Source organism: Dinoponera quadriceps, unplaced genomic scaffold, assembly GCF_001313825.1.
Source record: "Dinoponera quadriceps isolate SergipeBrazil2010 unplaced genomic scaffold, ASM131382v1 scaffold2420, whole genome shotgun sequence".
In the NCBI taxonomy this organism is placed as follows: Eukaryota; Metazoa; Arthropoda; class Insecta; order Hymenoptera; family Formicidae; genus Dinoponera; species Dinoponera quadriceps.
The window spans coordinates 710,881-782,969 of record NW_014556754.1 but is presented as its reverse complement, the minus strand read 5'-3'; the positions used below and the strand labels follow the sequence as shown (position 1 = coordinate 782,969).

Genomic DNA, 72,089 nt, shown 5'->3' with positions numbered 1-72,089 from the left:
ACGTCGTGGAATTAATTCCCGTGCAGAATTAATTCCCGTGTAAGAGCCCGTATGATAACGCGATTTCGCGAAATTACTATAATATCCTCGAAATAACCGCACTTCGCTTGCACTTTTACAGAGAGAAAGAGAGAGCGTATACTCTTTTCCTTTTTATCCCCGTGGAGCGCGTAATTTAACGAAATTAATATACGGCTGAGTAATTACAGACGCATGCAAGGCCACTATAAACCGGCATACACGCCGAATACGATTACGAAGTACGCCATAAATAATATCTCCGACGAGGCCCATGGCATCATAGCGTAACGGAAGATTTCCCGACGGAATTGAGTCTAGTTCTCGCGAAAGACGGAATCAACCGCGAGCATTCGCTTTATCGCGTGGGTCCACTCAGCGTACTCCTTCTGTAAACTGATTAAGCCATCGCCGCGAGTTAATCTCTTCTAAACAGCAATTTTCCCAAGCCATCGCTCCCCGGCCGCAATACCGCGCTGCAATTTGCCCGATCGTCTTCGCCAACTTGTTAGCGTTCCCGTTCGAATCGAGCAACGTACGACGCGAAAGTGACGGGTGCGATTTTGCGGATCGACAGTCTCTCTCTCTGAGACGGTTGAGGCGCGCGTTATACCGGAAAAACATTTTTCAATCTCCGTGACAAGCTGTCACGCGTTCCGCTTCGCGAAATTTTCACGCACCTCGACGGAATTCAACAAATTTGTCGGCATGACACCGGTGATTTTTTGCCCCACGCGAGAGATAGAAACTGTTATCTCGCACTTTCACAGTCGACGTATCCCAGATTTGCCCGCGTGAACTTGACAAACGGAGCTTTTTTCACGGCGTTTTTACTCCGGTGAGCCCCTTCTCGTCAGTGCGTCCATAAGTAAGACATATCGGCCGGTCGGAGTGCGGGTCTCCCGCTATTAGAGAAACTTGTTACTGATAGCGAATGATATTGTCATACGCGAGATATCGATCTGTCCTCGGGTAACGTTCCGTGTGTCGGTTCTATTTATTAGCATACATTGCGAAATTTCCCCTTTACTCTGTTTCGAACGTGCAATTTCGTGAAAGTACGTTGACACGCTCGTTTGACTTGTCGGGTTTTATGAAATGGGTCACTGGATGGCTCAGAGTGTCCACTCCTGGAAGCGGTATCGCGATATCGCGCGCCTCTAACGACCGCCTCTCTTCGTCGTCGCCGCCGTCGTCGTCGTCGGCGCGGATGTCGTCGTCGCCGTATGCGCGCACGATTTGCCGGGTCGTCATGACGACGTAAACTCAAAAATATACGCCTAGTGGAATAGATTATTGCACGTTACGTAGTCGTAGGTAAAGTCGTAGCTAAAGGCATGTGGACAACGTGTCACCGATAGAACGATGCCGGTCCTTTTTCCCGGCGCGTTTAACGCAAACGGTCCGTCGAGTCTTGACCTAACCCTGTTAAAAAATGAGACGGGACGCTAATTCGACGAAAAATCTCCTGTCATTTACGGCTTACTCAAAATAATTAATGCGCCGATATAATTAAGATATAATTAAGATATCACAATCCTCGCTAAACGTGCGGTCAGAATATGATTCACCGTCACGGAGTCCACGTCCAAATTTCGCCCGTTTATTTCAGACACATCCTATATACAGCGACAAAGTTCCAATATAATTTTGTAGCACCGATTTCTCCCTTAAATTCAATTCCACTTTTCGTTGCCTCTGCGAACGTCAAAGAGAATTCGACGTATCGTCGCAATACGCAACCAAGAGAAGCTACGGCACAGCCACCATTGTGCGAAACTCGGGCGAAAAAGGACTCAGCGAACCGAGATCGCGAAAACTTTCGACAGTTCGCGCGGAGATTTACGAATCGCCCGGCGAAAAATTCGAAGAAAAATGAAAAAGCGACGGTCGTTTCTCTCAGGTAGACCGGGAAAGTCCGCCTTCTTGGGCGAGGCGTGAATTAAGTTATTAAAAGACGCTCAGATACCTCGGGGAACGCATTTCCCGTCAACTGCAGGTGCCTCGAGAAATATAAAGTTAACTTTGCTTCAGGAAGAGTTTAAAGTTCAATAAATAATATAACTTACATTAATCATTGAATAGCCTGACTCGTCCCGACTATTTTGTACTTTGATTGCTTGAGAAATTGTATGACTAATTTTTGTTTACACAGAAGTATAACATGTAAAGTATAACATCTAAAAAGCGATTTTCGATATAAATACACTTCGACATAAATACGTAATACACTGTTAATCACATATCGCCAAAATTAGAGGTATACGTTGAAAAATCCTACGTAATTACGAGGAACATTTCGAGGTATGTATCTCGAATTTGGAGATACCATCGCGAAGTAATGTCCCTCGTAATTACGTAGGGTTTTTACTTCATCGTATACCTCCAATTTTGGCGACACGTAGTTAACAGTGTATATAGCTTCGGGTTTGCTTCCTTCGTATTGTATTTTTATACTTATTCACATACACACAATCACATCTTCGTAGACAATCACATCTTCGTAGACATCTGGGCAGGAAAATTTCAATTTGTTGTACGATGTTATCGCTAAATACAGCCCCATTTCCGGTGTTAAGCCTTCGACGGACATCGGTTTTCTTTTGACACGCGGCAAATTAATACCGGTATGAGCTTAAGTCGGTCTTTCTCGGGAGGTGTCGGTAAGTCACGCATCTATATCGGCAATTTGCGATGCTATCGGGCTACATTTCATAAGGCTGAATCACACCACGCGTGTTTACTAGCAACTAGCACGCTAGTCCGTTGGTAAAAAGCGTCATGTAATTTAGATGGCTGGCGAATTAACTCGCTTTCCGACCACAATATAATACGGAATGCAGCAGAACTATCATCACTGTTTCCATCTAAAAGGTTTTTTATCAGTTTCACGCGGAGTCTCCATTAACCAACATTTAATCGTATATTATTGTCTTAATAACTCGTTAATGTTCGCATTCAGAGCGATATCACGAGCTAGATGTTCGATGTTGAAAATCAAGTTGATTTTAGCAAAGTTTCCATCACGAAAGTCAAAGCTAATGGGAAGAGAAAATCTAAGAATCTAATAATGAGAGAAAGTAGGATTCCTTATCCAAGGATTCAAAGACCTAATTAAGCAGAAATATTCAGGAAGATGCTCGTAAACTCAAAGACCTTGCATAATAAGGAAATTAACGTTCCTCTCGGAGATATCTTCAAAAGGATTCGTTTCTCGAAATAGAAATTCAACGAAATTACTTGTCACTTTTTTATCCAGATTTCAATATCAAATATCCTCACGACTGAGACTATCGGCAGATCGATAGCTATACCAGAAGTTATTCCTAGTTGAAGATTGCATATATATGTATGTAAAATTGTCCGTATAAATTGGCCTGAATGTAAAAGGGGAACGTATTTTTCGACATCTGATAACTCTTTCTTCTGCCGAATGAAATTACCGGCTCCCGTTTCCTGCGCTAGGTCACACACTGCGCTCTAAGTAACAAAGCATCATATAAACCAGGCTGTAGGCAGCGGAGGTGGGTCACTGCCCTGTTCGTGATCTCGAGATACGAGCGCGGATAGGACACACGCGAGGCACTAAGGGCGAATTTACTCCGGGCACGCCGCAATCCGGTGCATGCATTCCGAACTGCATATATGCATTCGCGTGACTCTGCAGTCCGCAATAAGTGAATTCGCGTTCTATTCGTTCGTTCCGAAAGCCGCCGCTCGGGCCGGCGAACTCACCCTGTCCGGAATGCGTTCGAGCACATCGATATATATGGTCTCGCCGTAAGTTATGCCTTTGAACGCAAATGATACACGTGAACTTTGCATTTGCAGATACAAGACTCGAGCAAAACGGTTGCGGCCGAACCCGAGTCGAAATGTTTGTTTTACATCAAGTCCTGCAAATTTCATCGACCGGATGAAAAATCTCGAGATAGCCCAAGTCTAAATTTTCGTTCCATCTCAATTTTATTTCTGTCTTACTAATATCGTCGATATTTGAAGGATCGTGTACAAACTTTTGTCCTAATATGATGCTACAAGTGGTTACATATAGCCGTTTTCTCTACGTTGAAACGTGGAAAAGTTTATTCAAAAATTACTTAATATTTGATTATTCGGAAATCTTTTAAGGGTAATGTATAACTTTTTTCGTTACAAATCGATATTGATCTTTTAAGAATTTTCAGGGAGTTTTTTTTACATAAAACCAACATTTTCACTTGAGAAGGAGCATTATTCAGGACGCATAAATCAGTTCTTGCGAGATTTTATGATGCTATAATTATTTGTCAACTGATGACAGATTATGAATATCAGCCTAAATTTCGGCTGAAGCATCTCCTTATTCTCGGCAAGTTCGTTAAGCATCCATTAAGCTCGTAAATCTCCTCTATAATAAATAATTTTACACACCTGGAAATACACGATATATCACTGTTAGCGCCCTGGCATCCACCTCTTGGTAACCTCGTCGTGGCACTTCGGATATTCCCTCATGGCACTGACATTCGCGCAGATACAAATTAATCTATGAAACTCGTGTTAATAAACGCGTTGCCGTCGACAGCTCGGCTAGATATTTTAAGACGATAACTAACACACCGATACACGTATACCGCGTCGCGCTCGTCGAAAGCAACAACTCGGGATCTCGAAAAAATATCAGACTCTCAAGGGTATCAAAATAATAAGTAAGAGCTTAGTCATTTAGCGTCGGTTGTCAACCAATGTTTTCCCATCATTATTGAACGGCCGAGTGAAAAAAATAATCACACTCCCAAAACATTGGAGTCCTTCAAGGAGATCGAAATTAATGCGTCGCGGACTTTTCCGAGTGTTTTCATTGTTTCGAATCGGCGAGCGACATACATACATACATATCGTGATGTGCTTGTATTGGTACGTTGATTAGCATTTCCGTCAGGTTATTAGAATGTGTTCCGTCTACTCTTGATATAATTAATCGGATTCTCGCCGGTATCGCGTTAATTAACACGCGTTTCCTTCGATCGAATCGTATTTACGTGAGTGTTAACTTCGCAAGTGAATATCTAGGACAACGAAGCAGCCAGAGACCAGATACTGGATTTGGAAGCCAGGACGGAAGAAGCAGGATGTCGGGACGTGGGCAACGATACATTGTACATTGCCAGGTGTGTAAATTCATTTATTATACAGGAGGTTTCTGCTTTTAATTGACATCTGACGAAATTACCGAGAATACAGAGATAATCGAATCGAAATTTTGGTCTGCTTTCATAGTTTGCTATCGTTTGATTAGTGATGAATCGACAGTTACGGTTTCATGAATATCCGGTTATTTGTCGGCCTGTATTTGTATTTATTTCATATAACAAGAAATATTGATCCTAACGGTCGAATTATAATCCGTAAATACGGAACTAATTATGCTCCTAATCAAAGATCATAAATAATTCATAACTACGAATACTGACTTTAGACACTAATATAAATTTTTTGCAAATGTTCTTCAAGCGTTTAATAACGCTTCTAGTACCACAAATTCCATCTTAATTGCCAACTTTTATTTTTGCCAACGTCTATTTTCATTTTTGTTTAACGTTGTTTTTATACCGAGACAAATTTAAGTCTCTCTCGGAAATTAACTGAAATTCTCTGGATTAACTGTAGAATATATGGAATATGTTGGAAGAAAGAGCTCACGAGAAAAGACACATTAATGTTAATTCGTTAAGTTAATTGCTAAGCTTTCTTTCGACCGTGAAGATTTTTTCTTTGATAAAAAGAATTATTTTTGTAGCCGTTATTCTTTTTCTTCGATTTTTTTGTTAACTATTGCGGACTATTCTTGCTAAATAATCCGCGAAATGGTGCGTCTAGGGAGGTTTTAGAAAGAATTTCTTATCTTCTTAGTGGATTACGCCGGGTTACATTTATGAATAGCATATGAAGCTTTGTCCTTGTAGAACGAAAACAACTTCCCTGCTCATGTAGTAGCGTTTTTTCCGTTAAAAATTCGTAAGCTCGTTTTTTCATCTTAACTAATGCGGCGATAACCGTATGTTTTCATGTGCACGCCACCCCATTGTTATGCAAATAACGAATACACGTGGTTGATGATAAATGAGCTGATGCCACGTGTATTCTGTCATAACTGCAATTTGTCAGGTATCCTTGTCCATTTAAATTCCTGAGGACTACTAATAGATATAGAATTTCACTGCCAGTCTTTATGGCAAAAATATGTAGTAAGAGTCTATTAAATATCCAAAAACATTCGTGTAATATTTTTGGGCTTTGAAGACAATAGTTCTTCGGTTTTTCAATGAAATTGTTTCCGTCACACTGAAATGGTTTAGGACTCGATTCTTTTCGTAAACGAGGAAGAAACGCATTCGATAAGTCGAACTTTTTCCCGGGAACTCGTCGTATCGGATCTAAGAATATATGGCGACTGGGAATACCTGGTCTCTTTTACATTTGATATATAAATTGCCGGCAGTGAAACATTCGGAAAATAAAACTATCTTGGTAGAATTTATTTATTTTCTTTACATTTTTGAAAGCCTTCATATTTACGGCCCACCCTATGTATTTCAAAATGCTAATTTATTATTCATTATCAGTGTTTTAAGCGATAATTTATGCACGTGTCTTAAAATCCCAATAAATTTAATTTAATTTAATGCTGGTTTGTAATTACTTACTGTATAGTATGTCTTCATTACCCTATTATTATAATTCATATTGCACACAATACTTTACGTTGATTGTTGAAATCCGATAGTTTAATTAATTATATTTTCCGCGTGATAATTTTAATTGCATTAATTATCATGAGATGTAGACATGATATTGATCCAATCATTTTGAATAAAATTTGAGATAAATACGTAAAAAAGAAATAATTAAACTCAAGATACGATTAAATTACAATAAAATTGTCCACGATCTATCTTTAACACTTTGCTTACACGTCTTCCGCATAAGAGCCTTCAATCTAATTTGCGATCATGCGTATCTTTTCTCAATCTGATAAAATATGTAACATCCAACTGCACGGAATGTTATTACAAAAACTTGTTAGTTTATAAAAACGCGATTGCGTGAGATATTTTAATCCCATACGAACATAAGAAGAGAAGCTAAATGTACACAATCAAGATAAGAAAAAAAACATGTTTTTAGGTTTTTAATCAATTAGCACACGTGAAAGGATTACTCTATTGATCATTCTACAGATCAATATATAACACACTGTTGCACGTGACACGTTAACAATTCTTCGTGAAATCGTGTTTGGGGTCGATTGTTTGAGCAATAACTTCTCAAAAAGAAACACCGAGACTCCATTTTTCATATAACTTGCATAACTTTTTCCAACGGCAAATCTGTGACTATATTTTTTTGTAAACTTGACTGAAATTTATTTATCGTCGCTAACATCGAAATGACATTCACTGTATCGTCATATTGCGGTTAATCTATCGTTATCGATCGGCCACCCATTAATTAGTAACGAGACATGCGAAGGCGTAATACGCTACGTTTTGCCCCGCAACGCAAATGTATTTTATTGCTCATAGCCCCGCGCACGTTAAGTACGTTATTTGTATTATTTATATCGAAAGCAATACGATGCACAGGTCGTCATGAAGTACTAATTAATTCATGGAAGGTTTATCTCGCTATCCAATATCGCGGTCAATTGTGACTGGAAATCGCCAATTTGATGGCGTTACGCGTGGTAATCACGACATTAACGTCCGTGACTATTTATATTGCGATCAAAGAATTGCGTCTAATTCACTCTCTAAAACGTAAAATCAAATATTACTGTCGTACACCAAAAGACTTATTTCTCGGCTATTGTTAAGAAATTAAGTTAAAAATAAATAATTAAATTAAAAATTTACATAAATAATAATTGAAAATTTTCGGTAAACGCGATGTACATCATAGAATTGGTTAAATGTGAGAGTATATTTCAAGTATTAAATTCAATCAGCACTAAAATTGATTCATTACACATAATGAGCGTAGAATGTCGAATAACAATTGCGCGCAATTAATATTACTTCCCATCGTTTTAGTCTTTATAAAATATATATAATATCCAACAAACATATATAATATCCAACATACATAGACATCAAGATTCAATAAAACATTTTAACTAGACCAAAGCTCAAAAGCTTTCTAACTGCTCGATATAATAACATATGATATAATACTTTAATCTGTCAAAATGATAGATTAGCCAAATTACTGAATAAAGCAAAGTTAAATATAATTAAATAAAATATTTTCCGCTTCGTCCCTTTCCAACGTCATTTAACTGACACATATTTTAAAGCAATAGAGGATGTCCGAAAATGGATGATTTTGTTGATTCAAAACCGCCGAGTTTCTATCGCGATGTAATTCGACAGCACGCGATAGGCAGTGTCAGGTTATCGGTAAGAACAGAGATTATTTCGATAATTAAATTTGTACATCTTCCATCGATAAATAAGTCCTGATTTTCGGTGGCGAAAGCACCGAATTAATTCACACGCTTAATATATAATACTCGATTGCGATTGACATATATTTATCATTATTGACACATCACTACGTTTTTCTGTCTGCCATGGGCCTACTGACTACGATTTTCAATCGCAATTACACGTACGCGCGCAGCCACAATTAACCTCAATAATAGAAATGTCCAAACCATATATCATATCGGATGTATGTACGATCGATCGTTGTCGCGAAACATCGTCAAATCATTGTGAAACAAGCAACGAACGATCAATCTACTCTCACGCGAATATAACAAATGAGTCTTCTTACCGGGCAATGCATCTCCGATGCACATCGATGCGTTCTCTCGGGTTCCGTCGTCGTTCCGAATGCACGTTTCCATAGTTACGAGTGAATTGGGAAATCAGTGGATAATCACGATCCGCATTGATGAATGAGATATAATGTCCATTCGTCGTCCAATACAGCAGCTCCCGCTTACTTATTGCACACGTGATTGCACACTTTGGCTACGAGCACATGAAGCATCGCATGACGATTAACCGCCATTTGCTAAGCCTCTTAACTTACGTTAGCTCGCACGATGCCCCACGGTATTCGATATCCCAACCACGCGACGGCAACTTCACACTGGTAAACATAACGCGAACCGCCGCCACGCCGCATCGCCTCGCGGCACGAGATAGAGCGACCGCAAACCCAAGCCATATCTTCGGGGTTAATTACTGATCGCGTAGCTTAATTAATTTGAAAGTCCGCTCAACGCTCTCGATGCCCGGATCATAGTGAATAATGAAGTATGATGAATATCTAGATGAAATAGATCTTAGTGAGCAAGCCAAATTAGCGAATTAATAATGATTCCTTGGGACATTTATGATCGATATACTTATGAGAATATATATGAAGAAAATATCATACACTCACATACGCGTGCTTACACGTCCCTAAAACGACGCGAGGATGTATAAGAATGTGTCTCACGAAATGAAATGCGATTTGAAAATCTCCGAAATCGATATTCAGGCGAATCGCAATTCGTTTGGCCATGATGTAACCTATTGAAACGGTAAGTGTCGGAAAATGCTATCTCATGAAGAGGTTTGCATGTGAATTGCACACTGAGTACACTGGCGAGTGCAATTGATGTATAAAACATCGAAATCGACATTAAAGCGCACGAGTTACATATGTAGAATCTTAAGATGCTGCACGGACCGTTTCATTGGCTACGGACGATCTGAAAGTAAACTGCGAATTTCGCGAAACTTTTGCCGACTTGAAAAATATCAAAAGCGACATTAAAGTGCACGAGTTACGATTGTAGAATCCTGAAATACTGTGCGGGCCGTATCACTGGCTACGAAACATCTGAAAGATGAACTTAAGATGATTATAAATATTAAGATCGATTTGTGAATATCCCGGCTTAAAGTGGCGCGGCGGTCGCGTTTACCGTTAAGAAGTTGGCATCGCGCGATATCGAATGACGCGCGCGCTTAAGAAAAGTTAAGAAACTGAGGCAAATGGCGGTTGATCGTCGCGCGATGTTTTACGTGCTAGCAGCCAGTGTATAATTACGCGTGTAATAAGTAAGCAGGAGTGTTGTATAGAACGACAAATGGACGTTGTATCGCGTTAATCAATCGGGTAACGAGTGAAAGATGGACAATGCCGAAATGACGAGTGTAACGTTCAACTGCGAAACACTGTTCGACGGGCGAGTCATCCTCGCCGGAGCGTTGGCCGGATTTTTGCATCAATTCAGGCATGTGATCAATAATTTCTTGCTCTTCGGCTTTCTTTTCACGCGGCACGATTATGCCATTAGTATTTTATCATTACGCGTTCGTCTTCGGACAATAACGTAAAACTATCAGCATACTTAAATTCAGATATTCTGTACACGATGTAGCTTATAAATGATCGAGAATGTATCATAGATTGTTCCTTCGTTTCGACCTTCGTAACAATATTGGTCGAGAAACGAGACGATGAAAGAAGAATCGGCGCGAATGAAAACGTTACGTTGCTCGTGTAAGCGCGTTTTAACCGAACCGACCACGCTCGAATCTCCTAATGCGGCGTCGAAAGAGCATCATATGTGTGTTCGGGAGGTCGTGCCGAAGAGATGGCTGTTTGTTTCATGTCGCTACGTCGATTCATTAGAGAGTTATAACCGCTTAAAGCCGCGACGAGTCGACAAATGAATGCTGGGCACTCGCTTGCTCGCGTCGCTTCTTTCGTCCTACACTTGTCTCCCTCTGACGGAGGTGAATGACCGACGGTGGTGGGCCGCTTAGCCGGTAAGACCGTGCTGAGCTGTGTCGCAGAGGGTGGGGGAAGGCCGCGCTTACTGCACGCTGTCACGTAGGGCGTATGGTATGCCTTCGTGGAAAAGCGTCTGCGGAACGTGGCCATTGTTTCACCCTCGCGTCGCACGTCCTTGCGCGCGTGACCTACCTCACGGCGATAACGCCGGGCCGATCAAGAGCGCGGATCGTTGATATTTCCACTTCTAGACGTCGTAGCGGCTTGAAACGACAACTGCTGCAAAGCGGAAATCACCGCCCTTTCGATGGAGGTGAGATCATTCCTTCGGTAAATAAGGATCAATTGGCATAATAATTGGCATAATAAATAAGAAAGATATTGAATGTTGAGTTCGCGTTTAACCTTCTGTTAGTCGCAATGTTTCTCACCTATGAATATTCGTAATGTATCCTCCACAGATACACTGATTTTCTCATTACTTTTCCTCTGCTTCCTGAAACATTCTTTCTTTCATCAGCACTTAGCTAATAAACTAGATATTAAAGTACATAAAGAACAGTGGAAAACAAAGAGAACGAAGAAAAAAAAACATTGACGAAGATGAGTTCGATATTAAGGTCGTATAGCAACGGCGATACGGTCTGAACGTATATTTATTGGATATTGCCATTAATGGAGAATTGAGTCGGAATTAATCTATGTTAGGAACCAATAGGAAACGTTAGCTTAGATTTGTAAAGCGAAGTGTCAATTTTCTTTTAAAGAATATAAAATGTAGCTTGAAAGAGAAGGATAATTATAATAATGAGAATTTTATTCTGATTTGTTTCAGAATTAATCTGCTGACAGATTTTGATGCTTGATTTATTTCATAAAATTATATAGCGAAATCGTATATAAAAATGCAGATATATGTATACAGAGTATTTGAATTTAAATATGATACCCGCAATGTAGAGATAGAACATATCCCTATATACTATACATATATGCTATATAATCTAAGCAAGATTATAAAAAAATTAATATTAAAGATTTAATATCAAATCAATCATTATTTTTATCAGGAACAGAGTAACAAAGAGAACAGTTATATGTGTCTAAAAATATATGTGACTAACTTATATTTTAGCTATCGGTTAGAAAAGCAAATAAATTAATAACAAAGGAACAGACACATATTTGTCAAATCATGTATTCATGTTAGAATTAAGCACCTAGGAGTCGTTTAACAAAGTATCCGGGAAAAGCATATATCCCGCACGCTACTAGCATTACAAGTAAGACGCATAGGCAGCAGCATACTATTCTCCATTTATAATAGCGACAAACAACGAAGCAGAATGCTCTCCACGGGTTGTGAAACCAAGAAAAGGAAGTATCAGGTCGCCTGTAAACATATGCATAATAATAATTAATAATTGGGAGTACACACCGTTATATAAAGAGCAACATTTGCTTGATATTTAAATAATTATCGCGTTCTTTCATGTGCGATGAAGCAATGACTGCTGAGTTAGTTTGATTAAAAAACCGAGTACTTATAAAAACAACAACAATTGCGTCTAACTGAAAGTAATGATCTTTTATTTCATTGCGAATCACGATATAGAAATAAGCTAGCGAAGAAAAAAATTCTAGAAATAAGTAAAGGATATATATTATTAAGTTATATCATCAAGTTTGTGGTTTTATGGTTAAATTAAGAAATTAGAAAATAGATGACCTTGGAGGTGGAAGACTTTGAGGTGGATCTCTTCCCATGCCTGCCGGTTGGTCATCTGCATCTTCTGCTTGTAAAATAGATATTTCCAGCTCGATTTTACCCTGCAATAAGCAAACAAATTATTAAACAAATCGACATTTTTATTTGCGAATCTTCGAATATTTTTCCAGTTTTATTTATGCTTCCTTCCTTTTGAAGCATAATTTATCACTAAAATTTGGTTCGGTTACGGATATTACAAGTTGATATGCATATAGATTATTGTAATGTCTCAGAAATGTTTTTTCGAATAGTTTACCGTTTGAATATATCTTCCAGCATTCACACTGTGCTTGAAGGGCCACCAAGCTCTAGTCCGTGTAACTTTGAACAGATTCACTGTGGGTAATTGCGGTTCGAGTAATTTCAGTGTACATTTTTTAGGAACCGAACTTCCCCGCGGCATTCTTGACAAATTCAGTGTCAATTCTCCTGCAATACGTTGATTACTATTTAAAAGAATGTATAGCAAACACATGCGAATCTCGTGTTAATTGGTTATAAACTTGGTAATATACATTTCAGAAGTTAGGTTTATTTCCAGAATTTGCAATTTCTTGCTTGCAGCCGGAATTTGCACGTGTCTTCAAGTTATATTAAGAAATGTAAACATTAATCTTGAAAATTTAAATACTTTAGGCAATGTTTCTTAATGATCGGTATCTCTTTGAAGTGTTTTCTTAGTGATACAGACCGATAGCATATTTTGATTACCTAGAAAATCGTCCGAGGAAAAGTGATCGCTATCCCAGACTTGTAGATAAAGTTTGCAAGGTAGCTTCTCCTCCGTCTCATTTTTGGCAAACACCGACATTTTTCTGCGGACTATCATGACGTTCTCGCCCTTCGAGTACGTGACGCGAAACACGAATCTCCAATTGAAGTTACCCTCGCCGTTCAGCGAGTTATAGTGGATGTCGGTCTTCTGATAGTCCTCATATAGGATCCACCTGCGCAATTATTTGGAACGAATCGCAAACCGCTTTTCTAATCCGATTGTGGATATTTGATTATCGGGAGAATCAATCGACCGATTCTTCGATGAAATCCGGTAGTTTATTGTACCGGAATTAAGAACGGTTATTCCGAAAAACTTATTGATACTCAATTTAATTTCGGAACATTTTGGGGTTAGATGATTTAAATAACCAATCTCTCAATATCGGATTGCAATGCCAAGAGGGAGAAATAAACGAATCTGTCCGTCAATCATACGGAAAGAATTAATGTTGATACAACTTGTTGTGGCGTTTCAGCCGTTCATCCGTACAAATATGTTTCACCACGAGATGCTCTCGAGTTGCCGTATAATTGCGTAAAAAAACTCGCTTATCGTTCTTCCATATTCACGATGACGTACCCTTTGACGTAAATGTCGGAACACTTTTCACCAGTAAGAAATTGACTCTCGACCAACGGCACGTCCTCGGTGTTCCAGATAATCACGCGAATCTCATATTCCTCCGGTGCCTGAAGAGCGATATCGACTGCCGGTTTCGGCGGCAATTGTCCGATACGGAACATGTCGATCCACATCTCCAGCTTGCCCTGCGATGTCATTTGTACGTTGGCTACGTTAATGCCGTTACCGTGCGGTCGCGCTCGCACGAGGAATTTCGTGATACGTAATTTAACGGTTCTTTCCACAAAGTGAAACGAATCACTCCGGTGTGCCGTATAAACGAGTAAACGAGAAAACGTAAACGAAGGAAAATTTTTTTTGATTACGGAGTAATTGAGCGTAAACACACTGACACGGTATAACGCTAAATCTAACGTTAATCAAGATTCAGAGGTATTTAGAGCAACGATATCGTTGAAGGGACGTTTCTGTTTTATTATCGTTAGTAGGATATTTGATAACGCGAACGTCTCGGATGAGGAAATATTTAAGAGCACGAGTGCGTAGGTTCCAGCCTTCTGATTTATTCAAGTCCAGAATCGGGGAAGCATGGGTTGTTTCGTGAAGTAATGTAATTAGGATGTATGGCTTTCCTTCCGCGGAAAAAAACAACGTTCGTATGACGATCACGTTTCCCGAGGAGCGGAGTTACTTTTCATAGCATAAGGTCGCGCATGTTGTGTTACCTGCTCGAGGCCAGGCCTCTTAGCGTTGAAAAGCGGTCGCCTCTCAACGTGCTCCGGCACCAGAGCGCATCCACAGATGGGGAAATCTTGCCAGCGATGAAGCACGTTCAGAGCCATGTATTCTTTTCTGTCTGTCGGCGCGCATCGATCATTCGGAATAAATACGTTTACGTGTTACTTCACCGTGTACGTGATATAGAGCCACGAAAAGTTCATTTATCGCCGGTAACGGCGCTCAAATGAAGGGCTTTTCGTTTCGAATGCGTTTCTCTATACGCGGAAAATCGGTTTACTTTAAATTCTTTAAACTATTCTCGCGAAGACTTTTAAGATAGCGGGGTAAGAAACACTATCGGCATTTGAAAGTATAAAAATTTCGTGACTTTTCGGACAAATTCATCATACCGACGTCTTTTTCGCGTTCGATCACGGCCTGGAAGGGGAAAGTTTGTTTGCCAATCTTAACTTCATGTTCGTAGTATTCCGGCAACGGCAGATTGTTTGTTCTACAGAGGAACTCCAGGATCTGTGTCGGTCTTTCGCGATCTCGCCAGGAGTTATAACCCGTGGTGCTGTAAACGTTCGCGATTCCACAGTGCGCTCGGTGTCGACTGTAAAATCGATTCTCGATGTCAATTCGCGTCTCGCCCACCAAATCGTCGGCCGTTGTCGCGTCGTAGTCCCACACTTGAATCAGCAACATGTAATCTCGCGGGAAACTCGCCTCGATCTCGAACATACTACCAGACAGTAGAGAGATTGTTTGGGGATACTCACGATTGTTTATCTTCTCTTCAGTTACAACATTTTTGTGATCCTTAACTCGATAGTTTTGAAGGGAAAATTTACTTTGAATTAGTCTCATGAAACTTATAGTTTCAAACATATCGGACAATCTTAGAATAATTTTCCATATTTGATTATTTTCGATTATACTTGAATATTAAACCTATAGCATTCATTATTGGAGTTAAGGGATCATCTATTATTCTTTGTATCTTTTGAAGAAGGAAAATAACTTATTTAATAAAGTAATATTCTTTTCGATAAAACAATACTTTTATGTTTATCGTTGTTATCGTCTGTAGACTAGCTAAAAAGTTCGATCGTGTAGCTTTGAAAGCTGCAAAAAGTCGATACGCATGGATGCACAGATTGATATCGATAAAACATATTTTCCGATAACGTCCAGAGGGCGAGGCTACGCTTCGAGGCGCCTTGGAAAAGAGCGGTGGCAGCTTTTTGTAGACCTTACCGGCCGAACGTGGGGTTCAATTGATTGGCTATATAATTCTTCCTGTCGCTTATAGAATTTTTTCCCAACTTCACGAAGAGGTACGGGTCAGATTTACCGGTGAAGGGATCCTTAGGTTGTAAGTTGATGCCTGTGCGGGAAGCAAATTTACTGTCGGCCTCAATATCGAAGACGTGCTCTGTTTATCGAGATGTGCAGGATATAGAGTAAAAGTGAATAAAATAGACGTGAACGATATATTCATTGCTTAGAAATGCGAAATAATCAGTATTTCATAAAAAAGATGACATAGTGCTTTATAAGAATCATATGCTCGGCTTCGTCAACAATTTCAATATTCGATAAATTCGAGATTCGTTTTTAGCCAGTAAAATCATTTTTGAGTTGTTTTTTATACCGCGCCTTTGTAGTTTTTAGTCTTTTTTTTTTTAGTTTTTAGAGCCTCTATTCTTCTCTAAAGCAATAAAATTGTTAACAAAGTGCAAGTCACAAAGGATATTTTCAAAGGATATTTTCGAGAGTTAATTTTGAGAGCAAATTTATTCCTTTAACACATGATCCTCGAACTTTTTTGCATATGACTAACCCTTTACAACGTAGAGTCTAACGAGAAGCTTAACGGACTCTTGAGGTGGATAATCGTTGCACAGGCCATTAGCCGCGTCTCTCCCGCTTCTCGTTTTGCATGGGAGGTTGTCAGGGTGCGGCCATCGGTATACAGAAATGTGCCCCTGCAGATAATCAAAATATTGATGTAAACTACGAATCATGTACCGTTTTTGTTTAATCGAGACTTCTAGTAAATTTACATAATTTTACGCTCTATATTCGTGATTGCATTCGAAACATTTAACTGATTTATATTAAGAAAATATAGATAAAATATTTTTGAAGTTAAAACAATGTTTCCATATAATGAAATGAAAATAACTAAAAAACATGAGTTTGTTTTGAAAATATAATTTTCTTATGTTAATTAACCTTAAATTTGCCAGCGTAATTATCTTCGGCTTGATCGGGATTTTCATACTTCCTTCCCCGCCATAGTTCGAAAGTGTTGAGACGATCTTGAAATCCTTCGAATTGCGGCTGCATCTCTAGTTCCGTGGAATAGATCTGATTTCAATGTCTAAACTCTCAAGTTCGTCCAAGTGCATTAAAGTGTACCTTGAACGTCGCTACGGGTTTATGACGAAACGTTATCGTGATTCCCAACTCTCTATTTCTCTCTTCCTACGGATCGAACACGCACTAATTTGCATATATCGGGTGTTTCCACTGATTGACTTTAACCGAAATTCTTGTTCTACGTGGATATCATCAGAATCGGTTCATTTAACAGCAGCGTGACTCAAGTCATTATTGGAAAATAAAGCTGATTCGAGTAAAATTCTAAAGAAATTGAATATTCGCATGTTTAAAGACGATTGAAAATTCAAATTAAACAATAAAAAAGAAAATTTAGAGCAGCTGTTTACTTGATCCGATTCTATGATTGCGTTCTTTGTACCTGAAGGGAAGCAAAATATTTATTCCACCAATCGAGAGTCTCGTCGTCATCATCCTCCTGTATTTCCACTTTTTTTTTCTTGGTAAGAAAATCGAACCTTAATATCCGCTTTATAATTACACGTAGTCTCTTCAGCTTGGAATAAATGTCAGTTCCAGCCATTCTTTTATATGCAATTAGACCTTTTCTCTCCTCTTTCGAAGGGCTATAATCTACCGGTAAAGGCACTGCTGACGAAGATAAAACAGAAGTGATATAATGCGATAAAATAGAACTCATCTTCTTCGGTGGTTCAATTTTAAATTGAGAATTTCTAGACATCGTTTAAACGGTGGTATAAAATGCGCTTACACATTGTCGTCGCCTGTCGCTTCGCCGGCTGAAATTTCGGTAGAAATTTCGACTCGTATATCTGCTCGTTATACTCCGCCTCTGTTATTAATTGCTGCAGGAACACGCGAATACTGGGGATAGTGCAGATCCCTGCATACTTGAAGCAGCCGAATCCGCGGGATTCGTAAGCCTTTATGGTGATGCTCGGATAGTAAATGTCGAGCTCGGGCATTTCCTTGGTGAATAATGCGTTCTAAAGTACTTCTGTTTTCTCGCCATTAGCGGTATCGCGCGCGGGTTTCTTTCTTACGGAACGTTAATTTCTAGTCTACGATCGCCGGCTAAAATTACCAGCTCAATCATAATGTATGGCTCTTGAAAGTTGCTGAATTTCGCGGCGTCTTCAATTACTGTCGACTTGATGTGCACTCCGGCACACTCCACTATAATTCTCGGCCTCAGTACCGGCGTATAGTTTATCTTCCTCATGTCGCGTACACCCCAAAAGACCACCTCCAGCCTGTGGTTCGCCATTTTCGGCCTGATGTCCGGCGGGATGCTGTAAATCTTATCCACCGTTGACATGTTCATCGGAATATCCGCATTCTCTTCGCTTTCCGTCTGCATATATTTTATCGGACATTGTGAATTGAGTTATGATGGAATCCTTTTTTCTTCTTTAAATCAGAAGGAAGATTTAATCCGGTGTGTTGCTTATACGAAGAAGTTAGAGGTGATGATGTCGAGGTAATACACATAATGTATATAGTGTACGTATTATTTATGAGAAAAGAATAAAGCTTACATTTTTCTCGATATATTGCTTGTGAGAGAAAAGATGGATAACTCACTTCTATCAGCTCGAAAGCGGCGAGTACGGAACCGGTGCAATATCTTTGCGACTGAAATTTGTACCATTGCAATTTCGGTGGGAAATCAGGCGGCGAGTAAGTTTCCGTTGCGAGCTTCACTAATGGCATCGCGATGCACCTGCCGCAAAATTCTTTCACGCCCTGTATTATTTTTCTCGGATGAAACATATATAAAACACAATTCTCTCTGGTTCAGTAATAGCAAAATATAGTTAGAATTATCGTTAATATTATTTTCTTTCTATTTATTTTAGTAACGAGAATTACTTTGCTTATTACTACTTCTTACTTATTACTTCTCAAAATACTCATTTTATATTTTTACTGTGTACACATTTATTCTTGATATTGCTGAAAAATTTGCTATGTTCATTGTTTTGCTTACCCATAAATCCTGATCGTAAACCTTTAAGACAACTTTGGGTGGTAGTGATTTAATGTACTCCTTAGTGCCGTGTATGGTAACCGGAGGAAAAATCAAGGTCTGGTCCCAAAATGGATGGAGACTTTGTTTTATTATCTGTGCGCAAACAATTATACGCTCAATATTTATTTTGAGATAATGTTTTAGTAGCAATACATATCTCTCCTACAAATACTTTATTTTTTGTAGAATTTATGATTCCAATTTGTTAATTGAATCTACCAAACATACTTTTATATTTTAAATTTTATATAAATACTGTCTCTCTGTAATCAATAAAATTATTGATATGATACAAATAAATATTACACATGAGAGAGATTGAAATCATTTTAAAATATTTTACTGTTATAAAATTTTTCAATTTGTTAATTTATTTTCACTATTGTGATAAGGTAAAATAAATATACTTTTTCGGACTGCCATGAAAGCGAATGCTTTCATTTAAACGCAATGTTTGACGCGTAACATTAATCATACTCGCGTTGCATCAGCAGCGGTATCTTTGTGCGAATTCGTGGAAGTAAAATGTCATAGAGAAGCATACGCCGTGGAAATTTTACGGTCGTGATAACCGTTATTATCGCGTGCATACACATAGCATGACCAACACGCGAAAAAGGATTATCGCAATAACATCTGCGAGATGGCAGACAAGTTATATTCCACTTGAAATTTTGTAATCTAAGTATTCAGGAACGAGGAGAGAGTAAACTTCGCACGTCACGCGCAATCATGTTCCATTAAAATCTCACATAACTCACTTGTGTGGTAGCTGTGTATCCACGAAATACAACGCGAATAAACGAATTCAGCAGGCCGAAAGTGTCCGCTTCGGGGTTGAAGCGGCCTTGGAATATGTGCGCTCGCAATTGGAATATCTAGAATAATCACCGTATCGCATTATCACGATTTCATTTTCACGCACGATATCGAACTTCTAATTTCGCACTCTTATCTACATCGAGCTATTATTTTTCTTTCTTTTTTTCTCTCTTTCTCTCCCTCTCTCTCTTCCTTTTTCATTCCTCCTTTCCTTTTACGTTTTACCAAGTCATGTTTTGCTCGTGACGCCGTAATGCTTTCTCGAAGATCGTTTTCTCACCGAGGACTGATTGTACTCGAGGTACTTCGGGAAGGTATCGACATTTGCGCCGTGATCGACCTCGTATCCCGGTGGAATCGCGCTCCAGCAGGCGGTGACGTATTTCGCGTTGCCGAGCCAGAGGAAGGTTTCGATTTTGCAGGCGCTATATTCGATAGCTTCGGTTTCGTCGTCTGGATTCCTGGGGAAGAGGTTGATTAGCCGGCCACGCTTATCGTCCATCTCGACGGTTTCTTCGGAGTAGATGATCCGCTGCACGGGTAATCGCGAGTAAGCGACTCGCTTCGAGCCAGCGATCATCCAGACGAAGACGTCTGGGAGACTGTGCTGAGGCTAATTGAACGCGAAGACGGGATTAAGTGGGTTATCACTTAGAATCAGTAGATTCGCGGCAAATTCGAGGAAACGTTTAACCATTCGTCATCTATTCCGATATTCGGCATTCGCTTCGCGTTATATCAAAATGCATCTCTTAATCTTCGTTTCTCTCGGATTGTCGGCTCACCTCTTCACACAGGTCCATCACTTTCCTTAAATATTGATACGCATGGACCATTGCGATTCTCATGTAATTGTTATTAGGGAGTTCACCGTTGATCTTGATCCTCTTGAGGATGTCCTCGATGTTTCTGCGACAGAGATTCGATCGATGTCGATCAAGTTTAGTGGTTGTACGTTCTTCGTACTTGTCGCTATTAAGTATTTGCAAGTAGCGCACGCAGTGAGCTTTCAGCGCGTGAATCGTTTCGTTGTAGATCGCGAAGGCTTCAAGATCCCCTGCGGCTATAAGAGCTTCTAGTTTTTCCAGTCTCGTCTCCTACGATCGAATAAGAACAGTTTTTGCGATAAAATTCGTAGAATTTCTCGATATTTTTATATTTTTATCGCAGCAAGTTTGACTTAAAATCAAGCCAGGTTTATTGTCTTATATTAATCAACTTTCCATTTTCCATGTTTATTGCCTTATATTAATCAACTTTCCATTTTCTCGAATGTCCAATGAGATAATATATTATATCTTTACCAATCTAATCTTTTTCAAAACAAAGCCCATTCGTCACTAATAACAAAATAATAAATTAACATATCTTTTATAACTGTTAAATCATAAACGATAATTGTGACCAACCAGAAAATCGACGATAAGCTGAAGATTATTACTGTTGTACATTCGATATTCCAAATTTGGCCACCATGATTTCACGTACAAACAAGGCTTCCTGGACCCTAATGGCAGGTAATTATATTCGCCGTCCAGAGTGCCTGTAGCTCGCGGAATTGATTGATTTACGAAGTTCGGCCGCTTTTTCCACAATTCGTTTTCTGTCGAAAACGAAAATAGAGAAAAACGGATATTAGAGAATTTTTGCGATATTGTCTTTCAGATACAGTAAACACTAAAGTGCGTTCCGATATTTACTGTCAGTACTGCGAATCTATATGTTTATGTTACATATTTATATTTGAAATACCAACAGTGAATACCGGGAAGGCATTTTAGCGTTCACCGTACCTGAAAAATTTCATTGCAAAAACTCTCTATTGTCATCGCGCATTTAATACTAAATACGGTCTCCGTCTCGTATTGATGACTCGAAAGCATATTTTTCACACCAACCAAATACAGAATAGCTGTTAACAACAGTGACAAATTTTCAGAGATGTTAGACGCAGAGAATATTGCCGTCGTCTCTGATATCACGAAGTGTCTGTTTTGTCGAAAAGAAGCGTTGCGGGACATGAATTTCCTCTTTCATAATACTCGTTCCTTCACCACATCTGGGAATTTGTCTTGTTATTGAGAACCATTCCACAGAGATTACAATTGATAAGATCAATAACGTTACGAGTTTCCAGAATTAAAGTAACAAAAGAAGATAAAAGAAAGAGGGATATTTGGAACGGAGTGTTTGAGAACTTTCTTGCTTCCTTTTCCATCTATTCACATAGTGACCACATTTAGCATTAAAATAGCTTTTATACAGAAGCGACGATATAACCGACACAAATAAAAGTTCATGGGGTACCTGATTGGTCGTCGTTATTGTTCTCGGCGCACTGACTACGCGGGAATTGCCGATTGCCCGCGTTTCCCAAGCTCAATTCGAAGCTGATCGATTTTGACCCGAATCGGGAACGGTCGATCAAACATACGTCATACAAAACGCCGACCAAGAAATATTCCTCGGTTGACCAGAAATTTTTCTAGATTCCACCATTTTTCATAATGAGTCAAGTTTATCGCGGACTTGCAATATCGTTAGGTTTTATTACTGAATATTTGTTTTACTTAAGATATTACGAAATAATCACGGCAACGAAATTTATTTCATTCTAGCGGAAGTCGAGATTTTTTATATATGAATGAGATAGTAATCGCGAAAATGGTGCATCTTAAGAAATCGAATCACTTCGATAATGGGAAATGCTAGGACTGTCTCGACTCCGATTCCAGGGGATGCGTTCGGGTCATCCATTTCAGTTTTCAGCGACACAAGCACCCTTCCACGATACAAAGGCAAAGCCGTCAAGCATTTGCCAGAGCAGCCGTTCTTTTCCACCGACCCGGATCCGTAAAAGTGGATGAAAGACGGCCCGTAAGTTGGGAGAAATCCTGTTGAAAGGCTAAATGTTTCCTGCTACCTTTTTCAATTTCCCACGTCGCGTCGCGCTCTCACGTTATTACTTGAACTTCAATATAGACATTCAAATTTAACCTAAGTTAAACTCAGAAAGCTTACTCTAAACTCTCTTATGCGAATTTATATATTTTTATATAAAAGTTTGTCGAGATAAAATAAAGCCGACCTAAATTTATCGTACAAAGAATGATCCAAAATCTCATATTAAGATCGCAATGAGAAATTAAAAATCGGTGTAAAATATTTACCGTTATTTCTGATGTTTATTTGATCTATAGAAGCAGTTTTGTATTTGGTGAAAAATAAAGTCACCCGGGATACTTTGTATCCTTGGTAGAGAATAACTTGACAATCTTACCGTACTCCTCGGAATTTGAAATCTTCGCCATGTCCAAAGTATGAACTGCCACGACGCAAGTTCGAAAACTGTCGATACGGTGTTTTATAGCGATTCTCACACGATGGCAAAGCGCGGGAAACATTTCCTTGAAAATAATACCCTCGTGGAATTTCGGGGAGTAGGTTTGCCACTTTTCACTTGTCGAACCCTAGAACAGTTACATTCTATAAATTATCTCATTCCACTGTACAGGATACCTTAAAACTCTCCAATATCTCTCATGAGAACGCATATAAATCTGTGTATTGTTATAGTGAACCATAGACACACGACCTTCGACAATGTTCTATTATTTCCAATTTTCGTAAATTGATGAGCGCCAATGTAACAAGAATCTACGATACTCGTGTTACGATTAACATGTCAGAAGGATCGTAAATTTTAGCATCCTTAATCCTCAATCCCTAATTTTAATATAAATAAAGCATGACGGCCTACACTGATTAATTATCTTATCGCTGTGATTAATTAGATAAATTATTTCTGATTGCAGATCTGGTATGTCGCACAGCGATATTTTAAGTTCCAGAGGCGTAGTTTCGGTGAATGCAAAGGAATATTGATAATATTGGTGAGTGACAAATAGATAAATTTAAGGTGGTAAGTTCATAGATGGAAGTTCAGAGCGGATTTTTTAAAAAATTCCCTTGAAATTAATGCGATTTATTTCGCTTATAAATGTTTGTATGTCGATTGCTTTGCACAGATATCATGAAAGATTAATCGACTTCGTAATCGTTCGGTTCGCAATTCTTTTCATCCGATTCGCGAGGTGCGAGTGCGTTTCCGAAGTATCGAAATTTATTACACCGTAAATATATTTCCAAAGTGTCGGAATTGGTTGTACCGCGGATGGATATATATTAAATAAATTTCGTATATTCAGATTTTGCTTCGCGATAAATCAAAACTTTCCGTCGATATATTCGTAAAATGCCATCAAGACGTGAATATTAATCGCGTCGTGAGTGGCACAATGAAGTGGACGGTGTAATCGTGGAACCATTATTCAAAGTGATGGAACCACGAACTTCCGAATGCCGAACGACGCGGTTAAGGATGCAGCTGCGAATTTCGTTTATAGATCGGCTGGACATTCCGACGCTGACTGATGAGTGATCATCGAATGATGTAGTGCATGCGTAGTTATAAATCGCATTGATTTCCGAGATATGAATCATTCCGAGGTTTGAATCATTTGATATCTACATTGATAACATATTTTTAACGGCATAATATATTTTTTAATTAAAAAATTTTGAAACAAATATGTAAATATCGCAACGAGTTTTTAAGTTATAAACCATAAGTTGACCAGCGTGTGATGTAGTACGGATTAAATCATTAAATTCAATACGAAATTAAAGCATGCAAATCGCTACGAACTTTCATCTCTGCACAGAATCAGGAAGTTAAAGAATTTACTGTAACATACTTTCATCCCGGCAAACGATATTTGCACGTAGGGATTAATGTTTTCGAAATCGCTTTTACTGCATAAGCTGCTCATGTCCGGTAATCCGTCAGCGCGGTAAACGACAAAAATGTATCGTGCGCGTTGCCTGAAAGGCAAGCTCTCACCTCCGAGAGGTAATAACAGGTTCCTATGTTCATACATTATGCTTGTTATGCGCATAGAGGGTTCTTTTGGTCACTAATCAGTGTAAGTGGTGAAATTTCGGACAAGCCGGTTGATGCAAATTATAAATTATAAATAAACACATTAATATATAAATAATATCGAAATGTTTGATTTACATTGCGGAGCAATTACCCTTCGATGTCATCTTCACCTTCTGTTTCGGGATGCACTTTAACTTTCTCACCCCTCACGTTCACCGTAATATTGCACTTCACATAACCTTTTGGACCCATTGTTGGATCTTTTGGGTCTGTCAGTACAGCCCACTTGTGATAATATTGTCGGTCTATAAATGATAATAACGTTTGTAAAACATTATCACCTTTGTCATCTAGAAAAATTGAAGAGGTCGTCCTTCAATTAAAAAATGACACTTCTGGAATGGTCTAAGATTTTTTGTATAATATCTTTCTCCCAGTTTTATGTATAATCTGTTAAGAGATTTGTGACATCATCATTTTTAATTTTATTATGTAGGTTGTTTATAACTTACGGGAAATAAAACTATCGTCTCTCAGTTCATAAATTACGTGTCTCGTAAAACTTATCGATTTCTTTATTAGTTTCTTAAATCTTTTCTTTCTAACCTGGTTGTTCCCATACCGTTGCGACTTCAAAGAAAATGCTTCCGTGGAACTTTCGTTGTCGAAGAAAGTTCCGCAGGTACACTGCTATCGTGATTTTCGTGCCTAGCAAAGCGTCCAGACTGCATGTGAAATCGAATACGAAGTACTGTATATTATACAAAGAATTATATATAAATATGTATACGAAAAATTTACAAATAAAACGTATTTATTAAATTATCTCAATATTTAAAAAAGTGAACGTTTAAATTTTAAAGAAATTCAAAGTATAGAAATTGTTAGTATATGTAATCTTGCTGCCAATTTTTTGAATAAAAAAAAATATGTATTCCAATTTTTTTCTAAAATATTAAAGAAATGTAAGAATTGTTTAAATTTTTAATAATTTTCAGTTTTGTTATGATTAAGATTATAGAATCAGCATAACAATAAAAAAGCTCCAAGTTTTAGACTTGTAAGAAACTGTCTGCAAATATTCAAGCATGTTTAATGTTAAAAATGTAATTAATTCATCCTCCACTGATTATACATCGATCGTAAGGAATCTTCGTATTTAAAAAGTCAAGTTGAAATATTTGAAAAGAATTCGAAGATTTCCAAGATTATTGTCCTCTTACAAGGACACGTAAGACGATTTGCGAGTTCTACTCGTTATAACTTTCCGATTGCATTACTTTCGCATCGATCGAGACATAGTCCCGACAGACCGACCAACTTCACCTCGTTGTAGATAGGATTATCGGTCCTTTCGCGCACCATTGTCCTTCTCTTGCGATTCCCGACTTTGACGACGACCAGTGGGTTTGCGTTTTGCGGCAAGTGTTTCGCCTCGAGTATAGTTACGCAAACTTGGTAAACGGAGAACTTCGGCCTAAATTTCTTGAAAGGCATTGCGGCCGCAAAATCGATCGCTGATATTGGCCACACGCCAGGTGTTATTCGCATTTGTTTAACTTGCCGTTTGTTTGTTTCGCGACATACTCGAAACTACAAATGCGACGGCTCGGAATTTATGCGCCGCGGATACACGGGCGGCGAACACACGCGTATATACGGTGGTACTTCCAGGGGGCTCGATAAAATTGTTTCACCGTGATCAAGTTTTTCGTATCTTCATCACACTCTACGCAGGGTATTTTTATATTTCCTTTAAAGCATTTTTTATGGCACATGTGAGTATTTTTTCCGCACTTTATTATAAAGTATTCTTAGATACGTCGATGTAAAAAGTTGTTGTTACATCCGTGTTAGAATAATAATAGTAACTACACTCTATCTGTGAGATTTCTATTTTCGTACGTATTATTTGTAATTACATTTGATAATTTTATAAATCCATAGTTTTCTCGCGAAGTTTTCGGAAACAAGATAACTTATCAACAAACTTACTTTTACTCGCAATCGATTATATCATTATCGTGTTTTTCTTATACGTTTATTTTATATGAAAATATCATCCTACGATATACTGAGAAGTTATAATCACTAGATAAAAGATATCCGTTTTTCCTTCCTTACCTACCGCTGATTTCTTACCCAGCTGGTAGTTCCATCACGTAGTTCGATTTCTCTACCAAAGATATTTCAAATCACTTACCGCTGATTCAAAAACATAGAAAAATATAACATTTTTAACAAGAAAATTTGAAATTTATAATTTGAAAAATTCCGATGAATAAATTTATTTGTGAAAACGAAGTGCAGTAAACTTTAATTATAAAATTATTTTCGATGAACATTCTTTATATACAGGAAGCAATATTTTTCGCATAATGCTAGTCACCAATTTTATTTTCACATATCAGAAATATTTATGAATTTAATAATTTTTAAATTTTATGTGATAAACTCTATAGTTGCATATAAATTTATTACCTTCTCATCTTTCTTTCACATAAAAGCGGCGTAATCTGAAAAATCATTTCTACCTACGACAAATTACTGACTGTGACGTTGGATTTATTGAAACATCTTTTTGAGTAGGAGTTGAACTACGTGACATGTGCTATCTTATAACGATTTTTCTATAATTGGAAACTGCGCATATTCGAATAATAGCTTCCACCCCGACTTCGTGTCATTTCCATCGAAGGCCATCCTGTCAGACACAAGTGTGTGCTTCACACGTCAATTTTGTGTCAGTGCGTGTAAATACAAGCTTTACCTGACGAAGTACATACCTATTCCGCCGCTGACAGTAATCACAATACAGTCGTGATCCTAAAATATATTGACGTGTTTAACTAAATCGCACATATTATCATCGCATATTCTTTTTTAACTAGAATAAGTTTTTAATTATCCATTATGGTGAAATTAATAACTTTTTAATTCTTTGATTTCATCTGTGAAATTTATTCTTTAATTCCCTTTAACGGTATAATTCTTTAATTTGACTTTGACAAATTATATCAAGCTTCTTTTTATCAGTCACTCATAAAATAGGCGTGTTATTTCATTGCTGATTTTTTTCCATAATTGCAATTGGCGTCGATTTTGATGTACTAAATTCATCATTTACTTCGGCAATTACCGCGAACCACAGAAAAATTATATATTTCGATGGTTTGAATGTTAAAGGGGAAATAAATTAAATACTATAATATAACGTACAGTATTCTTAAGGGTAATTAAATATACTATAAAATAACGTATAGTATTCTTGAGGGTAACTAATATTTATCATTTTTATCGGTTTAAGGGAAAAATTTATATTGTTTTGAATAGTTGAACTTGAGCTTTGATATAAGATACGTTGATGTCCATTTATATGACTAACCAAAAAACTTAATTTTTGTTTCAGGTCTGGCGGTGATTGTGGCTACACGGTGGATGCTCTGGATGAGGATGCTGTACCGGAGGATCCGGTTCAGGCCAAGCAGAGTCGGCTCGAAGGTAAGCATATAGATTCCTGTATTCTTTTGATTAGTTCTTTGTGGTCCAAATCTGAGATGTAGTTGTCGAAATGAAAATCCTTGAATTACGATCGCAAATTTCGGTTAATGAACGCGTGCTAGTTCTTTAATTGAAACTCTGAAATCTAATCAGCAATGTTACATCTTTTTGTTACAGAAAGCAAAACGTGGCTGGCCCTGATTTTCGATGTTGGTGAGTGAAAAAAAATTGGTTTTTTGAAAGGTGGTGGAATTTAAGATGGTCGATGTTTATTAGACTTTATTAGACTCGTTGAAATCGATGCGATTTATTCGTAGACTTTTATATATTGAATTTTTGCACTTATATACCAAGAGGAAAAAATGTTTATTATCTTTCCAAAATTATAGCATGTAATATTGTTATTATAAACGCTTGAGCAACATTTTCCACGATTTTTTCGTTAATTGAAATTCGAAGAACTACTACAAATATAAGTTCTTCGGAAACATTGCGGAACAGACTTCGCAAAAATATTGCGGAGCTATATTGGGAAACAATCTTCCTCAAATTGATTGCTTCGAGTCATTGCGGAGCCATCGTGCGTGACATCTCCATGCCAATTTTGATGATTTTGTATATTTACGATATGTTATAATTGGCGCGATCGGTTCTATGTAAGCCTAAATAATGAGTGTTCCGAAAATTGTGAGACATATATATTCTGCATATTTTTAATCATATAATTTCTAACGCGTGTCAACTTCGAAATGCTCAGCCAATAGAAATTTAAATCTGTAGGAAGCTCGTTCTAATCTATCTTTGAATTTAAGCATCCGAAAGTTCTCTTCTCCTTTACAAATATGAATCTGTGAGATAATTATTCTACGTAAGAATAGAGCTTAACTATATACACATCTAAAGATTTAACATAGTCCCTTTATCTACTTGTGTTTTCAATCAGTCTTGTTTCGATTTACGGCCAGATTTAGAAGGAACGTACACGCGAATAATTCACAAGTCGAATATAAGAACGTAGGAACATGTGTCGAAAGATATCACGTGCCCGTAATAGTTTCTGAATATACACCCTCCCGTTACACGCGCAGGACCCCACTGGTTCATTTGAATTACCGTCGCTCCCTTACTCGAATCGTGAACTATGCGAAACGTACTCTCGACGTTCGCCATCGATATATCGTGGCGTTTCTCTTTATTATGGAAATCTTTCGTAGAAAAAGCCCTCGGGACGAAAAAAGGCGAGGACGTGGATCGTTAATGAGGGCGAATATGTTCGCCCACGTTCGACGTATGAAATTTTCCCATGAGAGCACATCGCCGGGATATTAATTGTCGCGTCGTTGCGGGGGCGGCGTCTGGGATCTCCAATTTGTTTCGTTATTAAATCGTAGGCGGCGATCGAGATTTCATTAACTTATTGGATGTGTTTGTTATAATAAGAAGATGGGGAGAACCATGGGAAGTTACATAGTCCGAATATTTGAGGTTTGGTGAACAGTGTTGTTATTCGATATTAGTTATTTAATCGTCACATGTGAGATAAAATCGTTTCACCATTAAGAGAAGAGAATTTAATTCGTAAATATTACAAAGACAAAGTTAACTCATCAAAACTGGTAATAGACTAAGTCTATAGGATGGAAGGGGAGAGGAGGTCAATACATCTAACGATCTCTAAGTAAAATTTTCTTTACAATTATTACGCAGAATTTAGCTAATCGTCTTCCTCTCTAAAATTTCTTATTTCGACACCGGAAAGATGATCAAAATAGAGCTTTATCGGATCTGATAGGATCAATTATTCATTTTAGATTCCGCTCCGCGAATTCATTCGGTCGCGTTGAGGACTTCATTACCAGCCGAAATTCACCAGCCCGACTCTAATGAAGGCCCTGGCTACAATGGCGCAATATGCACCGCGACGCTTCCGTCCTTCGAAAACGCGGAAAACGTACAAAATTACCGCGCGATCGTTGCAATAGCGTGTCGAGAAAAAAGATGTAAAAAAAACGCGTTAGCTCTCAGAGGTCGAGACGAGCGTGTTGGCCGCAGGGTTGTAAGTTAACCCCGCTAACTGGTCGCGGAACACGAGCGTCCCCTGCGGGGGGCCTCACCGTCGGGGGTGTTCGTTATACTGCGAGCCCTTTGAGAGGGTCACGTGCCCGTGCGGCGGCCCCCTCAACCCGATATCGTATTTGTACAACACGTACGGCCATTATTGCAATACGCCTGTTTGTGTGTTTTGCGCAGTCTTTGTACGCCTCCACCCTCTACATGATCCGTTCTCTCTCCCTCGCTGCATCTTTCTGCCTCCCCGCGTTTTTCCCATCTCTTTCTTCCTCCCCTCTTTCGTCTCTGCCTCCCTTGCGAATTTTTTTTACCTTTTCTCCATAGTTTCCACCCCCCTCCTCTCTTTCCTTCTCCTGATATCATAGTATAAGTAACTGCTTATTGAATATCCTAACAAAGTAGATGCATGATTTGTTACTTCAAATAGCTGTCTTTATTAAAAATTAATATTCGTTTCTCCGTAAAAACGTTACGTGGCTGTCCTTTTTTATCTTTTTGGCCTTTGGTTTATTCTCTCTCTCATTTTTATTCTCTCTTTATCTCTTTCCTTTTCCTTCTCTCTCTCTATAATCTCTCCTCGTAGGGTTTTCGCGTACTTGTCGTTGAAGTTCTTATTGCGAGCGGCGGGTTATTATTGTTCCGTGAAACAATGAGCTCTCGCGATCAGCAGGAGGGTGGATCCAGCCTCCCTCGCTCCGACGGGTCACGTGGGAAACGTCCTGGCTTTTTTGACGGGCGTAACGCAGCTTTTTTGTCTCAAGCATCGTGGGACGCGAGAAGACGTCCGTCGCGCTTCAATTAGATTTAATCCCTTCGATGACACGGCTCTCTTGGCCGACAACTTCATCAATGCATCAATTTTATGTTACAATACTTTGTCCAACGTAATAGAGTGAAAGATGACTATCCATTGATAGAAATATTACTTTCTGTTGCGTTAAATCTGACAAATACACTTGCCTTTCTTAAGATTCAAAATTACGTAACAGATACGTCTGTACAACATGTGATCACGTAGTTGGAGCAATTAACTAAACCTAATTAAAAAAAAAATAAAGAAAAATAAATACAACACTCCCTGAGTGTGAGTCAGATATAGGGTGGTCTGTGTCCGACTGGAGCATTGAACATATCATCGTACTATTAACTCTTTATCGTCACGAAATAAAAAAAGTAACATAGATAGTTCAAGCAGCGTTCGAAACAGGGTGGTTACGCGGTGGTTCGATCGCGAAGAGCACCTGTTCTGAAAAGAATCGCGTTAAAATCGCGTAAAAAGAAATGATCCGTTTGATTAGGCGAACAACATACAGGACCCACCAACCCACCAATCTTCTCGCAACATCGTTCCATAACAGTTACTTCAATCGTGTATAATGTGAATGTTTCGGTGATTTAATTGAGCCATTGCGAGATCACAATAGCATGTCAATCGAGCGGGCCGCGAGAACCATCAGCCGGAGCCTTCCTCGGACTTGCTCTTCATGGGTGGCTGGAGGCAGTCCGAAGTGGGCCGCATCGTATAAATAGCGGAACGTTATCCTATCTCCCGCGGTGGTACCCGTGGCCGTCTTCGGGCGTGCACGCGCGCGGTCTCTCTCTCTTTCGGTGCCCTCGCCGCTCTCTTCGACTTCTCGGTGTCGTGCACGGCCGTTCGAACGTAGATGATGGGATGACGGACCGCGGGCGTGTCCGAGTAGCCGATACCGGGCGCGTGATCGGGAGACCTCCCGGGGCCGACCACCCTCGAGGGGCCACGAGGGTCGACTTGTTAGCCAGACACAACGGGCTCTCGAACTAACGGAGTGCTCTCCTCAGCCGACGACAGCTACGAGCCGACAATGTTTCTGCCCTGCACCTTCGTACATATCGCCGTGCGCGCGCCACGAAATACCTCGTGTTTGCATTGCGCGAACTCTCTCGTTCTCTTTCTCTCGCCGGGAGCGATTTTTCTCTGGCGAGCAGGTTCTCCACGCGATCGTCCACCTCGTAGAGCTCTGCTTCGAAGTCTGCTACTTGGATAGTTGCGATATGATTTTGCTTCCTGATGACGGTATAATGATGTGGGTACATCTGGACGTAGATTATTTTACATTTGACGTACAAATTTGCTCTTGAAATTTGTTATATTATGTTATATTTATATTGCTGTCATATCATCATATCATGCTTATTATACAGTCTATTAACTAAACTTCTCCTTCTCGTGTAATATCTACATATTTTTCCGTGTAAATCTCAATATAACGATGACTTGCGGATTATTGTCGTTACAACATGACTTATACGGTGACGTGACCTGTTCGATGACGCTTGTAATCTCCAATCTGGCGGTCGATAACAGATGCAAAGTGTAATAATATTCACGCGCATAATACTCTGAATTTAAACGCAATCAGAGTGCATAACAAATTACACTCGGTTTCACGGGATATATTTTTTCCTCCTCATATCTCGTCTGCACAAGTTGATAACTCTTACTCCGTCTGTCGAATTGTCTGTCGCTTTGTGAACTCGATGACCTCCTTTATCTGCGAACACGATTATTCAAGGCCGTGATGTGGTGCAATTTCGATTGGTCATTCTTGAGAAGATTTGTCAAATAATGTTTTGCACAATGCCAGTGCAATTTTAAAGCCGAAATATTGCCTAACCACTTGAAATATGATTAAGGAAAAATAGCGAAATTCTCTTTCGCGCGATTTTTCTCGGTATATTTATTCTGAGGGCCAGAAAACTAGATCTTAGACGTTGATTTCGATATACTAACGAACTTCAATAGTGGACTCTGTGAACGGGCTCATATATTCTCCCGGCGGTACCGGTGTGGTTAAACAAATTTCTCGAACGACTCCTGGGACTCCTAGGTTTCTACGAAAAAATGTGATTATTGGTCCAAAGTTCGGACCGAGAGCGAAACCGTGTACGTCCGGGCCGCCTTAATGAAGGTACATTCTTCTCTCGGCCGCCGATCAAGATATCCCCCGTATAAATCGGATGCTTTTCACCGAGGCTCAATCAAGCCATACGGTAGCCTAAAAAATGCCACGGCGTTAGGTCCCGATTAGGATCATAAAGAATTAGCAAGTCGAGCCTCTACGCGAACCGTACAACCAATCGTCGATATTGACCGTGACAAAACGATGAAGGAACAAAGAAATACGGATAGAATCAAATTCAATTCTACCGTGTGTCCCGGTTTATTCCACTCTCTCGCGATAGATATGTACGAAAATCCAACGTAGTTTTTGGACTTTTAGTTATTCCTGCTTTTATAGAAAATTATAATTTTATCAGACGAGAACGCGCATCATATATATCTTTGGAAAGTTTATTAATTGATTTCCGTAACTCATCGTCTTTACTCATTTCAGTTCTTCGGTCGCTTAGAACGCGTATTAAAACTCGAATCGAATTGATATATTCAGTGTCTATTCATAATAAAGTAGTAGTACGCGTTCATTCACTAGCGAGAAAACCAGTTTCACTCCTGCTTCCTCTCACCGATAACTTCAGACGTGCCATTTACCAAATTCGAAATGAAGCATCAGACATATAACTCCATTTCGAAGGCGTAAGCGCGATAACTTTGTCGTCGAATTAAAAATTTCCGCCGGCGCGGAGATAAAGTACAGGACGAGAGTGAACGACGAGATATACGGAAAGCAGTTCGGTTCTTGAATGTACCCAGGGAACGGAATGTCTTAGGACACTGCCCACGGGCATACTAACGAATCCCGAGGTCGTTATCCTCCTCTTAATTAATGGCCATTCTCGTCTTCTTCCGCGCGTCCTTACTCTCGCTCTCGCGTCGACGATGATAGCGCCCCTGCTCTCCTCCGTCCATCCTCTCCTTACTCCCCTGCACCCCTTTCTCTCTCTTTTGCCTTTTTCCCCCTTTTTTCTGTCTTCCGTTCTCTCCGGCTTCTTCTGCAGCTACGCGTTTTGCGAGACTCCGTCGAGTAGCGACCTAAGCGTAATCAGGCGAAGCACGCAAATTAAAGTCTCGTCTCAGCCGACCTACCTCGGTGCGTCCCACTGACCCCATTTCCTCTCGCACTCTTCCCCACTTCTATCGAGTGAAAAGGACGCTGAAGGATTCGAGTCGGTTAGGGATCTTGTAGAGAGAAGGACGCGAGACGATCGCGCGACGAGAAAAACACGGAGGTGAACCTGAAGAGACTTATGGATCCCTGGCTTCCTGAGTCTTTGGTTCCTTAGGCTTTTGAATCCGTGGATATCCTTTCATTTTTTTTATTTTATTTTAATCGGGTTAGCAGAATGGGGGGAGAAAATTCCGATATTTTTTTTAAATTTTGTACTCTGGCTTCTTTAAAATTTTAAATTAATGACTTCTTAAATATTTCACTATCTAGTGTTCGATATTTAGAGTTTATCACAGTTTTAGTTCTTCGTATTTGTCAATTTGTGGGATTCGAAACTTTCGCGTCTTTTGATTCTTAGTGCCATCGATTAAAAAAATGTGTAGATGCTCGAATTCTTAGACAATCGGGTCTTCGAATTCTAGATTGGTTAAGTTCTTCCTTAAATTCTCTCTCATTCTCTTGGATTTTTCTATTCTAAGATTTATTTTAAATTCTCGAATCCTAAGATGCTCAGACAGAGAGAAGGGAAGTAGGCGAACGTAGACGAAGAAAGGAGACATTTCGCGGACAAGGACGCTCACGTGGAGGGGATCGGGCGAGAGAGAAAAAGACGGTGGCAGATGAAGAGGAGTTGGAAGAGGAACGGAGGAAGAGAGAAAAAAGGGTCAAACTCGTTTTCGTTTTCGTCGCTAATTAGACTCGTTAACCGCCTCTTCTGGCGTAGCAGGCGTAGCCATAACCGGGCGACTTCTCTCTTCGGCTCCGCGGAGAGGAAACGAACGGAACACGGCCACCACCGATGCTCAGAGGCTAGTTTGTTCTCGTCGCCCAGTCCTCCAGGGTGCGTTTGCCTTGATCGCCCCTCTCGGCTATCCGACATGCGTGCAGCATTCGCGCAAAATTGCACCTGCGACCCTCTGCCTTTGCCCTGCCTTTCGCTGTCCCCCCTCTTCCTCTCTTCGAATGTTCGTCGACGACGCGTGCGAGGGAAAACGTCTTCAAGATGATGGTGGTGGTGGTTGTGTTGATGGTCGTGATGGTTGTTTGTGAACGAACTGCTTGAAATGATATCTGCGTGCTGTCGATTCGGTATCTTCGTTTGTGATGAAGGCTGTAAAGAGAGGAATAACGTGAAAGCGACAGGTCTGGCTGGATGATCCTCAGATTTCCAATTAAATGTTACGCAGATTGTTCAGTCAGGCGTTGCTGTTAGCAAGTTTCGAATAATGAAAGAGGTATCTCGGAGGAAGTATGGGGATAAGAAAGGTGAAGACTGAGGTTTTCACACGCGTTACGGAAGTTTTAATGAAGCTCCGTTTAAGTGATTTGCTCGACACGTACGATTGACGGGACGATTTAAAAAGAGAGGTAAGGAGAAATATAAAGCAAGTATTAAGTTAAATTTGTGTTGTGTCTGAGGGATTAGCATTGGATGCCTAGCACTTATGGAAAAATTGACAAATATTAAATAATAACATAAAAATATTATTCGATTTTTGTAAGCGAAGAATTCTTTCTTTCTCTCTCTTTCTCTTTCTCTCTCTCTTTTCTCTGCCTTTATCTCTTTCTCTCTTTCACGCAGCATTTTTCAGCATATTGAAATTTTGAAACTTACAGAATTTCTCGGAATTGATTATTTCTGGTATTTTTAGATAATTTAAATCTGGAATTCCAAAGTTTCTCGACTCAGCGACTTTACGTTAAACGTCCTCGAAATTCGCATCAACATCTCAAAATCCTTTAATTGCTTAACTTCAACTTCTAGGCTTCTCTCTTTGTAATACGTCGATTGCGCGTTATCTTCCCTTGCATCCACCAATACAACCAATACGCCGCTACGTTGGCCTAGGTTCGCGCGGTGGAAAATCGCGGCGGGCCGATACGTTCATTCATCATGCGGCCTCTTCATCGTGTAACACGCTGAAAAATGATGCTTATCTCGCGGTTGGCTCATGGCGCACCCGATGTTCATTTTACCATCGGCTTATCAGCGATCAGTTAACCGTTCGGTGTCTCAATCTACTTCGTCCTAGAAAGAGAGGGACGGAGAGCGATAGAAAGAGAAAGGAGAGACATCCTGCCGCCGTGGCGAGGATCACGTGTACGTGTGACCCGTCACTTTTCCAGATTGGTAACGCCGATTCTTGGTCCTCTTCTCGTCCTGCTTGTCCTTTTTCAATCAGGTAGCTGACCATTAGTCTCACATATTCTAGATGGCATCCCGATCCGGCCATAACCATTTCCTCTCGCTGAACGAGGATACGGCATGCCTCATGAAAGCAATCCGCGCCTGTCAGCATCGACGGTCCTTATCGGCGACATGATTAATTATTTTCGCGAAGGTTGCCTTGATATTTACTTGCGATACGCATTCCTTTTCGCCGCGAACCACTTGTCGGCAAATCCTTGCGCGATCTGTGTCCGGTTACAAGTAAGAAACGTTCGAAGGCTTTTATTTGTCAAATTGTGGCATTGTAGAAATTTAATGGTCTTCCTTGGAACTCGGTTTTATACTTGAAATCTGTCTTATACTGAAATACTCTCTTAAATCAATAAAACGCAAGTCTCTTTAAATTCTATTTCACACGAGTAGCAAATCGACTTCCGGGTTTTTAGATTTTTGCAATTTCTAGTATCTAACGCATGGAAGAAGCTTTTTTTTTTTTTTGGTGCCTTTTGCCTTTCCTTTTTAAAAGAACTTTCCCTGTTGTTTCTTCTTATCGTGACTCTCTGTGTTTTCTCCATGCTCCATCGTTCTCAGATTCAAAATTAGAAATTCGTTCAGAATCATAAATTTCCTTCAAGATCTCTTCAACTTCCAGCAGGATGAAGAAATATCGGCTGTTTCACAAGCATACCGCTGTCGCACAATTCATAAATGCAATTTCCGTCCACTGGCGCATGGGTGGGTGTCCTTGGCTGTTTATTTGCCGGGCGATGCATGATATCGTATTTCTTACATAAAGCGGACATTGACGTTCGCTATAGGGTCTAATACTCGCGGTGGGCGGCCATATTGGATCGTGATATGGGCCCGCAATTAAGGCCGAGTAGGCCACCCGGGCTCGGAGGAGCGCGATAAGGTTCGCCGTGGCCGCGTCTCAGGGCTAAGCTTGACCTTCTTGGCCCCCTTCGTTCCTCGCTGCGCTGGAGGTTAGGTCACGATTAAGTACCGATTGGGTGGGCCTAATAACCGGGGACTGTATGCAGAACTTTCATCGAGGATACGTCGACCCGCGACGGATCGAGAAAATCATTTTATGATCGCTTACATAACGTTATTTATTTTCTGCGGTACTTTGATGCTAAAGTAACTTCGCATAGAGCGTCGGAATTACAAATACTTCAGTTCGGGAATGTTAAAACAACCGGTATTTGTCAGTTTGTTCATCCAATTAATTCATTGGTCAACTGTCTCGATGAGACTTCTTTCGAGGTTGCAAGCAATGGAATTTTAGATTTTGGAAATTGTTCATTGGATTCAGTTTACGCAAGATCATACATTTTTGCTTCTTGAAACTTATGATTACAATTTGTTACATCTTGCTCTCTCTCTTTGATAATTGTTAATATGAGATACATAGAGATCCGAACGTCTAGTGTATAATATTTTTCGGGCATCTTTATAGAAGAATTCGACGACGTCTTCTCTCTCCCTCAGTGCGGTCGCGTCGTCCGATCAGATAAACACGCGTGCCTCGGCATGCAAATCCTAAACGAACTAATGAAGATTAAGAATGGTCATGGTGAAAGAGTTCGCCTCATTTCGAAAACATCTCTGTTTCAACGATCCCGCGACGCCGCGCATTCCTGTGAGATCCGGGCTCCCGCAGCCATTGTCTATATGGGATTTAATAGTGTCAAACCTACAGGACCTCCTAAGGCGAGCTTTGGCCAACCACCGGGTTAAATCTATCTTGCAGCCCGTCATCGCAGGGTGGGACGCAACGGTAGCCACCTGAGATTATCATCTTCAACGGTAGCGATGAAGGATTCCTCTTAATAGCTCGACGAATTTTTCTCATCTCTCAAACGCTTCCTCGTATCCCTTCCTGGAATCGGTCGTTTTGTAATATTTCAGTCGACCAGGATCAATGAGCGAGACTTAATTCCGACGGGACGCGGGAAGAACCGGAGGATTCGGTAATGGTCTCAAACGTTAACGAGATGAATATGGGCGTGAGACTGTAGGAGATCCTGGGAATCAAAAGGGACACACTTAGAAGGACCGCCACGGTATTTATATGTGTTAGAAAAAAAGGCAGAGCCGCGAATGGGGGTTTCAGGAATCGTCGGAAGTCGATCTTCGAGTTGAACTGCAATTTATAATATCATATACTTTTACACGCAACTTATATCCACCTGATCTTATATAAGATTACCTCAATGAAATTCTCCTATATTGTCGCACAATAATGCAATATTTGATATAAACTCAATTATTTGAATATCCCCAACACATATCGATAGACCAATCTGAAAGTGGAAGGGTTGAGGCATGGACGATTATTAGAGCCTCCGGTGAAATTTATTCGCGTGCATCGAGAAATAAATACGCGCGTCCGAGGGCTCTCTTTATCCTTCTAAGCGGCGCTAAAACGTGAACGCGTCGGCGGAGAGCGAGAGGGCCCAGTCCGCCCTCAGGGTCCTTCGCCCACTGCCCCCTTCTTCCTCCCGCGCGCTCGCGCCAAATGAACCATACCTGAACTTATTTCCACTCCCATCCCATTCGCCGGGTTCGTCCAAGCGCGAGGTGATAAATCACCGCGCCATAAACAACCAATATTTCTCGTCGAATGTTTACCGAGTACGCTTTAAATGCCTTGTTAAAACAAACCTACGCCCGTGCGAGGTGGACTGCGCCCTTTTTGCCTTCCCCCCTCGTCCTCCCTCGCCCTGCACCTATGCCCATCCGACGAGTATATATCACGACCGACGCCGACGTAAACTCTCTCCCTGACCCTTCGCGAAACCTCGCCTTCGTATGGCAAGGAAGGGCGTAGGTTAAGGGACGCACACATGAGGTTACCACGCGGAAGCGATACCTCATGCGCGCCTTTATGTTTGTTTAGAGAAAGATGAGACGAGAAAAACAACTAAGTGCATCGCATCGCCAGATCGCGTTGTGTAACTGTTATGAGCTGACCTTTTCACGGTAGAATCTTCTCCCGGGAGGAAAATCGGAATATTTCGCGCGAACTATGTTCTACGTTGCGACAGCGCGTGTCGTTCAAGCACACGGAGAAAACGTTGCAGTAAAAGTCTTATCACAGTCAAAATTTGGTAATGTTGGATTATACCGAAATTATAACTGAAATTATTACATGTGTTGTAATCCTTAATAATATGTATAATGAAATACATCACTAAAGGTTAAAGTACACATCATAATTTCAGTTATAATTCCGGTATGGTCCAACGTTATAAGATATTGTTGTTATTTTTACTACAATATTTTCTTCGTGTGGGCAGATAAAATATCCCAGTCTTTCAGGTTTAGAAAAATATATAAGCATAATAATATCATATATTCTTGTTTTTCAAAAGATATTTAAATATTCATATTATTACATTAAGATTTCACAGTCAAGAATTTATATATTCGGGAATAATTTTTGAAACAAAGTACGAGTTGTAAATATATTTTCATTTGAATTTAATAATCGTTCATTCTCTCTTTAGATTTGCTTTCTAACACACATTCTTTCTTATGGCTATATGTTAAATATTCTTTCACATAGTGCCACGGTGTTGTAGAAGTGTGAAGGCAATTTATAGTCAAAAGAGTCAACAGTGAATAATCAGAAAGGAGAAATATATATAGCCGTATATATTGTAGCGGGCGGGAATGGTTGGGCCAGGTGACTTTATATTTACCGTTCTACCGTCGTGTTTCTCTGTTCTTCCTCGGGAAAAGTCCCGAAGTTATGGGAAAAGACGCGGGGTCGGGGCGTGTCCCATAGCTCATCATTCGATTGAGTTATAGCGCGTTAAGAAGCCGAACTTCTCGGGGCCGCACTCCTCCGAAGGGCCTAAACGCCACTTCGGAACAAATCGCGCCCACGAAAGGAGCCGGTCGGAAGGCGAGATGAAATTAGTGATGAATAGCTTCTCGTCGATGACCTACCGCTCTCCCGCGTGTAAATGCTTCGTTAAACCACTCGAATGAGAGACGGCGAGAGGGAGTGAGAGAGAGAGAAAGAGGTGGAAAGGGAGGTCAAATCGCTTGACTCGTACAGGAAATGAGCTGCCTCGTCTTCGCATAGACTAAGAAACGAGTATCGCAAGTTCCTAATCTATGAGCTGCGCGTACGGACTACTCGAACGGTTTAGATGATCGCACGAGTTTGAACGTGCCGAAGAAATCCCCCGTCGACGCGATGATCTGTCAAATCAAACGTTCCCGCGCATGCGTTTCTCGCAAATTTTTTCATGCTTCGTTATTTCGAACTATGGATCAGAGTTTTAGGAGTTCGGTCTTCTTAAATGACAATATTTATAATAATTCAGTCTTAGCTCGTTATTACCGGCAAAATATGTTTTCTTCATACGTACGTACATTGTACGTCTTCGTTTTCTTTCTCTGATATAATAAATATACATTAATAAGTATTTTTTATTTCACTTTTGCAACCAATGAATTGCAACGCTGTGCGAAGGAATTACTCAATATCGTCTCAGCTCGTAGTTCAATCTAAATCCTATTAACATAAATCTTCAGCGTGCTGACAGGCACCGACATTTATTGGCGTCACAATTACGCGTTTTCTTCTCTTATTTTCGCGACGCGTATTAATAAAGGACCGATGGAAAAAATGCCGGATATTTATCTGCGTCCGTTTAGCGGCCGGCCGAGTCACCGGAGGGTATACTCGCGTTTGTGGAGCGTTGTTTGAAAAACACCCTGTAGACATAGCAGACATGGCCACTGCTGGGTTATCAACCGATCGGGAGTAAATCTCTCGGCCACTGTCAGGCTACGTTCGACAGGTACGATAGCGAATTAACTCCGGAATAAATGGTGCCTCCTAGGAGGTTCCATTCACGAAATTTCCCCCTAGCGACAAGGGTCACCGATTGTACGCGTTTTTCGAGGACTCGCTTTGAGATTCGCATCAAAAAGTAATACCTTTTCATATTTTACACCTTATACGTTTTCCCATGAACTGTTAGGTATATTCTTTATATATTGGAATGCGATTCTCTTTGTAACGTTTCATATTTCATTATCATCGTTTATTACAGCGTTAAATATTCTAAATTTCGTGTATAGAAATTCGTGAGCACATTTCGTTGTTTTTTTTTTTTTTACATTTTCTACTTAGTCTATTAGAAGCAACGTGTGTCCACGGAAGCTCACGGACATTGTAGCAGCCAATGAGAGAAAGATGAAGGGAGAAAAAAAGCTTCAATTTGCATTGGCCGCCATTCCTCAGCTCCTTTGAATTCCGTCGCTATAGCGACTTTTGTCCAGATCGTGCCACAATGGCCACTATCTCTCCTCTCCCTCAGCCGACTCTCTTGCTCTTCCTGGAGAGAAACTCGGTGCAAACAAAGAATCCTCCCTGCGCCCTCTTGGGAGAAAAGGGCTAAAAAGGCGAAAAAGGTCGATACACGAATAAGCGATGCGCCGGTTGGATAATCCGAGAAAAAAGACCGCGAAACGTGAACTCGCACTGTGGCAAACCATCGCCCACCCCTTCTCTTTGCCTACCCATCGGAGATAGGAGCATGTATAGGGTGGATCTTCGAAAACTCACCGGATTTTAGAATTTAAATGACGATGACGCGCGTGTGCGAAACAGAATACAGCAGGGAGAGTTAATTGCGATTCCGTATTTCGCACGATAGCTAAACACACATAAATATTAAAAACATGTCTCGATACAGCATAAAAATCACTGTGGCTCACCCGGTATAACGACGATGATAAAAACATCAAAATGATTTTTTGTTATGTTTAATATAATTAGCAAGGAATTTATTAACACGAAATACGTAACACATAGATATGTAATAAAGTATTCAGTGTAAAAAGAATTAAATGGTCTAATTATTTCGAAGTTACGCGGAGCGATTACGTAAGTGAACAATTATATAAGAGCGATAATTTTAATGGAATTAATCGAACGCTACGCATCGTTAAAAGCCGATAGCGCGAAACACGACAAACGCGACGTATACGACACATATCTATGTACTGCATGTATAATGCATTCGTATTCAATGACGACACGCAGAGCGATACTATGGCGAATATCAGATTTGTTTAAGGAAGCTGAGGGTTCATTATTCTGCACGTGTTCGCGCAATGAGATTTTCCATGCATAAACGCGGTCGTAATAAACGACAACCATGAATGGCAAGCATCCCGTGGCCATTCGTAATATCAATTAGTGAGCAATCGATTGGTCGAATGCAAATTATGATTCATTGACGATCAAATGATAAATAATTTTGAGCACCACGAAAAATTCGACAATTGCACCGCGCGATTTTTGTACTTTCAGTATTATTTAATGATGTTTCTTGACAAATCGGTCATACTTATCGATTTGACAGTTCATAATAATTAAATTTAAATTAAATAAATTAAACTAAACGTAAATTAATTTAAATTAAACGTAAATTAAATTAAACTTGGCTTTGATTTGGTTATTGTTCGTTCAAGGATCATCATATCATCTTTCAAAATCGAGTCATTCCAAACTTTCCGGAATAGTGGTGTTAATATCCGAATACCCGGGTATTCGCGCTAATACTAATCTGGATACTTGAGTGATTCTAATATTTCCTGGTCGTTTCACAAAGTAAAACTGAGTATTCGAGTACCATGATCGTATTAGCGCAGACATACCTTAGAGAAATGAAAGACCATGAAATCAGCTGATGCGAGGTAAATTACTGGAAAAATTCGTAAGAGACGCCTTATTATTTTGATATTATCCGCGGTTTTTCGTTCCAAATGCTCGAGTAGCCTATCGTTTCAGGTAATACCCGAATACTCCGGTAATATGTGCGAATTTGAGTACCAAGTGGATATCCCCGGCGCAGAAACTATCCGATTGGTACTAACAGTACTACTTCGAAGGGCCGCGGTATCTCGGAAGTGGATCCCACAGAATCGCGAGTTCGGCGAGTGACTCGTTAAAGGAGTGAGAGAGCCTCTTCTGCCCTTTCGAGACGATCCTCTCGACGAGGATTTACGTGCTCGACGGACCGTTCAGCCACGTAACTTTCGCGAATATTTGGGACCTTTGCAGAACGAGAAAAAGGGTGATCTTGGTCCCGTAGGGTGTAGAGGGCAGGTGGGAGGGGGAGAAGCGACAATACGAACAAAACGTGCGGCGTGACTGCGGTGGCCAATGGGAGTCCCGCGCAAGGAGACATCGGGATCGAATCAGTTTATGTGCGACAGGTTCTAAAGAGAGAGAGAAAGACCCACCGAGAGAGAAAAGAGAAAGAGAGAGAGAGAAAGAGAGAGATGGAGGAGAAGAAAGAGCGAGAGAGAGATGGCGAGGGGCCAACCAGACCGCGTACAGTTTGCCAACTCTCCGACCTTCTGGTTCGCCGCCATGGAGAGACATTATTTACAACGAAGACTCTGGTAGACAATGCCGGATACCCGTGCGGCCATCTTTCGTTCCTTTTCTGTTCTCCATATTCAATAGCATCTGCCGCTGCTGTTTCAATGAGAAACTCTCTCTACCTCCCTCTTCCTCTCTCTCTCTCTCTCTCTCTCTCTCTAAATGTGTACATATTCATGTACACACATCATGTACAAATCCATTTTTCTAGTCATAGATACGCAAAAAGTGAAATTATTTAAACGACAGGTTGGTTAAAACGACAGATGGATTATTCACATTTTTAAGGTTTAATAACTTTCAATATGAAGTAATTTTCAATTTTCTTTTTTATTCATCATCAAATCGACTCGAATATAATGACTAAACGTGGAGATCTCGTAACAAGGCATCCTATACGCGTATCAATATTAATTAAAATATAATTAATCGTCCCAATGAAATATATGAGGATTCAAATTTTATAGATAATTACACAAATGAGATAACATGCATTCTAGGACGGATGAAAATCAAAAAAATTAATGTTCTTCTTTATACTTGGGAAGGCAAAGAAACGAGATGGAATGGCGTCGCGCATCCCCTTAGAAAGGGTATCCTGTTCGAATAGATCCTTCGTGAGCATCCATTAAACGTGTTCCGGAGGCCGCGAATTACGCGAACATAAAGTAGTCGTCATGCATATTCATAACGAGCACTCGGACGGGCGTATATTACACGTACATAAAACGTTCACCCTGAATATCCATTAAAATTAAATATCCCGATATACATATATACGTACACACGTGTAGCGTATTTTTCAGAAATGAATAAATTTGGTGGAAACTCTGTTACAAATTTGAATATCTTGAGCATCGTGATCTTGAAAAAAAAAAATATCAAATTTGGACTTTACCTTGAATTTACTTCGAAAAAGCAAAAGATCGAACGTAACGGCGGTCGCGGATCGACTTTTTCTCGGCTTCGCAAGCAAAAAGGGAAAAAAGAACGGCACGTCTCCGCACCGCTGCGTCGCCTTGCGGTGTACCAGAGAAAGAGCTGGTGGTGGGTCCAGTTCAGTGTACCAAAACAAGAAGTTTCCGCGCGCCGCATTTTCTTGCGTACCGACATACACTGGTAACGCGTGCCTCTGTCACCCTCTCGGCGGCCATCTGCTGTGTCCAGCCGCTTCCATCGAGCAATCGAATCGGCAGAGACCGCGGCAGTCTTATCGCTGTATTGGCTCGAGGAAGAGGAAGAGGAACGGTCCAGGAACGTCGACCGAGAGGAGGGAGAGAAAACACGAAAAGCAGAAAAGAAATACCGTGCCGCTACGATATCAGCGAGAGAGCAATGGTGCGCTGAATAGCAACTGACCGGCCGCCCTTCTTACTCGGGAATGTGTCGGGGGTACACGTGTGTACACGTGTCACGCATCTGCAATTAACGCGAGTTCTTCGACAGAACCGAGCTAAATTTTCAGTCAGCCGCTGTACGTTATCGTTTCAGCCCATAGGGACCTCTCAATGTCAAGTTTTACGATAAATAACGTTTCATATTTAGTTCATTTTAAAAATAGATTTGCACTTTCTTATTTCCAAAATTTACGTTAGTGTGAATTACAGGAAATGTTAGTGACGTCTATTCTTGATTATCTGATATTAAAGCTTCAAGATCTCGGTGAGCTTTGTGAAAATTGCTCGTGCGTTAAGTTTTCGAAGGTTGGAGTTTTCTGAATTTTGAGGGTTGTTTAGAATTTCAACTGTTACATATAGGACCCTTCGTGCTCATAAATTTTTGATATTGAAATTCGGACTTTTAATGTTTCGAATTCTGGGCCTAAAAATGGGATCTTCGGGCAAAAACATGTCGGTTGTCAAAACCACCGTGTCCCTTTTCGAGCTCCTTCCACTTGTACCATCAATTACCAAATACCCTATATACATCGAGCCGACGATGGACGATCGCCGCTTTCACATCCATCCGAATAAAAACTTCTCTTCAAGTCTCGTTCCTCGTTGTCTCATCTCTCTTCTGCTACTCATTCTCTCTATCTCCCACGTTTTCCTCCCCTTGGACGAGGAGACTTCCTCAAGGAACAGGCGCGTCCAACGTTTGACAGAACAAAAGATTATCGACCGAACTCGCCCATAGCCTTTCTCTTCCCTCAAAGGTAGACTCCTGTAGGTCCTCCCTTTCGTTCTTTCCTTGGAATAATCCTTTCTGTTTACGCTTCCTGCAAATACTCGCGTATATATTCCCCCATTTTTTCTAGGTGGGCAGGAGGGTTGAGAGGAACCGGAAGGAAGCCCTTCTCTTGATTGCCTCCCTTCCTCTCTCTCTCTCTCTCTCTCTTCTGCGAGTGTGTGCGCATCTAAGGAGTCATCGTGTACAAATTACCGAAAATTGGTCCACTTTTTAAGCCGCTCGGACATCTTTCGACGTCGGTAACGCCTGTAGTTCCTCCCCATTGTCCTTCATTCTCGAGACGCGTTTTTTACCGAAGGGGTGGCGCGCCGCAACACGAGGACTGCCGCGGCTCTTGCCCGGGTGCGAGATTGTTTTTGCCACCTTGGTGATTTTCGGAATTTAACACTAGTTTCCGACTCCTAGAAAATTGGCACGATTTGCGCGTTTAAATTGCTTGAAAATCGGCGAGCAATTTCGGATATAGGGTTCGACCGGATACCGACGATCATTTAACAAGAATCTTGAAACTCCTTCTTGCCTGACATCGAGTCTCCATTCTATTTCGCGAAATTTTAATCCCCTCTTACCCTCATTATTAAATTTCGCGAAAAAGTTTTAAATTGATGCCAAGATTAAAAGAAATGCGTGTCTTATACGGGATAAATCCCATATAACGATATTATAATATTTGTTATTAAATATAATATGTTAATTATATATAATACGCGCGTAATAATATGACTCCAAAATCCAATGATCTCCAATATGTTCGAATAAATTCACATACGCGATGAATCAACTGATACACGGAATTTTTATATTAAGATGTTATTATATTATATTAAGACCGTTTCTTTGTGGAAATGCCAATTTGCTCGGACGTGTTTCTCGTTATAGCGGGCCCTTCATTATTCGTGACACCTGGCCTCGCGTGTGACTTAACGATGCTTAGCTAATTAACGTGAAATTCGATCGGTCATAGAAGGCAGTCTTCCTTCCTCCGTTTGTAGACCTCTCGCCGATAGATCAGAGTGCATGCGATTGCGAATTCCGTGGTAACGTGTTACCCCCAATCGTTATGCCGCTATCTGTTCGTAGTGTCAAAGGTCGAACACTCTTCGTGTGAGACTGACAACTCGAATAAACGCTTGTAAGTGATCAATCAATAATAGACACGGCTCAAAGTACACGTTCTCTCCGAGACGTCGAGTCTTGGGAAGTTCAGAACTCGTAATTGATGCTAGGAACGTGCAATTAGAAATTCTGCTAATTTGAGAAACGCTAAGCGAGCTTCGAAACGCGATAATTGCACATTGTATTCATCGAATCTTCATGATATCGTAACCAAATTTTTCAAACGTGTCTCCGTTCGGCTCGGCGGAAGTCTCAATCGGGCGTACTGTCTTCCCAACTTTCGCAGACGCGTCGGGCGCATCGTTAAGATAAAATCGTCCCTATATATATATATCGAGCGTGCAAATATTTCTCCCGTGAACGAGAAACAACGGGTTATTCATTTCACGCAAAAGCCGAGGAAGGTAGAAGAATCGGAAGACCACACGAGCAAACGAACGCCAATTGCTTATATTTCACGATGACCAAGTCCAAAAGGAGGAACGAGCCGCCGTCGGCGCGCGCGCGCACCTGCCGGCTCTGTAAAAGGCTTCCTCACGGAGAAAATACACCGGGAACCCACGGATACGGCCGAAACTTCTTACTCGCTCTCGACTCCCGGGAACCGAATCGTGTGCATGTAAATGCGCGACGCGACTCGGGGAGGTGATATTTCGAGGCCCGCCGGCGTCGGGCCGGAGGACCGAACGGCCATTGTATCCGCGCTCGTACTCGCGCGCGCGCGCCTGCTCATTAAATATTAACGAGAGTCTCAATTTCTTCATTTCGTTGATGAGTCGCCGCGCACCATCCGAGAGAACCCGCATATAGATTGAAAATTAACTTATATGAGCGCCAACAAAATATATACGGCATGCGGTGCACTTATACGACTCAAGAGGCTTACAATTTACACGAGAGCTCGCTATGTTGGTATAACCCCTAAGTAGAACCCTCGCCCTCTTCTCTCTTCTGCTCTTTCTCTTCTGCCTTTTCTTCTTCTTTATCTTCTTCTTCTTTTCCTTCTTCTTCTTCGTCGTCGTCGTCGTTGTATCTTCCTTTCAGCTTATCCGCTTCTGGTGGAAGGCACAAACGTTATATCCTTAAATACCTAATTTGATGCTAATTAGAACTTGCAGTTGCGCCTCGCGAGAGAACGGCAAAATCGTGCTCGCGTGTGGTGGCGAGGTTTAGCAGTGTCTTCGTGAAGTGGCGTGGTGGAGAATGTCGATGGAAAAATAGGTTGTCTTTTACACTTCGAGCCCAAATGAAGGGATTTCTATACTTGGAACGTCGAATTTGTAATGTCAAAATTTGTGGATTCCAACACATTATTGAATATTCGAGTCTTCGGAAGTGTGAACCTGCGACATGTGAATTCTGAAAATTTTCATCTGTGAGCGCTTGCGACTCTCTTGAATTGGAAACGGTTGACTTTATATGGGAGAAAACGAAGGAAATGAATCTCAAATCAACTTTATATGTATCTTAACAGTTTAATGTTTTAAGATAATCATCGCGATTTACTCGTTCATTGAAAATAAACGCGTGTCTTAGTTGTATTTTCTCCGCTATACTAATTAGAAAATGAATTTATCTTCTTATAGTTATATGTTGGACGGAAAAGGTGCAGCAAAGTTAGAGAGGAGAGCAAGTTACGTCTATGAGTCGAGACGTACGTAACTGTTTATTATGCGTTACTAGTTGCACTCGAATATAGCACATTAATTTATCTATACAGTTGGAAATAATTGATTCGCTCTTTAACATGTACACTTAATCATCGCTATACTACAGATATCTAACGTGCGATCTATTGATTTTCTCTGTCGAGCGTTATGTAAACTTTCGTACGCAAAATACGCCGTAAAGGATGCACGTAAAATATTCACAATTTAGATTTATTTTCAAGTAAACAGGGAAAAAATTTAAATATTGTAATTGCGTAGAAAATATAGACATATTTAGGAAAATACTCAATATATGGTTATTCCGGAGTGTTATGAAAATTTCCGAAATACGTAAGTAAATAACAATTTTCACAATTTCACATAATTCTTTTTTATTTAAATTAATTTGTAAAATTAGGTTTATTTAAATTATTTTAATTGAGTTGCTAATTTTCATAACACACTCCGAATCTCCGTAAAGTCTTGAATATTATTTACAGCCCCTCAAATATAACTTAAAATTAAGTGTCAAGAAGATTGATAGTTTAGAAATGAAGGCTTGTCAACAATGATCAGACTTTGTGAAAATAGTTTGTTCAGTGGTTAACTTCAATAATTCCCCGATATTCCACGTTTCTAACACACACTTCAATATTGGAAAAATATTAAATCTACGATATTCTATGATGTTATCTATGCTTGAGGGGTCGAACCTGATAAAAATTCCGCAAACTTGCGGCATCCTAGTCTTTATTCGTAACTTTGTGCACATATTTGCGTTAAACACGTGCGTATGTGTATGTGTGTGTGTGTGTGTGTGTGTTCTTTGCATTGCTCGAATTCAAAGATGACGATTTGGAGGAAAATAGTAAATATAAGAACATATAATGTGAGAATTTCGCGAGGCGAGATCTTTTGCCTTTCGAATGGCTCGCGAGTACCCGTGCTGCGATTTGCAAAAATATATAACGTCCTTTGAATTCAAGCAGCTCGTTAAAAAATTTGTTTCTTAGCTACGTTTTGGCACGAGCAGAGGAACGCCGTTTTTAAGAACTCTTTCGTACATTTACACCTCTAAATATAAAAATCGCAGACGCTTATTTGGATTTTCATCGGGCTTTGCGTAAAATGTTATCTCGATCATCGGACCTCATCAATATTTGTTTTTGATGTTCTCCTTATATAATAGTGAAAAATTCAATGCTATATTTTCTTACTATCCTGTGTCTAATATAGAAATCATCATTAACATTCTCTGTAAATACAGTCATAATGACTTATTAATTGTTTAATACTGTTTAATACTGCATGCATTCGTGTCATCGGAAAGACATTATAAATCACTTCTCAGTATTCAGTAATCGGTATTCGTACACGATAGATTTTATCAATGAATATTTAATCGATTGAGTTTGAATGAATTGAGATAGCGGAGCGAAGCCGATGAAAATTAGCCGCGCGCGTATTCCGTGTGAAATTAACAAGGACAAATGAAAGGATTTCATGCAATGTACGTATCCGTTCGCTTAGACGAGTCTTCGTTTAGTTCGGCCGTACGACTTCCGTGGCATTGTACAGGGTGTTTTAAACAGGTGCGTACGATTCACACTATATATTAGGCAACGTTGGTGTATTTCTAGCACCGTGCTATTTCAGTGAAATATTCGACGAAATTAAAATAATTTATCAAATCTTTATAAACCTTTTTACAGCGAATGAAATCTATACTAAAACTTTTTTCTCGAGTTCCTTGAGGAGCACACGTATTTGTTGCTGACATCTTCATTGGAACACCCCGTACATTGATCGGTATTCGAGGCCCCGAGTTGATCGATAATTACCGATAATTATCGACATAATCACTAATCGTACACCCTCTTTGTATATATATCTAGATTACATTCTTACTATCCTCGTCTGGTAATCTTTGGTAATTCGGATGTGCATGGAACTATGATTATTATCACTGATTACTTATTAACATAATCGTCCTTCGAAATCGTTACCCGCTAAACTCTATCTGACTAGACCACCTCTCCGTGAGGATCCCTCAATGAGTCACTTCCTTTGTAAAATTCAACGTCATTTTTTTAACGTCCTCGAGTTATTTATTCCGTCTACAAAATGACGCCGAATTTCGAATTCTGAAGGAACCAATCGTACAATGTTACTTTGCGTGGAATTCAACAATGTAGGCTGCTGTGGAATTGAAGCAACTATCTTGAAACCCACCACGATAAGAATCACTCTGGACGTTTCGGCACACAGCCCAGACTCAAACGTGGCGACCGTTGCCATGATAAGTCACCAATAGCTAACGCGAATGTTTATCAGTGATTCTTCTTAGAAACGACGATGATGGTTTTGTCATCGGCTTGCCGAGTTCCTCGGAATTGATTCTCGAGAAAGCGTAATAATCCCTCATCCAAGATGGCTAGAGAGGCTGCTGTAAGCATCCTCCTCCATCTCCAGCCGTCGTCTATAGAGGTCCGAGAAGGAGACCTGAGAAGAGACACCAGAGTGCAGATGATGAAGAGCGTGTAGCTCCTCCATGGAGGTCGAGGGCATGCTGTTGCTGTCGCCGAGGATGCTGGCGGCCGGGCCGACGTTCGGGGAATTGCCGGTGCTGGAGGAGACCGGCGTTCCTGAACAGCCGACGTTGCTGCCAGCGTTGCTGCTCTCTTGTCGCATGTGATTTCGTCGCCATTTCGCGCGCGCGTTTTGAAACCATACCTAAACAGGCGTGTGTAAAATCGAAAGACCGTGTTATTTGAGTTGCTTGTAATCGAATTGCCAACAACGATTGATTTCGATTGCAGTTTAATCGATCCTTCTTCTCGAGAATCAGGAAAACAGGAGGCGACTGTTAAAATTGGTTCTGTTGAAAATTTACTGTGTCAAAGTCTTTTGATTTGATTGGGAAATTTCAATCCTGTCTGCTTCGTTAAATTATTACTTTATTTTCTACGTGGTAGAACTCGAGTAAAACGTAAGTAAGGGCTTCTCACCTGCAGCACCCTTTTCGATAGGCCGGTCTTCTGCGCGAGTTGCTTGAGGTCCTTGGCATCCGGGTTTTGATTTAACGCAAAGTAAGTTTTCATGGTTCGCAACTGATGATGCTTGAAGCTGGTACGCATGCGTTTCGTCCGCTGACTCTGATGCACCGGACCCGGCGAGCCTACGGACGCGTCGTATGCAGCCAGCGACTCCATCGACGAGGACAATTCCGTGGGGTGCAGCAATTCTGCAATGGCGACGTCGGCTAGAAAGAGTCTTTTTACGCGAACCCGTCAAACCATTGATATCACATATCTTGAAACTCAAGCCTCGAAGTTCACCCTTGAAGCGTAAGCAACATGCGATGGGGAGGAAGAAAGAACAATGTTACATTAGATACATCTTTTAGTGAATACTTTGGGGTCATCGAGGTCCTTTATGTTTGCACGTGTGAAAGATAATAAACTCCGGGATCGAAAGTTTCAAAACTCCGTTCAAGGCTTTAAAGTTCATAATCTGAGACCGAATTAATAAAAAAAAATTCAGACAAGATTAATCGAAAAGAATTTTTAAATTTGTGAAATTATCCGAGTTTCAAGAACTTGGAAACTGTAAGTTTCTCAAATGTCGAATGCATATGTCATCGAATATTTGAACTTAACTCATTCGAGCGCTCACATTAGGAATATTTCCATACAAAAATCCACGAATCGTCCGTGGCTAGCTAATATTTCCTTGTCACCCCTACCCATCTTTCACTCCGCAGTCTTCTTTAATTCATGCGCTGCCCGCGTCGGCGTATCCTTAGAAGGATTTTAACTCCTCCGATGTGTTCCGACAGGTTCGAGGAATCGACTCTTTCTCGCAACGCGCTTTCCTTTCCAATTTTTCGAACGTAACTGTGTTTTACCAATCGGCCCCCGGGAAAAGACGAAATGTCGTTCACCTCGATCAGAAAAAAAGAGAAAAAGAAATTCCGAAGACGGTGTGGCTGTTCGCGAAAGCGCTTTTTCTCTCTTCATCCTCTCCTTCCCGCGATACCTCTTTCTCTCTTTCACTCTTTGACGAACCGGCGGATCGTCAGCGGATTCCGTTGGGAATGGAAGTTCGGAACAATAAACAGTAATGGCGCATACGTGCTCGGGGATTTACTTCTGGGATCCCTTCTCGCCCCTCCCCCTCATCCCTCCTTCGCCGGCTGGAACCCGTTCTTCTCCCGATTGAATTTAATGGTTACCCTCGTCGTCTTATTTATTGGATGCGTTCCTTCGCTCCGCCGGCGCGCAACAACTGCAACTGCACACTCGTCCTCTTCCCTGCGACTCTCTTTCCACGCTTCTTTATCCTCGTTCACCATAACTCAGATAAATTCGTACACGATGACACAACCGTTGATCGATCAGTTAAGACGCACCTTCTATATATTCGGAAGCGACGGTGCGGTAAGACGCTGTGTTTCCGGAAAATCATTTCTGCCCTTGAAAGAAACCACGTCTGAAGAGATCAATATTATGGGGGGAAAAAAAAGAAAGGGGAAAAAAAACTGCAAATGCCATCTTTGCCAAAAGGCAGGGCGCGCGTTTAGTTCATTTTGCATGCGGATGGTGTAAGAGAGAAAGAGCGGCTAAAAAAGAACAAGCTTCCAGTTGCGGCGTCGTGCTACACACGAATCGAAATAGGATTTTCCCGGTGCGGCTTTCGACTCTCGGCGAGGCCTTTCTGTCTCTCCAGAAAGAGGAACGGCTTCGGGTCCCGGCGGACAGTGACAGATAGGTATCGGCGTCGAGAGATGCATCGATTGGCCGATCTGCCCGGAAAAGAATGCTGCCGTGGCCAATGTGTGGCCACTTCCAGCAGAATGGCCGGTCGGAGCACTATAATGCCGCCTGCGCGAGTTTCTTGCCGGTGCCGCCAGCGGGAATACCTCTCTCGTTTCTTCGTTGATCCTCGCTCCGCGGTCTCGGCGATTTTGGCTTCTAGCTCGCCCTGACAAATTGTAATCTCATTCTTAAACCGCCAAATCTTCGCACGCTCGCGCGCGCCCTCTTCCCGCCGAATTTGCCCCTCGGACTTCCCCGAAGGATCCGAGTGTGTCCTTCCTCTACGGCAAGGTCAGTAGTTTTTCGGTTTTCAAGTCGAGCAGCGTAATACAAATCTTGACCACACGGAATAACGTGCGGACGTTTCGTACGAAGATCAAATTCCTTATGAATCGATGCTTTTCTTTAAGATTCACTTTTATGCACGGAACAATTATACTTAGGAACGTGGACCAATTTTGGGTACTATCGAGTCTTCGGTCTAGAGTGATTCTGTAAAATTGCATTTTTTTCTATTTGATCTATTTGTATATCTAGTCGTGTCGAATGATATGATATTAAAGATTGATCGAAAATGGTCGAGTTAAAATATCCTCCTGACTCGAGGCTGAGGGCCGATTGCTATGAGATGGGGGTCTCCGCGACCCACCGTCGGTCGGCGCGCGTCTAGCTGTGGGATAGCTTGAGACCTCGTCGCCGGCGTGTCTCCTTCGCAAAAACTGTCCCAATTATATATAAAGACAATAAAACGGCCAAGCTCTTTCTCTCCGGCCGGTTGTTCCCACCTGAAGTTGAACGCACAGGACTTCGTGGATTATTTTATGGCTGTTGGTCGTAAATTCCTATCGGTAGTCCGGGAAGAGTGATCCTCGCTCTTGTCGATTATAAAATAGCTGGGAATCGCGCGCGTACTGGTCGAGTCGCCATCTTGGCCCTACACCCAAACCGAAGCGATCGTAAAACAAGCGGGAATCGTATTTAAATGTGCGATACCAGCGTGCCGGTCGACAAATGACGTAAATCGGGTGGACGCGAAGAAAGGAATTAATGCAACTTCGATTCGACGGAATCTCCATTCCGCTAAATTCCCTCGTGACCGCCCTGAATCCGTTGTCCGTGAGTCTCCTTCGTTGAATCGCTCGTCACGATGATAGACCTGTCGTAATGATTAACTTCGTGATTCATGCGATCGTCTCAGGTCTAGAGTATCAATGAGATTCGTCGGACATCCAGTATGATACTCGCGTTGTAAGTGATAAATTATCCATTATTTTTCTCGTGCAGCACCATCTTATATTACGATTTACTATTTAGACGAAGGCTATATACAGCGAGTAAGAGTGAAAATTAGAACAGGACGAAGCGAACACTTCGGGACCGAGGTGAGTCTTTATCATGGAAGGTTCGCTCATATATTGAATCGTCGAGCGAGACATCTGCATAGCGCGCGGAAATTCACCGAAGAATTCCGCCCGCCGATATTGAACGATCCTATTAACAAGCCGAATAATCGCGGACGATATGAAGTAACATCTGACGGGCTGAAGGACCGAGCAAATGTTTGCACGAAGGAACACCCCGTTGTGATACCCCTCGGCAAATAATGCAATTGCGCCGATTAACTTGTTTGCTCTAGTACGGACTAAAGAGAAAGCTTGAGAGAGAAGTAGTGAACCAGGGTCTTTGGATCTTTGAGTTGTCGGGTCTCGAGGTGATTTCTTTCCGGTCAGGCTTCCGAATTCTCGATAGCGCAAAGTTGTCAAAACTTTGTACGGACGCTGAAGTTCCCAAGGGGGGAATCGTTAATTTTGACAATTCGGTCCTCTCATTGCCGATTTTAGTTTGTACTGACGCATTAGAAAAATACAATAAAATTAATAAAATCATTGGAATAAAATAAACCGTGTCACCGTCTTAGCAAGCGCCAAATATATGCGTAATCAAATGAGGAGGTGGTGCAATTGAAGAGGGGTTGAAGAGGGGTTTGGCACGTTATTGTGAACATTAGTTCAACACAATCGCGTTATCGAGTGATTACAATCTTAGATGAAAATCGTTCACGATCGTACAAGATCGCGGAACATACATTGGCTTGACTCACCGAGCGCTCCAGCGGCCAGCCTCATCGTGACAGGAAGCTCGGAGCCGGTGACTTCCGACAGCTTCCGCTTCCTAGGCCGACCCTTTTGCACCGTGCCGGAAGAGGCTATCGGGTTCTGCTCGTAGTAGGCCGGCAGCGGCGACACTCCCGGTGAACCGAGGTCCTCGATGCTACCAGCAGCACCTCCGTAATCCCCGGCACAGCACAGCAACTCGTAGTGAGGTCTTGGGAGCGACGTGCTCGTCAGTCGTCAACCTCTCTGTCAAGTAGTCGATAGACGACCTGACCTCCGCGTTACATGTCGAGTTCGATGAACGAGTTCGATTTCGTGAACGTGGTCGTTGGATTTTATGAAGTGGGACGTAGAAATTAATAGGGTTATCGAGATAATTAACTAGTTACTTAGCTTGGTTGTCCGAGGTGCTAAAAAATCCGGACACGTTTTCTCCGTTCTCCGAATCTCGTCCTTAAAAATTTACTAATCAATAATATGTTGAGTCTTCGATTTTACGGAGCCTGCATTTAGAGTAAAACTTTTCCGATTTTTATTCATTCTTCACTCTTGCATTTCATGAATATTACTTTGTGACGTTTCAGCCCACACGGACCCTTGAGTCGTGTCGATTTTCTGAAATCCTTGGCATTGACAAAATGTCCTTTACACATCAGTGCACAGTTTACGTTGTTGCGATCGTTTTCTCGGAACCCGAGACTGGATCCATTCGTTCCAATTACCATCATTAGCGCGCAATAACTGTCATTAGCGCGAGGGAGGGATGGATGGGTGGGTGGATGGGAGGGAGGAAATGACTTGGTGCGACAAAGCGCTTCAAGCTGCTGTCAATCTCGTCATCGAACTCGTTGATAACAAGGAGAAACGGCCTTTGAAGGATAGTAATGATCAGATGCTCGCGTTTCTCACCTACAATATACCAGTCCATCCCGCTGCCCGAAATGGTCGCCTTTGTTCAGCGGGGTGCCGCAGGAGGCGCAAGTGAAACACGCCACATGATATACCAGCTCGCGAGCGCGCATCACCAATTCCGAAGCGGAGATACCGGCGCGACACCGTGAGCATCGGGACACCGCGAATAACCTACGTTGGGAAAATTCAACAATTGAAAGATCAATTCCTCCACCACGTAAATCTTCGAGTAATTCTTATTCGAGAACGTAGTCACATTTCTTAACTTCGTTTAAAGAGAGTAAGCTGCTTTCAGGCCGTACATTAAAACTTTGTAACTGGAAAGTCTTCAATTTTGAAAGTGTAAGTTTCAGTTCCAACTTTTCTCGTAATAACATCGGGTTAATATGGCGTCGATACCGATCGAATGGCCGTTTAATTGTTATTAAGTTGAATTTTTTTTCATCTGTTAGTTCTTTGTATTTTCTCGAATATTTGCTATATCACTTTTTCCTAACTTTGCCGGCGTTCTGGATTTGTATTAGAGAAATTTGAGAGAGTTGGGACTCTAATGGTACATTATTTGCTTTGCGAATGTTGCGTATTACGAATTCCGCCTGAAGTGAATTTCGCAAGCGATCGAAAGCGGACTATTCACATTCGCATAGACGGAAACAAAGGGTTCGCGTTGTTGCATATTGCATGGACGAGGACTGTTGAATTCCTCCCTTGTTCGCTCTAACGAACCCGCTTTTCAGTCTTTCATTCTACTCTCATCCTGAAATACCGAACACCAAACGCATTTTATTCCGTACGAGGTATTTATTTATTTATTTACGTTCACGTGTGCTCTCGAATTGTCCTTGGCGTACGACAATTCTCGAACCTTTAGATCTTTGGAACTCTGAATTATCTGACGCACCAAATTGTACGAGCTTCAAATATTTCGTATTTTCAGTTTCCGAAATGTTAAGCCCGCAGAAACATGAAACACGGACACTCTCGGGACATCGTGAATCTCAAGAACAATTTGTCAGAAACTCATGAAACAATTGTTAACCGCGGCTACTACCTTATCAGTCTCTCATATCGGTAAATTCCCAAGTGTCGCTCGAGATAATATCTGTCGGGCGTTAATCTCGCGACGAATCGCGCGAAAGACAGGGAGAATAACGAAGGATGAGCGGTCGCAGCATCCGAAAGAGGGGTGCAGAGCCATGAATGGCGCAGCGTGCGGGGAAGAAATTGACACATCTTACAATTCTCTCAATTATTCCACGAATCCAGCGAATCTCTGTCCAAATTGCACCGCGGAATCGAGCCTGCCAGCCTCCTGGCTACCTCCCGTGAGCGACATCGCCGAGCGAGATCTCCTCACCGTTCTACCTTCTGCTGCTGCACTAACCTACAGTAATCCTCCTTGCAGTAGATGTTGCCGTCTCTGGCGAAGCAGGTGAGCTCGGCGGCCAGGGGGACCCGGCAGCGGCAGCAGCGCAGGCAGCCGCAATGCCATACGCGATCGGCCGCCTTCAGATACCAGCGCTCGGCGATTTCCCTTCCGCAGCCGCCGCAGCCGAGGGCACCCTCGGCGACGCTGACACCACCTCCGCCGGCGTTGCCGCCGTTCCCGCCCTCGTTCGCGCCGACCTGCCGATTGTTCGCCCCGCCGCCGTCCCCAGGCGGGGGTGTAGCGCTCCCGCAGCCAACTTCCTTCAGCATTTCCCTGGCCGCGCGCTGCTACGACGCATGCCGCCGCATTCTACAAGTGGTTATCGCAAACTTCCATGACACACGGCTACATACTTGAGAACTGAGTGTGACGCAGCGAAACCTTCGACCCAGCTGGCGAAACTTAACGATCTCGCGGCCGTGTAAGGCGAAATGTTCGCGTAGCCGCAAGGGGGACTATCTCCATATTTCTCCTTATTTCACGGAGAACTATGAGTTAATGGAACGTAGAATGCGCACACGGTGGAAATGTTGCGGTAAAAATTACCAGAAAATCGTACAACGTTGAACCACACTGAAGTTATGATTGAAATTACGACGCGTGTTGTAATTAATAATGTACTTCATTGCATATGTTACTAAAGATTGCAACACGCATAATAATTTCGGTTATAATTCCGGTATTTCCTCCGTGTACAATGTGCACAATCAGCTCTTCTGAATAATATTGATTTACTTTAGGCTACGATCCGAAACGTTCCGCCCGAGGAAAATTTTACTCAGTGGCTTCGGGGAGTGATGGAAGAGGGGCCAATTGGAAACGCTCATCGAGTTTTCGAACAGCCGGTAAAATTTCCCTCGAGAAGAACGTTTCGGAACGTAGCCTCGAAAGAGAATTAAGGCTCTTGTGTACTCACCGCAGCCATCTTGTTTTATGATGTCAGAAGCGAGAGAATCCATGCGCGGAATTCCTGCGATATTTGCTCGGGTGAAAAGATGTATCTACGAAATGATATCTGTGATCGATCCAATACACTTTTGAAATGCTTCGGGTATTCTTCTTTCGTTTGAACGATCAATAAATCAATGAATAGCTGTAAAGTGAATGTGACAAAAGCATGATAAAAGATAGGTTAAAAGTAATGGTCGCGTGTTGTGTTAATTTTATATTTTTATTTATTGATCGTTCGAGCAAGGGGAGGGTGTCCGGAGTATTTTGCAAGTTACAGTGTGTTGGATCGATCAAAAATGCCGTTTTGTGAGTGTGTTTTTTTATTTGAACGAATTATTTGAATATGCAGGAATTGTCGACATGCGTTTCCTCGCTTTTGACGTCATTAAACGAGACCATTGCAGGAGCCTCAAAGGGAAATATTGACCGATTTAGCGAGTGATAATCATGGCCTCTATCATCTATCTATTAGTCGTTTGCTTACGATCCATGCGATATTTACATCACCTTAAAAGTCAACTCTCCGATTATGAAAATTATTCTTTCGAACGATATAATTCGATTATTTGGTTTACTAATGGAAAATCTCCCGAGGTTTCCATCCTACGATGGCAACGACGAGGTTGGCGTGTCTTAAGCAACCTTACGAGTCATGTTGCACGCAGGTATGTTCATTCAGGACACGCTGCCCGGGTGGCGTACGCAAGGAAGAACCGATGAATGAAAACAATTCGTGGTCGACGACCCGTTAATGAACGACTCTCGGTTTCGAATCGCGGTCGCGGTGCTAATTAACGGAAGCTCTCGCAAATCGCCGCAGTAACTCAGTCGGGTCTTTTACCAGTCGACGTGCTATTTCTGCGGGACCAATGCGAGGTGTCGTCCCTCGTTACGAAGATGTCAGTGTGTCCTTACGCGACGCCGGTTAGAACAACGTGCGTGTGATCATTTGCCGAGCAGGTGTTCGCGATAGTGCTGTGATATACGATACATTGCTACCGGATAAAAGGGACTTACAAAAGTGAGATTAAAGGTCAGCCCGCAACTCGAAAAATTATCGACTTGGCAAGTTGAAGACATTTGTGTGACAAAGCGTTCAGCGTCAATTGTGTGTAAGACATTCGCATTACGCATCGATGTAAATCCGACTATGTGGCATCCTCGTGGTATATTTCTGGCAATACTAATATCGCCGGCACAAAAACGATATATACATATATGTATGATTTTTTTTCATGTGTGTGACAGTGCTCATATTCGTGTAGAACTTGGAGGCCGTGTATGTGACAGGGTTGTTCATACTGAAGTTGAAGGTAGTGTGAGTGATAGTGTCGATGTTCATGCTAGAGTTGGTGTTCATATAAGTGATAGTGCTTGTGATTTATCGGAGTTGGTGGTCGTGTTGATGATAGTGCTTGTGTTCGTGTGGAAGCTTGTAGTCGTGTGAACGATAATGCTAATGATAATGAACGATAATGCTTATGTGAATTTCGATGGTCGTGTAAGTGATAGTGCACGTGTTCGTGTTTATGTGAAAGTTTATGCTGTGATGGTGTTCGTATCCGTGTCGGATTTGGTGTTCGTATGGATAATAATTTACGTGTTAGTATCGGAGTTGCCATTTGTGTAAGTGTGCGACAGAATTGTTGAAAGACACGATTGCCGCTATGATATCTATTCGTGCTTTAGGATGCATAATATATATTATATCGATCCAAACTCGAAGCGAGTACATGATAATATCCTTTATCTTTCGAATATTAAAGGTGTTACCTGATGCAACATTCGTGTCTTCAGACCCGTTATTCGATGAAGCAAACAACAGAATGCAGGCAAATATTTGATGGAAATCGTGAGAAGAAATTGCAGTGAATTTTGAGGTTCGATTTTATTTGTCTTTTTCAGAGTTTAAATATTAACGGAACGTCTGCATTGCATATAACCAAGAAATGAATTATAGAATTTAGATTATGGCGAGCGTATCGTCACATGTTATTTAGAATCTACGAAAGAACTTTTATTCACTTCATGTGAAACATTCGGAAATTCCTCGGCAATTCGAATAATCGCTAGGTTTTCCTTTTGGCTTACCTGAAGTCGATTGAACAGCCGGAAATCCGACGGCGAATTCTACCGTCGGCTGACTTTCGCTTCCCGTTTGTCTGCGACAAACCACTCGTCGAATTTATCTTCGTTTGACTATTTCCATCCGAATCACGGTCACCTTAGACCCGTCGACTGTTCCAAAGTCCTGCCCGGTTGCGTCGCGGTTTCAACGTCGGATATTCCGGCGCTCCGACGATCCCGGCTGCTTCGAGCCGACCAGGCAGTTGTTGCGGTCATCAATCATGCTCTGAACAAGAGAAAAGCCGCGAGAATGTAGAGAGGATAATTCCCCAACATGACATTGATTTGCTATTCCGCGATAATAGAATCGCCGCGACGTGATGTGCTTATGCGATAGCGTCAGCAAAATTGTGCCTACTTTAAACTGCTGTCTGCGCTTTATTTACTTATTATCGAGTTATGCGGCCAATTATTTCATTGATAGGAGAAATTTCACAAGCTGTCGCGCGCAATATTTTTCAAGCTTAAATTCTTAGCTTCTAGGAGTTAGTCTGGATCGTAAAAACCGCGAGGGATACTAAATTCCCGATTCTACCGAACGCGGTTTAAATATAATAAATGTACAGTCAATGATAATTTGCATTGAAAACAATGTTTCAAGCATTCTGTGTCGATCGGCTTGAAAAAGTAGAGAAAGATCGTTAGTTTTGAATTGTCCTTGCCGATTATCCAAGATGAGATACTAGTCAGCCCAATTTTCGACACTCTTAGAGGAAGGCATTTATGAATTTGCGATTGACAAAACACCGCAGCTTTAGATCCTAAAATCTCGGTCACTTCCATTTACGCAGACTATAGAAATCGAAGATCCTAAATTTCTAGATCTTCACTCTTAGATTATTCGAGCTCAGTTAGATCGCCAGACTCTCCACCGAACACAATCCGGGACAAAATCCCAGTCATCAGCGCGAGCCGTCGGACAACCGTGCGGCACAGCTTCCAACGTGATTCTATTCTACACCCACCAATTCATCCCAAATTTGAAGCACCTCATCCTTATCTCTTCCGTTCCACGTTGATCCTTCTTTCCTTCGGCTTCCAAGACACGAGACATCAGCATGTCACAACACTGGCCACCGCACTGGACTTATCCTGCCGGGGGCACTCTCTTCACTCGCTTTCCTCGCGATCGGCGCACACGTCAACGTTAAACTCGCCGTCGAACAAGTCCGCAGTCGGCGGGATTTCGGGGCGAAAATGTCGCGAGGGAAAAAGTCCGCGAGCGAGGCGGAGGGAAACTCCCCGGGTCTTCGCGGGAATTGTCGAGCGCGAAACTCGCGGGAGGGAAATCAGCCGGAGTGGAAGATCTCGGCGAACTCGTGGAAAACTCACGAGGGAGGATTTTTCACTGACGCGAAGATCGGCGCGCGGAAAACCAGCGAGCGGGAAACTGGCGCGCCGGAAACCCGCGAACGGGAAACTCGCGCGAGAGCGGCGCGGTGCGACAAGGAAGTTCGAAAGACGCGATGGATTCGTGCGAGAGGGAAGCTGCTCCCCGTCGGCATAATATTACGATCCTGGAACGGCCACCCAGGGCCAGGGGCGGACGTCGCCACGGCAGGGAAGCGGGGTTGACCCCTTCGTGCGATCTCGTCGGGCGGTGACGGCGGGGTGGGGTTTTTGCAGCCGGTTTCAGGGGTAGAGAGACGTCGGGACGCCGGGCGTCTGCGCGCTGCGCCGGCGCCTTTGTAGCTTTCCCTTTGTCTCTCTCTCTCTCCCTCTCTCCCTCTCCGTCGCTCTCTTTGTCTTTTACGTAAAAGTAGTTCACTCCGTCGCACTCCACCGTTGTCTGTCTTTTGTTGGTGTTAGCTGCTAGGTGGTTGCCGTTGGTATCGTCCGTGGACGTGTTATCACTGGTATTGGTGATAATGTTGTTTGTCCGGGCATCGCTGCGTTTTCCTGGAGGACCTCTCTAACTCGGCAGATACGCTGCCTTTGGAAATGTCCTTGTATGATTTATGATCTGTCTCTTCGTATCTTTTCGCTTTTCGGCTTTCGTTTCGCCCGATTCGCCCTTGTCGCTTTATTTACCCGGCCATTTCATAAGCTCTCTTTACTTATCAATGTCCTCTCATCCATATTACGTGTCCATTAATTCAGTATTCATAGGATTCCAGAAAATTGGCACAATTTTAAGCCTCGGAGCTTTCCGTAACTTAGAGTTAACGGCTGTTGAAAATTTCGTAGCACTTGAGCGGCAAGATTCAAAAAGCCGAGGATAGGAGAAACGTGTTCGAAGATACTTATTTTGTATACGTGTGTGTATTTCTCCGAGAGGGAGGAAAATCGATTTAAGCACTTCGAAGGGAAGCACTTTGTGTCGAATCGATGATCCGACATGACGCCAACGCAAGACGAAGTGCCGCTCGTACAATTATTGAGTTACTCCAATTCGCCACAACATCTGCTTCCGGTAATATCATCGATTTCGTGTTTCTGGGAACATTCTAAGCGCTAAAGCTACATTCATTATTCATGATTAGCTCAGTCGTCCACGTCTACGTCTCGGTCGCGAAGCGTTCGCTGGTGCGCTCACATTTCACTCTCAATTAATTTGCAATCGGGGGATCTCGATGGGAAGAGCTCTTGGGAAGAGAAATGACGTGACACGCGAGTGGTTAGTCACTCGTCAGTCACGCATACAGGTACAAATTATTACTTAAACGACGCCAGCTGGCAAAAAACGTGTTCCCGCGGCAATTTTAATATCGACACCGGTTTGTCACTCTATCTCTTTGGAGGACTGTGACCGCACCAATTGGTCATTTCTACCAGCGTTTCGATCGAATATCGCACGAGATCATGTCGCCCTCTATTTTAGGATGTAATTGTGTTTTCATGTAATTTTACACGGGGAAACTGTTATAATTCTGGAACTCCATTTGCAGGGTGCTTCATCTTCAAAATACGATATGAAGCTTTCCGTATCTGCGATATATTTAAATAAGAACAATGAAGTTTCCGACATTTGTAACTTCGGATAGCGGATAGCGGATCTTAAACATCGTAAAGTTTAGATTTTCGATGCTTTTAACATTGGAAATATTCTCAGCAGTTTCGGATTGGGAGTCATATTTGACGGGCCTCTGACGTTACGGTGAAACATTTCGATGTATATTATGCAACAAAAGTAGCAAATCGTTCGTATAAATCACGGTCGACGCGTTTTCACTTCACACACGCGCGTGCGCGATTCTCCACGCACGGGGCGTGAGCGCCTTTTAATTGCAGCTGAATAATGCGAGTGACAGTTAGATACATTGTCCGCCACGACCAGTTCTTCTGGATTTGCCTGGTTTACGCGCGGCCAACTATATTTGGCCGGTGCAGCGGCGGCGGTGTGCGTACGCGCGAGCGGCAAAGCGAAAATTCATCGCGTCTCCGCGCGACAGAGTCGTTTCGCTCCTGATTCCCATTAGGTTTCATTAGTCCCATTAGGCTCATTAACCGCGGGTGGCACGATCAAGTTGCCTTCTACAAATCGAACTTCTCGTTAAACGCGAGTTCTCGTTAATCTTGCACGCCCCGCCCTGTCAGATCCCGCGATTTCGTTCGCAGTCAGAGATCCTGAAGAATAAGCTGCAAATCAAGATTTCAGATACTCGAGATGTTTGCCCGCTCGGCTATTCAAATCCGCTGGTATTACTCGGATTCACAGGATACCTGAGTACCTAGATTCGCAGGTATTATCCTGATAATACCCGGACACTACTAACTATTAACAGTCGCAACAGTTACTTGGACAGTACTTGAATACCCAAACTCACGGACGCTGCTCAGGGTTGCGGGTATCTTAATAGTTTCCGAGATGAACCAAGTATTCGGTATTAACGTCACTCGATATAATTTGGAACGGTACTTTAACTATGACCGCATAACCGTTCCTAGGGCTGAAATTAGATTCTCCCTTCCATACGACTCCACTTTTCGATGACGTTTCAAGAATTACATTTTCCAACCGTCGTGACCTGGGACTTATTTAAAGTCCTCCAAGAAAGGCTTCCTGGGCAAGTATCCATTATCGATCGGAGGGTCCACTTTTCCCCGGGGAAGTTCTCCGCTGAAAATTCCGTTCCTCGGATTTGGATCGAGTCTGATTCAATCGCGTATAATCGTTGTCTTTCTCTCAAGAACCTCAAGACAGTTCGTGCGACGCGAGGCGGACCGCATTGCGCAGTGCGTCATGTAAGAAAGCTGTCATTGTGGTAAAGGAGGAGGATGCTGTCATATCGATCAGAGACTTTCCGGACGGATAGACGGCTGGAAGCAATACTAACGAAGAAGAAGAAGCAGCAGCGGTAGCAGCAGCCGAGCCAGGCGCTGGCTTATCTCCCACTTGCTTCTCTTCCTCATCGTCTCTGTCTCTCTCTCCTCGCGGGGAAGGTGAGGGTACACTAACCTCAGAGGAGTCTCCGCGAGGTGCGGCCCTCCGACGGCCCGCTCGATAGGAGCTCGCCTGCTGCCAGCCAATAGCGATTGCCGCGCGACGATAAAGCCGTCGTCCCATTGGTCGACGCGCCGGTTTGCACTGACATCAGGGGAGACGAGGAACAGATGGAGATGGAAATGCTCCCGCCAGCATCTCGCGGATGCTGCCGAGAATGGGAGTCATCTGGTGGATGCTGATGGAGGCTGCGTTATTCGGCACACGAGCGGCGAACATTTAGAACCTGTCATATTTCCTTTTTTCCATCTTGTTTTCAGCCAAAGGCGAGACATCGTCGCAAGGACATGTCGTATTGTGAATGAATGAAGTACATGTGCGAGATACGAGATGCTTGCTTTATTGGACGTAGCGTTCGCTCCGAATAGGAAGCACGCTTTCGAGGATCGATTAAAGTGGAAACGCTCAAGATCGCGCGCTGAGATATTGCACTTTAGTGGTAGCTGCGATCTTCAGTGACGCCAATTCCGAGTACTCCGAGGTGTCTCGGGAACTCTCACGTAAGTCTGGGTATTTCAGTGTTATTCGGATATTATCTGAGCAGTATCCGCGATCTGGACAACACCGGGCACTATCCGAGTACTACTTCTGAACCCGATGACCTGCGGTAGTACCCGGTACTACTCGAAAGCCTATTAATCTGCACAATAACATTCGTGAGTCTGATTAATCTGAAGTCGATTAACCTGAGTAGTACTTGTGGGTACTCGAGTACTACTCAGGTATCCGAATATAGAAATACCCGGTGCATACCGGCAGGTTAATTACGAGTTCCTTCGTATCCCGACGTTTCGACCTTTCACCGGCAAAGTCCTTTGATACATCAATAATGTAAAACTCGGTAAAGCCGTGGTTCGTTATTGCAACGGCCCAGTGAGCTAATCGCGCCTACCGTCGTGCCAGCAGGAACTGTCACTTCATCAAGTTGACATAACAATCGCGAGCATGTAGGCACAATCCGATATTGACGAAGACGAGATACATCTTCATCATCCATTTATCTACTCGACCGTAAACTTATTCCCAAGCGTTCTACAGTTAGCTGTTTCAACGTGCGACGAGAACTCGCCAAAAAGATCGCCGCGTCACCGCGGAATCCTCGACACCATCGATCACGGCGGAAGATGACACCGGAAGAAAAAGACCAGCGTTCGTCTGCAAAATGGAGAATGCCGGGCGTCGTTAGCCACAGCGGGAATGGTTCCCCGTTAGTCTCCGTTCAGTGAACAAAAGTAGGTCTTTCCCTCGCTGCTCGGCATGAAAGTAATTCAAGACACCTGGCAGGAATGGTTTTAACGGATCCTTAGGTCGGCCTCGGGAGCGTCTACGAGTGCGTGGTCCCGCGTGGCGAAAGAGAGAGAGAGAGAGAGAATGAGAATGTGAGATACGCGGGGGTATGAGGGGGAACCGGGTTGCATTATGTAAAATACGGCACGGCGCGCTCGCTAGGTTATCTCCCGGTGTAAGAGTAAATAAGTGCAAAGATATAACGGTTAATTTCCGCGTTAACCGCGTTTTATCGCGACGTCTATCCGCACAGGCAGCAGGATGCCGCTGTTCCACTGTGAATCTGCCGTGCTCGCTCCTTTAATCGCACGCGTGTGCGTCCCTGTGTGTGTGTGTGCGCCGCTTCGCACACACGCGCGCACAGCCACTTATTATTATTATCACTTTTTCCCCTCGCCGGTCAAATAGAAGGATCAAACATGCGTTACATCTACAGCGAGGATCGAAATCGACCGGCGGGTATCCGATCGGTTAATTTCAATCCAGATCATCATTTTCACCGAGGAGAAATTTCATCTTGGCGAAATCCGCCTCTTCTTTGCGCTTCTAATCGTCCTTCCCCGTGCTTTCCGATATCGGCGAAAATCGATTATCCTGTAACCGCGGCCTCGGTCTATTCCCCGCAAAAATTCTGCTTTCTCAGAAAGCAAGAGTGGGAAAGAAAGAAAGAAGGAAGGAAGGAAGGAAGGAAGGAGGAAGAAGACGAGTGCGTGCGCATGAAGTGTATTTATGCGCGGCACCGTCACGTGGGTAAGGATCGTAGATTGCGACCGGGGCCCGGCGCGCGTGTCGGTGAATGAGGCTGACGTGGATAAATGGCGCGTTTCCCCGCGGGAGACGCGCGCCCAGGCGATCTTCCGGGCTCGGTGCAACAGCCGATCGAGCTCTGTGCCGCGGGTGAGCTTCAGGAAGCGTCGCGAGGATGAGAGGGGCAGGAGAGAGAGAGAGAGAGGAGTAGGAGGAGGACAACGACGCTCCTCCACGGCTGGACTCGCAAAAAGCAGCGCCGCTTGTCGTCCGGGTAATTGACGATCGCGAGAACATGCGCGCCCGTAAAAAGGACCCGCCTTTGGCCGCTTCGCTCTTACGTGGAATCTTGTCAAGGAGATGCGCGAGCCCTGTGACTGTCACGCAGCCTGTTCCGGTAGCTGTTACGATCTTCCGGAGCGCTCCCCTCGAGGATTATACGGCGGAATGGAAGCGGTTTCGTGAAATTTCCGCTAGTTTCGCTCACAATTTCACACTTACCGAGCTGGCCGATGTTCGATGCGAACGGCAAATGGGATATAGTGGGGAACTGCCTAAATCAAACCTCGTAATTTTTTTTGTTTTTTGTAATTATTGAATATAAGCTCGATATCCGTGGTAAATATATTCGATAAATGAGCGATGAAAAACATAACCGAAACTTGAACAAATTATATTGTGCTTTCCGCGTGATAGAAACACTTTGAAGATACTTTAATTAGATTAGATAGAGGCGAGTCGTCTCTGGATGGAGAAAATATTGCATCGAAATTACTACCATATTTTTCTAACGTAGAACTCACTCTAAAAAATTTCGAGAGAAGACCACATTCGAATTATAACTGAAATTATGATGTGTGTTGTAATCTTGATCGTTGATTTAGTGATGTATTTCATCGCACACATCACGAAAAATTATAATACACATAATTTCAGTCATAATTTTGGTACGGTCCAGCGTTAAGAAATGTTGTGGTAATTTTTACTACAATATATTGGTGCACCCGGTGGCAATTTCCAAGCCGTACGATATGAAAAAGGGAGAGACGATGTTAAGAAATGAGTCCCTCTTAAAAAAAATATGAAAAAAAAAAATAGAGATATATGCCTGAACTATAGGCTTTATATAATACAAAAGTTCAAAGTGCGCATACGTGCGCGCAGGTGCCGGCGAACATGTGTGCGCTGCGCAAGATTCCGAGTAAATTAAATATAAAGGGGAAGACAAGTAGCTCCGAGGTATGAATGAAATCGCGTTAACTTTGTCTCATTGTTCGCGTAACACTCGCGCACGCGAGAGTGGAGAGGAGCGGTGACGAAAAGGGAGGGTGGGAGAGACGAGAGAAGCGAGGCAGGTCAGACTGAGCCAGCTAGGAGGGTTATCTGATTGCGAGCGCGCGAATATCTCCTCGACTTCCGGCGCCCAACCCGTGATTACCGCGTCGATTGTCTGCAAATGGAAGCTGAAAAACGCATCTCACACTCGGTAAAGGCGAGCGAGCGCACGTCAACGTCGACGAGGGATGGCTCGAGGCCCGCGGGTCCCACGATGCCCTGACGCACGTCCCGCTCTTCATCTCGTCGTTATTAACGCCCCGACATCGAGCGAGGCCGCGATTCGCTAGTGAACGGAGTTGCGAAGAGTTCTTCGATTTAAAAAAAGTGGGGAGGAGGAGGGGGGAGGGGAGAATATTTTACAATTTTATTATCAAAGGACGATGGATAAGAAGATCTTCCCGAATCGAAATTTTGATCTTACGTTGAGTCCGCGCTTGGTTCTACATTGGGTCTTCAAGTGGAGAAGACGGAAATCAATTTCCATTTGTAACACCAAAGGATGCACAATAGAAGATCTTTGAAGACTTGATGTAGGATTGAGCGGACTTAGCGTGGAACTGGACATTTCGGCTTGATTCGGGGGAAAGTATGCGATTCTTTCGAAATGTTCCACGGTGTTGGACGCGTAACGTTAGTTGTGGCTCGTGGCGACCGTACAAATCGATATAAGCGATCATTCACTCAGCAATATTAATGAAATTTTACATCAATGAAATTCAAATCCGATCCGCGTAATTGTTGTCTATTCTACGACTGATGTTCACCGAGTGTCGAAAAGCGCGACTTTAATGGAAATGAAACGGCGAAGGAAGGGGAATAACTTTAATCGGCGGCGGAGAAATCGCGAATCGCTCTCGCCAGCAACGCCACCGTCGCCATCTTTGATCAGACGCGCGTTCTGTATTTCTACACACGAATAATTATACAGTGCATGTAAGATTCATGAGATCCGCTGATACGAGCGTTCGGCTAGTACTCGCTGGGTAATAAAAACGACATGAACGAACAGAGGGTGGGAGAGAGAGAGAGAGAGAGAGAGAGAGAGAGAGAGAGTGAGGAGGGGTGACGAAGGAGGGGGGAGGGAGGAAGAAGGAGAGGAAAAAAGAGAGAAGGAAGAAGGGAAAGAAGGAAAGGCATCCGCCGTCTAGAGTGATTCCTTTCGCGAATCGCACGCCCCTCATTTCACTCGATTTAAGTAAGCGAGCGAGCACCCGCATTATTCGCTTAATATGATACGAGACGTCTAGTATATACTTATAGTTCCGTCTCGCCTGCCTGAACTTTGAAGTCTCGGCTGTACATTGAAGTGTTCTGGTCACGGCGCCGATTCACACGATAGCTGTAACTGGGCAGGCCAGCGCCTTCCGTAATTGATTCTGTTCAATTATCACCGCGAGCAATGTGGACGCGGAAGCTCCGCTGGAGACTGCTGGAAAATCGCGATAAGCGGTAATTATTCGTCTTATCGGTGTATGTGATGATACGGGTGTAAAGACCTTGGAAGTAATAAAAGCTAACAACAGAGATTCAATCCTGATTAATAGAATCGAGCGGACACGCTGCTAATGTAGCTACACGACATCTCGGGGGATATATAATAATTACAGAATCCTCGATATCTCCGAGATCTTCGAATTTCGAAGATCTTGAATGTTATATACAATAGTCTACGGATGTAGACCGCGAGATTCATGTTGAAATTTGCCAACGTCGCGAACTGGAGGGACGCTGCTCAATTGGCCTGACGAAACGTGGAAATCGTTTGCTTTAAAAACGATATCCACCAACTCGAGGTGTTTCTCGCGAAGGACGCGAAAATATTAGCCTCCGATCGCATAACGAGAATCGTTTTTAACATCATTTGAACGTGAATTTCGGTACTCTTCTAACTTCAGCTCTTCTCACTTCGGCCGTTAGGATATCCATTCGAGACGCGTAAAAGAGGAAGAAATGAGGCATTAGGCCATCCGCTGGCGACCGTAAATTCCCTCTTCCTCCGCATTTCCCGCGGAGATATTTGTATCTTGAAAATGCGATTCAAGCCGGGGTAAGCCCGAATGAAATCCTCGTTACTCTCCCAGCGGTGTCGAGCATCCGGCGGTGGTGCGATTTATTTGAGCTTCCGTCTTTATCGTTAACCAGGATCGCGCTGAACGAGGATGTAGACCATAACAGAGTCTCTCCGTTCGAACTGGCACGCTTACGTTAATGCGGCACCGGACTGCTCGCCAGAAATTCGCGCGAGCAATCGGTTAGTTTCCGGAATTCCAAGTGTGCGAATAACTCGCTGCTACTTAGTTGCGACGCGGTATTACGTATCATCTTACACAGTTCGCTGGTCAACGTAAACTACCGTCCGCATGCTCGCACCGGCGATAAATGAACGCCGCTAAATCGACTGGAGCACCGCGACCACCTTGTTTCCATCTTGTTGTGACGGAGCGATTAAACCTCACCTCGCGAGAGACGATCGGTTTTTGCGACCGATCCGATCGCCGTCCTGCCAATTCGCCTCCGTAACTTACACGCGTAATCTGCATTCTTATTCGTTCCGGACGGCGGCGGCCGCATTCGGTCGTGCGACCGAATAGATACGCCGATTAACGTGATCTGTCGCCGGCGCGCCTTCGCCGATTTGCGCCCGTAACTCCCGCCGTTTCCTTTCTTTTTCCCCTCCCGCCCACCGTCGGTACTCGGATATTTCGGGCATTATCGATCGTCGGAAGTATCATCGGACTCGGCTGAAATCGATAAAAATAGGTCATCGTTATCCCCCACCTCATAAGAGAGACAGAGAGAGAGAGAGAGAGAGGGGGCGCATTTTATCGTGCATCAAAGGCGATCCATTCGGCGCATGAATGGGATTAACTGGAACGGTCGTCCT

The 72,089-nt window shown here is 42.2% G+C and overlaps 2 protein-coding genes across 2 annotated transcripts; both read right to left on the bottom strand.

Annotated features, from left to right (window-relative positions):
* Window positions 1-12,012: 12,012 nt before the first annotated feature.
* Window positions 12,013-26,317, bottom strand: LOC106748081 (otoferlin-like). Its single transcript, XM_014626280.1, has 23 exons — window positions 26,147-26,317; window positions 25,427-25,571; window positions 24,972-25,125; window positions 24,633-24,801; window positions 22,183-22,360; window positions 21,285-21,478; window positions 20,661-20,972; window positions 20,156-20,488; window positions 19,815-19,931; window positions 19,012-19,146; window positions 18,606-18,767; window positions 18,106-18,375; window positions 17,773-17,989; window positions 17,422-17,648; window positions 16,498-16,642; window positions 15,912-16,041; window positions 15,062-15,516; window positions 14,657-14,787; window positions 13,929-14,116; window positions 13,283-13,518; window positions 12,828-13,000; window positions 12,530-12,630; window positions 12,013-12,193 (listed from the first exon to the last, which is right to left on the bottom strand). Exons 1-23 carry the CDS (start codon window positions 26,315-26,317, stop codon window positions 12,013-12,015), a joined length of 4,524 nt encoding a protein of 1,507 aa, XP_014481766.1.
* A 24,377-nt stretch (window positions 26,318-50,694) lies between these two features.
* On the bottom strand, window positions 50,695-61,474 carry LOC106748079 (LIM/homeobox protein Lhx9-like). The gene is made up of 6 exons (XM_014626278.1): window positions 61,354-61,474; window positions 58,267-58,620; window positions 56,880-57,053; window positions 55,958-56,181; window positions 52,048-52,283; window positions 50,695-51,772 (listed from the first exon to the last, which is right to left on the bottom strand). The coding sequence occupies exons 2-6, from the start codon at window positions 58,578-58,580 to the stop codon at window positions 51,461-51,463; spliced, it is 1,260 nt and encodes a 419-aa protein (XP_014481764.1). The 5' UTR covers window positions 58,581-58,620; window positions 61,354-61,474; the 3' UTR covers window positions 50,695-51,460.
* Between the last annotated feature and the right edge of the window lie 10,615 nt (window positions 61,475-72,089).

Coding starts and splice junctions, on each gene's coding strand:
- LOC106748081 (XM_014626280.1), bottom strand. CDS start 26,317: ATGCCTTTCAAGAAATTTAGGCCGAAGTTCTCCGTTTACCAAGTTTGC. Junction 25,126..25,426: donor AACGGTATGGGAACAACCAG/GTTAGAAAGAAA, acceptor TATCATTTATAG/ACCGACAATATTATCACAAG. Junction 21,479..22,182: donor CAATAACGACGACCAATCAG/GTACCCCATGAA, acceptor CGTTTTCGACAG/AAAACGAATTGTGGAAAAAG.
- LOC106748079 (XM_014626278.1), bottom strand. CDS start 58,580: ATGCTGAAGGAAGTTGGCTGCGGGAGCGCTACACCCCCGCCTGGGGAC. Junction 57,054..58,266: donor TGCAAGGAGGATTACTGTAG/GTTAGTGCAGCA, acceptor TTCCCAACGTAG/GTTATTCGCGGTGTCCCGAT. Junction 51,773..52,047: donor TATCGAAAAGGGTGCTGCAG/GTGAGAAGCCCT, acceptor ACGCCTGTTTAG/GTATGGTTTCAAAACGCGCG.